General features: G+C 40.4%; 5 protein-coding genes across 7 annotated transcripts; 1 reads left to right on the top strand and 4 right to left on the bottom strand.

The window, feature by feature from the left end:
• Nucleotides 1-6,606: 6,606 nt before the first annotated feature.
• Nucleotides 6,607-12,933, bottom strand: LOC117449779 (acidic mammalian chitinase-like). The gene is made up of 11 exons (XM_034087653.1): nt 12,909-12,933; nt 12,785-12,814; nt 11,969-12,173; nt 11,053-11,109; nt 10,303-10,468; nt 9,536-9,660; nt 9,317-9,440; nt 9,029-9,211; nt 8,763-8,879; nt 6,994-7,126; nt 6,607-6,908 (listed from the first exon to the last, which is right to left on the bottom strand). The coding sequence occupies exons 1-11, from the start codon at nt 12,931-12,933 to the stop codon at nt 6,607-6,609; spliced, it is 1,467 nt and encodes a 488-aa protein (XP_033943544.1).
• An 11,664-nt stretch (nt 12,934-24,597) lies between these two features.
• nfascb (neurofascin homolog (chicken) b) lies at nt 24,598-36,559 on the bottom strand. The gene is made up of 27 exons (XM_034087960.1): nt 36,426-36,559; nt 35,397-35,472; nt 35,198-35,303; nt 34,913-35,103; nt 34,167-34,289; nt 33,798-34,016; nt 33,170-33,281; nt 32,808-32,995; nt 32,603-32,734; nt 32,379-32,522; nt 31,975-32,086; nt 31,708-31,871; nt 31,477-31,624; nt 31,252-31,376; nt 31,066-31,167; nt 30,777-30,974; nt 30,499-30,569; nt 30,182-30,404; nt 29,592-29,707; nt 27,809-28,019; nt 27,585-27,707; nt 27,095-27,268; nt 26,873-27,004; nt 26,715-26,784; nt 26,202-26,213; nt 25,956-25,991; nt 24,598-25,509 (listed from the first exon to the last, which is right to left on the bottom strand). Exons 1-27 carry the CDS (start codon nt 36,432-36,434, stop codon nt 25,278-25,280), a joined length of 3,549 nt encoding a protein of 1,182 aa, XP_033943851.1. The 5' UTR covers nt 36,435-36,559; the 3' UTR covers nt 24,598-25,277.
• Nucleotides 36,560-39,918: 3,359 nt separating this feature from the next.
• Nucleotides 39,919-48,198, bottom strand: LOC117448965 (calcium-independent phospholipase A2-gamma-like). 2 transcript variants are annotated; one of them, XM_071203734.1, is made up of 10 exons: nt 48,035-48,197; nt 46,848-47,006; nt 45,490-45,694; nt 45,138-45,290; nt 44,889-45,046; nt 44,404-44,498; nt 44,134-44,305; nt 43,962-44,019; nt 43,545-43,739; nt 39,919-42,189 (listed from the first exon to the last, which is right to left on the bottom strand). In XM_071203734.1, the coding sequence occupies exons 3-10, from the start codon at nt 45,691-45,693 to the stop codon at nt 41,731-41,733; spliced, it is 1,494 nt and encodes a 497-aa protein (XP_071059835.1). In that variant the 5' UTR covers nt 45,694; nt 46,848-47,006; nt 48,035-48,197; the 3' UTR covers nt 39,919-41,730. The 2 variants fall into 2 exon arrangements, with proteins under 2 accessions (XP_071059835.1, XP_033942149.1); XM_034086258.2 differs by having other exon boundaries at nt 45,490-47,006; nt 48,035-48,198.
• A 1,902-nt stretch (nt 48,199-50,100) lies between these two features.
• Nucleotides 50,101-56,489, bottom strand: LOC117449448 (uncharacterized). The gene is made up of 3 exons (XM_034087144.2): nt 56,053-56,489; nt 50,661-50,849; nt 50,101-50,569 (listed from the first exon to the last, which is right to left on the bottom strand). The coding sequence occupies exons 1-3, from the start codon at nt 56,209-56,211 to the stop codon at nt 50,378-50,380; spliced, it is 540 nt and encodes a 179-aa protein (XP_033943035.1). The 5' UTR covers nt 56,212-56,489; the 3' UTR covers nt 50,101-50,377.
• On the top strand, nt 52,767-62,105 carry LOC117449447 (monocarboxylate transporter 2-like). Of its 2 annotated transcripts, none has more exons than XM_034087142.2 (5): nt 52,767-52,854; nt 57,242-57,472; nt 57,612-57,755; nt 58,810-59,673; nt 59,782-62,105. In XM_034087142.2, the coding sequence occupies exons 2-5, from the start codon at nt 57,256-57,258 to the stop codon at nt 60,003-60,005; spliced, it is 1,449 nt and encodes a 482-aa protein (XP_033943033.1). In that variant the 5' UTR covers nt 52,767-52,854; nt 57,242-57,255; the 3' UTR covers nt 60,006-62,105. The 2 variants fall into 2 exon arrangements, with proteins under 2 accessions (XP_033943033.1, XP_033943030.1); XM_034087139.2 differs by lacking the exon at nt 52,767-52,854 and adding an exon at nt 56,846-57,118.
• The last annotated feature ends 8,949 nt before the right edge of the window (nt 62,106-71,054 follow it).

The raw sequence follows: 71,054 nt of genomic DNA, 5'->3' as shown, positions 1-71,054 counted from the left end.
AGCAACATGGTTGCTGCAGCCTCTCCAGGTGTAAATGTAAATGACAGTGAACCGTAACCTCCCCCTGTCTGTGGGAAATGCTCTCTCATTGCTTTGCCCAGCTGGCTGTGAACATCGTTAAAGGAAATAGGCACGTCATCTTTCATTGTTGATGTTCCTGATCTATCCTCAACTCTTTCTACCTCATAATAGGAAGTCTGTTGTGCTAGTATTCTCCTAAAATCTCCCAGACAGATAGTCTGTCCTACAGCCATGTCCGCAAACCTTCGCATCCAATGTCTCCCTCCCTCAGTAGGCAACGGCATTTTATCGATCAGCGCATGTATGTCCCCTAGTGTGAAAGGATGATAAGCCGTTTTCCCACTTTGCGCGGCCACTAAAGGCGCCTGTAATACTGGAGCAATAAAAGCATGCTTGGTGGGGTCTTCTGCGGTGTGGTGAGACCTTAATCTGTTACGGGGCATTGAAAGAACCTGACCTACTTCCACTCGTTCACTGATTGTTCCTGTCAGAGATATCTGCTTAACTTTGCACCTCGCCCTCCTGCTGTCTTCCTCTTCCTGTCCTGCTTGTTCCTGCTGAAAAGTGTCCTGATAGCTGTCTTTATGACCCTGGCCTCCTGCTTCATTGTAAAACCCCTCAGTTTTATGGCCTGCTGTTTCCCTATCCCTTTTATGGCCAGCTGACCTTCCCCCACTTCTGTGGTTCGCTGTCTCTTCCTCACTTTCATGGCCCGACGCCCCTCCCTCAACGCATGGGTAATAAGACGTAGATGTCTGGCGTGATCTGTTCTGAAAAGGATCACATTTCTTCCCCTCCTCAGCGCGCCTGTGTACACCAGTGTGCTGGCCCCTCCTCTCCCTAATTTCCTCTATATCTTCTACCGAGCCCTCATATCCGCTCTGTTCTTGTCCCCTGACTTCCTCCTTGCGTCTATGTTGAATCTGTTGTTCATAGCACCGTCTTTCTTGTATTTCCCTCTCGTCTAGGAGGTCAGTTATGTATGTTATTTCTGTCTGTGTAGCGCCTGAGTGGCTCTTTGTAAGATCTGTCAGAAGGGAAGTCAATTGTTCTGAGGTGGGCTCCCTATCAGGTCGACTGTCCCTTCTCGGGGAAACCACCTCCTGGTCTGTGTTAAAACTAGGCCTCCGCGTGGTGTGTGCGCTGTCTATTCTGTCTAACGGGGAGGAAACTTGTGTTTTTTTAACATTTAGTCTTTTCATTGGAGTAGGGACGCCCCTTAACGGACTCAACGCTACTGTCCCCACCATTCTATAGTTCCCAACGCTCATGGCAGTCTCCCCTCCTCCTGTGTCCGATGCATCTGCCACCAGTGATGTACCTGAACGCGTTCAATGAACGATCGTTCATGAACACGTTCATATTTTGGGGCGAACGTGAACTGAACGTACTGTATTTCCGCTAGATGAACGTAATTGAGAACGCGTTCATTATCAGCACTGTATAACGGCGTTCAAAAGTGCGTTCATTCTCAGCACTGTATTATAACGGCGTTCAAAAGTGTGCCAGATTTCATATGCCTTTCAGCCGAAAACCCAGTTAAAACACACCGTAAACAGGCTTCAAAATAATGCGGAAAACCACCCAATCTGGCAACAGCAAGCTGCCTGTGACGCGTACGCGCCTGTCACCCCTGGCTGTCGCACTAAAATATAAATATACTAAATATATCAGACTCCTCACAAGAAACAATGTGGAACCGTGGAACCGGCGAGCATTGAATGAAGTATGGACGAAGCCGAGAGCAGCTGCAGCAGCACTCGCTCAGAGTGAGACTCTACGGCAGGGGTGGGGAACCTCCGGCCTCCGGGCCGTATACGGCCCGCGAGACAATTTGGTACGGCTCTCGAGGTAATTTATAAACACACGCAAAAAATAAAAAATGAAAGAAATCTAGACCGCAAAAAAATTAAACAAGCGAGTGCCTGTTTTTCCTGGCCAAGGTTAGGGTCCTTGAACACAACACGAGCCTAACGTGTCATCACGTGGTATATGTCTCGACTGACAGGGGTGCAGTTCTGACGGAGAGCACCAGAACGCCACTCCAGCACTTCAGAAATTGCAGTACCGATAAGTCCATACACATTCCGCAGTTTCTGCGTGTCTGTGTCTTTAGTTGAAAGCCCAGTTGCGATCTGCTCATCTGTCATACTGATCAGACAGTCAATAACTGTGTTGTTATCATTAGCATCTGGTTAGCTAGCTATGCTAACGAATATAAGAAGCTTTGTCTACAACCAGTGAGGTAAAGGCACATCTTTATATGATCATTATAGTTATCAAAAAAATAAGAGAATAAAGTAAACAGGTATAAAATACTATATGACAGTTATTAATAAAGAAGAATACAGTTTGAAAGGGGAGTGATTTGTCAAATATCCATAAATTAAAAGAAAATCTGTTTACAGTTGTGTTTGGGTGTTGAGAGATGTGTCCATAGATCTCCTAATGTTGCTCTCAAAGTGCACCAGATTGATGCTTTTAACTTCAACATTTAAAAAAAAATCTTCCCAGGGGAGCATGCCCTCCGGACCCCCCTAGAGGAGGTTAGGTCCCCCCCCACTTAAACCATGTTCACATGGATAGGAAACTAAATACATTTGCACACATCTTGTGTCCATATCTTTCTGTTTTGGTGGTCACGCCACACCCTGCACATGCATGCATACGCGAGTCATGGTGAGATATCTGGATTAAGAGGTTGCTTTTTCTTTGCACAGAATGAAATGAATGAGTTGTGATTTTAGTTTTTTTAAGCAGAGGTCAATAACTTGTACGGCCCTCTGAGGATATTGTAAACATTGAAATGGCCCATTAACATCGTACAGGAGACAAATAATAGCTCGCAGCAACTTATTGAAAAAAGAACTATGAACTATAAATTAGTTCATTTTTGAAACCATGAACTTTAGTTCAACATTTTGAATTATGAACTATGAACTGAACTAGTTCATTTTAAAATGTGTGAACTGTGAACTGAACTAGTTCATGTAGAAAGTGAACTTTCCCAACACTGTCTGCCACTATCATTTGCCATTTATTAGCGCTTTCGTCGGGTAGAGAATAAGGGGGAGGGGGCTGTGTAATCAGAGTACCTAAATCCGGGTAAAGGAGAGAGGAGCGGGTGGGAATAGCTGGATTTTGTATGGGCCCCGTTTGAGATTTCTGCTCTGAGTTAGAGACACCCTTATTTTACATTGTTGTATAATATTCGACTCGTTCCGCTATATAGTCAAGAATGTCTCCATTCGTAGGCACCTTCGTGTCTTTATCTTCATCTGTTTCTATGGGGCTTTGGATTGCCATTGCACCCGGGAGATTTTCGTCTGTGACGGGAGGAACATAAATCCCAATCATTGCGAGGGCAGCATTGTGACAAATCCTCCTCAATCTATCTAGTGCTTGTATTTGTTTGTTCCATTTGCTACGGGCAAACCATCTGGGCTTCTGTTCGTTTAGGTGTGCAAGTTGCTTTACAATCTGTCTTTCATATAGATTCAATGCTGTGCCCAAATTACCTACGGTGTCATCATCCTCCACTCTATTCTATGTTATCATCTTATCGTGTAGGAATCGGAGATCAGTACAAGCCTTTTCTTTAGCCCCCTGTTTGATTCCACTTAAAATCAATGTCTTAATCTGTTCCCATTGCTCCCGGTAACTCCCTGGAATTTCAGAATTGTCTTTACCATTCTGATGTTCCATATTGACTTCGCTTTTATTTATCTGACTTAATTAAATATGTGTTCACTTGTATTAATATACTGGGCTATTGTCGTTGTTACTATTAACGTGCTTCCCTTCTTCAATACCGACCAGCAATGTAATGATTACACTCTAAGCTAAACCATAAACATGTCCAGGGTGTGTCACCCCCTTTCAGCCACTAGATGGCAGCAGCAGACCACAAATGAGCTTCACTCTTCTGAGTGCATTGTCTGAGTTCCACAGACAATTGCTCACACAGGTATTTTAGGTAAAAATCACACAGATTTATTCCCCGTACAGTTTGTCCAGCTTGATAATGTGATGTTTATTTCAACAGACAGACCAGACCTTGAACGATGCTTCGACACTCATAAAGAATGTGACCATTCCATGGTGGCCTAAAAACCCAGGTCTTTAGCGAGCCCTTTATCACACGTTAGCTTTTCAAATTAAGTTTACAGACAAAGGGAAACGAAGAGCCGGTCCCGTCACAATTTCGGTGAGGTTCGCGGTCTCTCCCAGGAATTGAACATATAACATCCGATAGCTTTTAGCTTTCAGCCCTTGGTCTGTTATTTAACCCCAGTTTTAAACGGCGACCCGAATAAAATATCGAGTTTCCAGGTTTTGTTGTGCAGGAATATAACCTCGCAACCCACAAACTGCAAACCGTTTCCCCGCCACTCAGGAATAGTATACCTGAGGTCCACGCCAAACTGCTCTATTTACGTTACGCAGGACTTTCTGTCTACCTGGCGATCAACGTTGTTACGGTTTGTATATAACTTTCCTAACATAGTAAAATATGCATTGTATTTCCATTTAAACTTTAAAAACACCGTGAAAACGCCTACAGACAATCCTAAAGTTTTAGATATATCCAATTACAGACAGTTGATTTTCTTAACAGGCGTCTGCGTACCTTTTGTCTTGTAGTTGCAGGCCCTGCTGATTGTCTGAGATGTTTAAAAGCGTTTGTTCCCGACCCATTCCGGTCGTCTGGATTCTTCCTCAGCTTTGTTATCAGATCACGTCGGGTCACCATTTATTAGAGATTTGAGGGACAACTGGTCCGCTTTCCAAATCCCTAACAAGCTGGTTATCAATACAGGAAGGAATCCAATGCTACTAAGTAACCGTTAAACAATAATCTACTTTAAAGTATGACCAATTGCAATACAATCAATACAGTACAAATTCAATACAGTTATCTTTGGGATTCAGAGCCTTTGTTATTACCCTTATGTTTCGTTTTGCTAAAAATGGTTAATATTGTCTGATAACTGAGTTTTCTTCCCGTTAAGTGGGTATGACACATTAATAGGTTTTTAAATTTAAGAAGCCCTCAGAGGCTCAGACCGCTGTTTCTTGCAGATGTTGTGATTTTTTTTCCCCCGCCGACGGGGGAATGGGGCTTAACATTCAGTTTCCTGCTGGAAAATGAATCCTCCTTTGTGCAAACAGAGAGGCGTTTAACCCTTTGATACACAACATGGGTCAAAAATTATCCGACAGGGTTTTAATTGTAAATATCTTTGCAATAAATTCATTTCACCATTCAGAATTCCAAGAATTCCTCAAGTAACTTGTTTTTGATCATCACAAATTCTTATTTTCATTTTTACTTTTTTTATAAAAATCATTTTTGTACGACTACCCCTCTAAAACACAACATGGGTCAAAAATGACCCGCATTCATTTCCTATGTTATTTCATGCATGGCTGTGTTTCTTTGCTATATCTTTTAAAATCTATGTATTTAACCATTTAATATTACAAAGTATTTCTTACATATCTTATTTTTGATTATCATAAATCATTATTTTCATTTTCTCTGTCTACATTTTGGAACTAACATAGTTTTTATATTACTACATCAAATGTACACACATGGGTCAAAAATGACCCGCATTAATTTCCTATGATATTTCATGCATGGCTGTGTTTCTTTGCTATATCTTTTAAAATCTATTCATTTCATCATTTAATATTGCAAAGTATTCATTAAATATCTTGTTTTTGATGACCATAAATCATTATTTTCATTTTCTCTGTCTACATTTTGGAACTAACATAGTTTTTGTATCACTACATCAAGTTTCCACACATGGGTCAGAAATGACCCGTGCAAGTGTGAATTTGATAGGAACAGTTCAAAAAGTTCAAAATTAATGTTATCAGTTGTATGTGTGAGTGTGACAAAGTGACAAATAAACATTTCAAATATTAATTGTGTTATTCTTTGGTCCAAATCACTGCTAAAATGTTTTTTGACAAAATCATTATTATAGTATGTCTTTTTTTTTTTTAAATACCACACTTGCATACATGGGTCATTTTCGACCCATGTCTGTAAACTTGATGTAATATTATAAAAACTATTTTAGTTTAGTAATTAACAAAGGAGAAACAAAAGTAATGATTTAGGGTTATCAAAAACAAGATATTTCATGAATATTTTGAATATTTAATGATGAAATAAGTTGATTTCCAAAAATATAGCAAAGAAACACTCAACCATGCATTAAATAACACTGTAAGTCAATAAGGGTCATTTTTGACCCATGTTGTGTCTTAGAGGGGGTTTCCATAGCTTGTGTATCAAAGGGTTAAAAGCTAATTCTGTGTCTCAATGTACAATACAGTAGAAAGTAGACTGAAATGGTAAAAGTGTGTAAAAGTGTGGGGGGAGTGTGTTGAGAGAAACTCCCTCTGGCATGAACTTTGGTGTTTCAGCCTATAACACTACATGAAAGGGTAAACCCCCCATTTGATGTATAACTTTTTTCCCATGTTCCTTCACAGTGAGAATAACAAGTAAAGTGTTGTGCAGTCAGTATACAAATTTAACCAAATAAAAGAAGCCTTTCTGTTTATTTAAGGCCAGTCGCAGCAGTTACATCTTTCATTGAAAATTAGAGTAGCTGGGCAATGCTGAAGGAATGTTCTTCCCTGGAAGCACTGATAGAAGGTGCCGGGCTTCTTGTCATTTCTGTAGAGGCCGTCGGACTTCCCGGCACAAAAACTTCCAGAAGCGGCAGTTGTGGTGGTGGGAGTGGTGGTGGGTTTGGAAGTGTGAGTTGTAGGAGCAGTGGCAGAAGTTGTTTGGTTTCCTACGACGGGACGGGTTGTAGTGATCTCTGGTGCAAGTGTGGTTTCAGGAACTGGAGGTGGGAAATCTAGTAAGAAGAAAAACAATACATTTAAATTCAAGACATTATGGAAGGTTGTACTTCCTAAGGAGATGGTGAAATGTTTGTTTACCTGAATCCATAAGAGAGCGCAGATAGCTGATGAGAGGATAGTTTCCCTCGCCACAGAACTGTCCAGCAAAATCATCCAGGTCCAGAGACCAGATGAAGGCACCTCCAAACTTGTTATCTTTTATATACTTTGCCTATGGAATATGAATTAAAGAGAGTTCTTCAGTCTAAAATGCAAATGTTGTTATTTTAAACTATATGATTTGTATTTTTATTAATAGAGTGAATACGTGTCTGATCACATGAAGCCTCAAACATAAATAGAAAACACAGAGGCTATTATTTGAGATAACCTTGCGTCCAAAGAGAAGAATATTTTAGTAATAAAGCAGTGAAAAGGTCAAATGAGCAATCGTTTTTTGCCTGCACAATTGTAGGCCCTGAAAGGTTTATCAACCTTATGCCAGAATAGGGTTTAATTAACGAAGCCATGTTTGAACTGCAATATATTTGTCTGGCATTGTCAAAAGAAAAATGGAAAAAAAAATGATCCGAGATATTTTGATAATTAACTGAATGTACAAGATTTTCTCTTGTTTCCCCATTAAAGCTTGTTTAATGTAACCCTGCTTGTATATTAGTATCTGAGCAGAGATTGACTTGCAGAGGACACACAGTTTACTGAGGGATAAATGTGATTACTGTTAATTATAGCTTGATCTGCTTTGTAGTGTCTTTCTCTAAAGCAGAAATGCAAGAAACCTGTAATAATCCAACAAAAAGTATCCAGTCTTGAGGGGATGTTTGCCAAAATAAACAGTTTCCAGTTAGAGTGCCACCTCCAGCTCAATATAAGGCATTAACATCTGTCTGTGATGTGCTCATTGTCATCAGCTGTTCCTAGTGCATATTAAAGCAAACAGATATTGTTCTAAACTGTATTAAAGTAAACAGGTATTATCTTGAACTGTATTGCAGTAAACATGTATTATTTGGGACTTTTTTAAAGTAATCCTATATATATATAAACCTTCTTACTTACACTCCATGACCCCACACACCACACACACACACACACACACACACACACACACACACACACACACACACACACACACACACACACACACACACACACACACACACACACACACACACACACACACACACACACACACACACACACACACACACACACACACACACACACACACACACACACACAACACACACACACACACACACACAACACACAACACACACACACACACACACACACACACACACACACACACACACAGAGAGGTTCTTTTCAAGGTTCTTTCTGGGGCCAATATAATCTCAAGCACCAATATATCTGTGTACAATGTTTGATTGTTTGGGAAAGAATAGTTTGTGTGAAACCTTCCTTGGGAAATTAAAGGAGTGGAGTCCGGTGGAAGATAAGAAGTGACTCTCCGCCCCAAATATGTCCATATGTACACTGTTGTTTATTCATGCCAAATGCCCCCTGTTTCTGACTGGCAGGTCCCGATACCTGTATCACACAGCAGTAGAACTGGGAGTCCAGAGTACTCTGTAAACTTGTATTGATGTTTTTTACCATTAAAATCAGATTATTGTTATAACTTTTATGCCGGTGTTTTGAACTCCTTTTCTTATTAATCTGACCAAGCTCATCTAAACGGACGACGCGGAGCAGAGCTGGGCTTTAAGCCACCACTACTGTTTGCTCCAACAATAGCTGGAGAGTAGTGGTAGAGTGGTATATGCTACTTTTATCTTGTTCATTATCTCAAAGAGACGTGGAGGAAGATGTATTTTTATTACCTTGAGTTCATAGCTCCTTCTGTTATCGAACCCAACCCACTCATTTCCTTTGACGGCATAGGGCACCATTTGATCATCAATCCACTTGAGAGTGGCTCCATTGAGGAAAGTGCAGATCTGTAGAAATGGAAGGAAGTGATAATTAAACATCCTCCACATGCTTTTAGACATATATTCATGAGGGCTTGTACTAATTAAATCTGCACTGAGTTCATTTAATCATGAAATTGTGTTTCAGTGTTGCTCTTCATTGAACTTTGACTGACCTCATAGTTGGACCAAAACCCAGCTTCCCGGGTGTAGGGCCCGGCAGCGGCTGCTCCGCTGGCTGGTGCTCCAACACCATTACCTGCTGGTGTTGTGCGAAATGTGCGTCCATATGTAGTAAAACCGATTAAGAGCTTTTCAAGAGGAGCTCCTTGGTCCCTCCAGTATTTCATGGAAAAGTCCTGTGAGACAAAAAACATTGTAATAGTAAAAAGACAAGGGCATATAAGTATTCAGCTTCTGATTAGTGAGGATGACACATTCATGTTGTCAAAGAGTTTACTCACCACATTGTAGTAGATGTTTTCGCCCTGATCGGCAGAGCCACGGTACAGAGGGCTGTTGTGACCAGTGAACGGGTCCCATGCTCCGTGGAAGTCATAAGCCATGACATTTATAAAGTCCAAAAACCTGTAACACAAGCATGATGTCACATAGTACAACAAATAAACCATGTATTTGGTTTCAACTTTGAAGCTAAATGACTCGCCATCACTGGAACTCACTTTGAAACTTGAGCAATCTGATATCCATTGTCGATGTTTCCCTTCCCAGCAGCCACTGCAGCTGTGAGCAGCAACCGTGGTTTTCTGGTTTCAGAGGATTCCTTTTTATAGGCGGCGAGTAATTCCTAAAAGCAAAGTTTAAATAGTTGAGGAAAATGTACAATATAATATTACATTGCTGTAGTGTAGTAGCTTAAATCAGGGTGCTATTGTGATGTTTCATTCTACGGGATCAGTGCTGGACGCAACTAATTTACTCAAATACCATACTTAATTACTACTTTTGACATAGTTCAACTTTACTTGAGTATTTCCATTTTCTGCTACTTTGTACTTCTATCCCATTACATTTAATAGGCAAATATTGTACGTTAACTCCACTTAAACACTCATAGTTACTAGTTACTTTTGACATGTACGTGATATGCACAATGTGATATAATACAGCGGTACTACTAATGTGCAGTGTTTTAAAAAATCTAAAACTGGCTCCATATTGACAAACTACAACCTTAAAATCCCCCAAAATGCATTTGTTAGTGATAAAAACAGAATAATGTAATATTGTATACAAATGAAATACTGTGAAAGCTGATTGAGCTGAAAACACTTCTGTAGTCCTACTTTAAGTAACATTTTGCATTCAGGACTTTTACTTGTAATGGATATTTTCAGACCATAGAATTTGTACTTCAACTCAAGTACTTCTTCCACCTCTGTGTGGGATTATTTCATTAGTGCTGCAATGGGAGGTCTTCCACACTGACCTGGCAGAGGACTGTGAACCTCCTCTTGTCCTCTGGAGGGCTGCCTCGTGCTCCGGGATACTCCCAGTCCAGATCCAGCCCATCGAAGCCATACAGTCTCAAAAATCTGATAGAAGACTGGATGAATTTCTGGCGGTTGGGCTTGGATGAAACCATGATGGTAAATCTGTAAATGTAAAATAATTTATAGCAACACTGTTCATGAAGTTCTTCTTATTATATGAGATAAAGCAGTTTCACAGCTTTGTGATTCCTCTTGGACTCTGTTATGGCAATTGTGGTATTAAAGCTTAATACAGTGTAATCCTAATTAAATGTAACTGCTGTATCCTGGGAATGGCATGATAACATGTTTGATGTATACCTGTATGTCTATATGTATGTCTGATAACAGATGTGTTCACGAAGGGTTTTATGACACTACAGGAAGGACGAAAGACAAGACATTTGCTCTAGGGGAGTAGCTGCGACACCCATGTTCTTTGTAGGGTGTGAGTTGTGTCTACTGCCATAGGGCGACCATCCTGGATCACATGTTATTGTGTTGTCATGTAAAGGATCTTTGATGTGTCCCTATAAGAGTGGCTGTCACACACAGAACAGGACGCACTCTGAACGAGTCGTCATGCTTGCAAGCTTTAAACGAAGATCTTAAAAGACTTTATATCGATATTTTGTTTCTTTGCATATTTGCCTAACTCATCATTTTCTCTAGACAGCAGCTGATGTTAAGTTGCTACGACAACTCACTGTGTTGATCCGAAGTTCCACCCGCCGACAGCCAGCAGAGTCTTCAGACGAGGGTTTCTGTGAGAGATGAAGATAACATTTATTAGTGAAAGAGGAGGTAAGATCGTTCCGTTTGCTGATAAGGTCAAAGAAGCACTCTTTATATGTACAAATACTTCATTACATGAAACAATGCCCATGATAATTTCACACAACCCAATGTGCATTACATGTAAAAGTGCATGTACAGGAATATGCCTTTTTTACTCATGATCTCATACTTCACTTGCTACAAGTTTCTCCTTAAAACCCTTTCCTTGCTTTTAGTATTTATATTTATTATTGCCAATTTATATTTTGTTTGTAGGTGTTCCTTGTTACTTACTGTCCACTCAGTTAAAGTTTCACCACTGCAATAAATCTAACCGTTTATTAGTCTTTGACAATTTCCTCATATGGAGACTAAAGGATACCACTTAACCAGTCACACTAAATCAGTGTTTCTCAAACTTTTTCATACCAAGGACCACTTAACCAATAAAAAAACACTCGTGGACCACCTAAATCCACAAATATCCAAAAACACATCGTTTTTCTAGAACAGATTACAAATCGCCTGAAAATGGTACAAACAGGTGGCAACATGTGTGACTAAGGTGTTGCGCTGGGCTATATCATGCAATCGAAAGTCAAACTTAAGCTCGCTCCATTGCGGAAAACTAAAATGTATTTATTATTTCAAATGTGAAATTCTACCAATATACTCACGGACCACTAGGGGGCGCTCACGGACCACCAGTGGTCCGCGGACCACACTTTGAGAAGCACTGCCCTAAATAAACCATGTAACTTCCACCCGCCCGCCGATGTGATTAGCTGTTGTTAAATAACAGCTGATAAGACTGCAGGTATTACTGGTCCTGCAGTAATAACTCACCTGTTCTTCAGTTCATTGAAGGATCTGTAGAGAACATCATCATTCCACTCATAGGGGGCCAGCTCGTTGGAAGGGCTGATCATTGAAAATGCGTAAATCAAGTGTGTGCAGAGGTTGGGGTCCACATTGGCGGGCAAATATTTGCCGACACCTGGTCTATACTGGGACCAGTTGGTGAAGTAGCACACCAGTTTGGTTGAAGACACTATGAGAGAGAGGAGATTATATTTAGAACAAGTTATTTAGAAGCAATGTACACAGAGGTGGGAAGTAACTAAGTACATTCACTCAAGTATTGAACTTAAATGCATTTTGGAAATACTACTTGTACTTTACTTGAGTATTTCCATTGTATGCAACTTTTACTCCACTACATGTACTTTGTACCTTTAGTTACTTTGCAGATTTGGGTTAATAGTGTGAAATATAATCAACCCTTAAATTAACTTTATTTAAACCTGAAAGGACATTCACAAACTACCCTGCAGCATACAAATAATTAAATCCAGCTGTACCTTTACCAGTTTTGATAACACTTTAATGCATCAATAATTATAATCAAAAAATGTAATATATATTAATCTGAAACAGGCCAATCTGCATAATGAGTACTTTTACTTTTGATACTTTAAGTATATTTAGATGCTAATATTTCTGTACTTTTACTTGAGTAACATTTTGAATGCAGGACTTTTACTTGTAGAGTATTACTACAGTCTGGTACTTCTTTAACTCAAGTATAAGATCTCAGTACTTCTCCCACCTCTGAATGTACATGTATTATAAAGTTATATGAGTTATATAATGAATGCATACCCAACTGGAGACACATCAAAAGGGACAGCCCTAAAAGGAAAACATAAAGGTTTTATTTTTCAAACACTTTCTGCACACTATCACTGTCTTTAAATTAATACAAAATTGAAATAAAATAACTTACCGGCTAAGATTGTTAGACGAGCCATGTTGTGTCCGCTGAGCCTATTCCACAGAGCTGAAACAATTAAAAAATGAATTGTGTTTTATGAATTTTGCATTATAGTTGCCAACTACAGTTAACCATATAAAGTCTGTATTTTCCGCACATAACAAAACATGTATTCAGAAGAATTATCTTTATTTTTTATTTATTCAATAAACAAAACATACATTTAAACAAACACTATTAAATGTAAACATTGACAATTGAACACGTTAAACTGTAAAATGTAATTTATCAAAATCTCTGTGTGCTCCTGACTTACCGGTTCACAGTCGATCGGCTGGTTGTTCCTCGGATCCTCCTGGAAGTCCTTTTTATAGACGTGATAAGAAAGGGACAAAGGCTGCGTGCCGTGACAGTGAGGTGACTTGATAAAATCAATCAATCAATCAATCAATCAATCAATCAATCAATGTTTATTTATATAGCCCAATATCACAAATGTTACATTTGTCTCAGTGGTCTTCACAGTGTGTACAGAATATCAGTATGACAATACGACACCCTCTGTCCTTAGACCCTCACATCGTACAAGGAAAAACTTCCAGAGAAAACCCAGTTTAAAGGGAAAAATGGGAGAAACCTCAGGGAGAGCAACAGAGGAGGGATCCCTCTCCCAGGACGGACAGACGTGCAATAGATGCCGTGTGTAAATTGAAAAGATAATACATTTGCAACATAGGTAGTCCAAATGTTTGGAAATGCATGTGTGTATATAATAGGAAGATGAATCCACGAGGATATCCATCCAGGACCTATGATCCAGGACCACAGCCACGACTCAAGATCCAGCGCTCGCGATCCAGGACACAGGACCGCAGGATCATCCATGACTCCGGATCCCGGCGTATATAGACACCAAAAAGAAAGACATTTGGGGAAGCTGGGTTAATCGGAACATGAGTGTACACGGGTATAGACAGAGAGAAGGAAGAAGTAAGATGTCCCCCGACAAACTAAGCCTATATCAGCAAAACTAGGGGCTGAATCTAATCAGCCCTAACTATAAGCTTTATCAAAAAGGAAGGTCTTAAGCGCACTCTTAAAAACGGATAGGGTGTCTGCCGCCCGAACACAAACTGGAAGCTGATTCCACAAATGTGGAGCTTAATAAGAAAAGGCTCTGGCTCCCATTGTACTTTTAGAGATTCTAGGAACAACCAACAACCCTGCATTCTTGGAACGCAATGCCCTAAAACTGATTTGTATCACTGCATTGTATTTTATATAACTTCAGGATTACAATGGTTTCAAAGGGTAATTATGGATGTAAATTGTTCTTTTTTGTCTTAGATTGATGACCTGATGATTTGCTTAATTAATCAATCAGTTGAAATGTCAAACTTTTTTTTAACATGGCCAATCTTTTTTTCTTCTTCCATAGCTCTAAGTTATGTCTTTAAATGTTTGTTTTGTCAAATCCACAGTGAGGAAAGCAGCAAATGCTCACATTTTACAAGTGGTTACCAGCAACAGTTTTACATTTCAATTACAAGATTGAAAAAATATATAGCACTTTTTGGTAACAGTGGGAGTAAGAGCATTACAAGACCTTTCAGTATCAGTTACAGGACAATGTATATATACCTAGGCTAATCATTGCACAATGAGCGTGTTAGACACTGTTTCCGTGCATATTGGTATTCTTAGTCTGATTAGATTCAGCCCCTAGTTTTGCTGATATAGGCTTAGTTTGTCGGGGGACATCTTACTTCTTCCTTCTCTCTGTCTATACCCGTGTACACTCATGTTCCGATTAACCCAGCTTCCCCAAATGTCTTTCTTTTTGGTGTCTATATACGCCGGGATCCGGAGTCATGGATGATCCTGCGGTCCTGTGTCCTGGATCGCGAGCGCTGGATCTTGAGTCGTGGCTGTGGTCCTGGATCATAGGTCCTGGATGGATATCCTCGTGGATTCATCTTCCTATTATACACACATGCATTTCCAAACATCTGGACTACCTATGTTGCAAATGTATTATCTTTTCAATTTACACACGGCATATATTGCACGTCTGTCCGTCCTGGGAGAGGGATCCCTCCTCTGCTGCTCTCCCTGAGGTTTCTCCCATTTTTCCCTTTAAACTGGGTTTTCTTTGGAAGTGTTTCCTTGTACGATGTGAGGGTCTAAGGACAGAGGGTGTCGTATTGTCATACTGATATTCTGTACACACTGTGAAGTCCACTGAGACAAATGTAACATTTGTGATATTGGGCTATATAAATAAACATTGATTGATTGATTGATTAGTCGTGAATAGAACCGTTTGCTGTCTAAACCTCCTTTACTTCGCATTAACTAGAAATGCAAAGGAAAAGCCTTGCATGTTAATCTGTACTTTACGATTCGGTCGTTCCCTCCTCTAATCAGAGGGTTTGCCATAATAAAAACTCAATATCATTGGCTACAGTATCATATCGGAGGCCTAATCAACCTCAATGGTTGATAAGATGTCCTTTACGATTAAACTCTATGATCTCTAATGACGTAACTGCAGGTTATCTCCTTTGGCAGCAACATGACTGGAGTTCAAGTTTGGCTTTACAGTGTATTGTATGCAAGACAAATGCATGCAGCAACAGTCTGAGAGACATTTGGAACAATAAGCTTATTTCCCTCTAAGAACTCTAAATGTGCCTACTATCTTAATGCAATACATGACAATTTGAATAACCCTGCAAAGTTTTGGAAACTTGTTAAATCCTCCTCAGGTTCTATCACTCCAAACAGCCTTCCTGATCTCTTAAGGGTAAATCAGAGTGAAATCAAGGTCAAAATGGATATTGCAGACAGCTTTAATAATCATTTTATTTCTGCTGGCTCAATCTTTGATTCTAGCAACTCAGGGATGATCGCTGCAGAAGGAGAGCCAGGTCCTCCGCCACTTGACCCTGATCAACTGTTCACCTTTGCCCCCATCTTGACCTCTCAGGTTCACAAAGCTTTAATGAGCCTAGATGTAAAGAAATCTTCAGGCCCAGACAAGATAGAGCCGTTCTTCTTCAAAGTTGCTGCAGGTCTGATTGCAGAACCCATAACCTCTATTCTGAATCTCAGTCTTTATGCTGGTGAATTACCTAGCTCATGGAAGTCGGCCATGGTTCTCCCCTTGTTAAAGGGCGGAGACCCCTCTGACCTAAATAATTATCGCCCTATTTCCAGACTGTCTGTAATGGCCAAAGTCTTTGAATCTCTTGTAAACGAACAACTGAAAAAGTTTCTAACTGACCATAATATTCTTAGCGAGTCTCAGTCCGGCTTCAGATCAGGCCATAGTACTACTTCAGCGGCTATGCTAGTCTCAAATGACATCATTGAAGCACTAGACAAGAAAAAACACTGTGCAGCATTGTTTGTTGATCTGTCTAAAGCTTTTGATTCTGTGGATCATGCATTGCTACTGCAGAGGCTTGGCCGCATAGGTCTTGGCAAAATGGCTTTGAGCTGGTTTAAAAACTATCTATCTGAAAGAACTCAGTGTGTCTCAGTAGAAGATTATACCTCAGCTGCTCTTACTATAAACAAAGGTGTTCCACAAGGCTCTATTTTGGCCCCTGTCTTATTCTCCATCTTTATAAATGAACTAGGAAATGGGATAAACCCAGCACGGTTTCATTTATACGCCGATGATACAGTTGTTTATACAGTGGCTTCCTCTTTAACTCAGGCTATAGAGCTTCTACAAGATGCTTTTAATACACTGCAACACTCCTTGCTAAGGCTAAGACTGGTCCTTAATGCAAAAAAGACCAAGTACATGACCTTCTCTCGCTCTCGAGCTAATACAGCTGTCCCTCCGATTCTTACACTGGAAGGGACATGCCTTGACAAAGTAGCATCCTACAAATATCTGGGCATATGGATTGATGAAAAGATGGCCTTTGATGTTCATATTGGGAACCTACTGAGAAAACTTAGACCTAAACTGGGCTTTTTCTTTCGTTTAAGGAAATGTTTCCCGTCTGAAGCCAGGAAGAGAATTGTGCAGAGTTCCTTTCTGTCTGTATTAGACTATGGCGATGTGATCTATATGCATGCTTCTTCCTCCCTGCTTAAAAAGCTGGACTCTGCGTACCATACTGCTATACGTTTTGTAACGGGTGCAGGCTCTCGCACCCACCACTGCACTTTGTATCAGTCCTTAGGATGGTCCTCTCTGTACCAAAGAAGACAATCACACATGTTGATTTTTATCCTTAAGTCATTGCTAGGTAAGCTGCCCTTATATATCTCCAGACTTCTGTCATTTTATACTTGCTTTTTTAATACTAGACGAGCAGCAAATGGGATGCTTTTAAATGTTCCTTTGATGCAGTCAGAGCTTGGTAAAGCTGCATTCTCCCACTATGCTCCCTTTTTATGGAATACGCTGCAAGTAAAACTTTGTCTAGAGGCACTTCCTACTGTAAATGCTTTTAAAGGTATGCTACGATTAGCCCTTCATGAAACATGTAACTGTTTTACCTGATGCTATTGCTGATGTGATTATGTTTCTTGCCACTGCACAAATGGCCTTCTGTATTTATATTTGAATTGTATGTTTTTTTTGTTTAATGCCTTTGTTTTATGTTGAAACTTGTTGTGTGCCGTGTTGGTCAGGACTCCCTGGAAGAAGAGATCTTGTATCTCAATGGGACATTCCTGGATAAATAAAGGATAAATAAATAAAAATAAAAAAAATAAAACGAGATATAGATGAGAAACATCAACTCACATCTGTATGTTAAGTATGCAACTACAGCCGCAGCTACTGAGCTTAGCTTAGCCCAAACACTGCAAACAGAGCGACACAAAAGCAGTTGGTCAATAAATAGTCCGGACCCTGTATCCCCTTGTAAAACAGTAATAATTGTCATACAATACATGCTGGGAAGTGTTACCTTTGGACAAGCCAGGCTAGCTGACTCTCTGTTTTCTTGATGCTAAGATAAATTGGCAGTGACATAAGTCTGGTGTATTTCCTGTAACTATTCATTTGAACTTTTAAAGGTCACCTATTGTGCAAAATCCACTTTTTCATGAATCAACATGTGTCCCCCCCTCTGTGTAAAGAGACTCTGAAAGTTTCAGGAACAAAGATTCTCTCTCTTTTTGTCCTGATCCATTTATATAAAAACCTGTCTGAAAATGAGCTGATCAGATTTTGGCCACTTTATGATGTCATAACGATTTGTTGGCTTGTGTAACCATCAGCCAATCACCAACCAAGGTAACACCCCCCCCCCCCCCCCCCCCTTATCACCTGAATCTCCTCCTAGAGCACATTGTGTTCTTTGTAACCAGATACCTCTCAGAGGGGCGTGGGGAGGGGCTCCTTATTTTCATCTAAAGTAACAGACAGAGAATCAGCACTTTTGAAACATGGCTGAAACAGAGGGGATTATGGGTAATGCTACAATGATCTGTTTGGTATTTGGAGCCAAACACTTCAGAGACATGTTTTGTATATATCTGCGACCTGTAATATATTGATGAAAAACAGTATAATAGGGGACCTTTTAATCAAATTAGGGATTCTGATATTTCACCAAATGTTATGAACTGATGGTTTACACATGGACACCTGCAAACAGTTCAAAACCAGTTATTATATTTAAAGAAGATTGAATAACCTCCTTATTATTGTCCGGCAGTGGCTCAGTCAGTAGGGGCTTGGACTGTGAGAGGACGTGCGTGACTTTGGTCTCAGGAGGAAAGAAGTGAATTGTTTGTTTTGTGGATTTCTTTGTTTCGTCAAACTTATAGTTGTGTTTTTTTTTGTTCCGAGTCCCCCCCAACAGCCTTGCTGGCTGGGGGTTTCCCCCGAACTGTGTGTTTTTTCGATCGGATGGATAAACTGGCAAAGAAAACGGGAATGGATTTATCAACTGCGTCACGGATCACGGACATTGGCTCATTACAGCAGAGTGCGGAGAAGGACGGGACATATGTGAATGGAAAAGGAAAGGAAAATGACAACGAAAATGCGAATGGACAAAAAGGAAAAACAGGAGTAGGAAAACAAAAGGAGGTGAGAGAGGAGTTTGAGTTGATTGTGGAGGAGGAGAAATATAAAAAGGAACTTACGGTGGCGGTTGAGGGTGGAAAAGCAGTGGTAACTGTGATGGATCTGCTAAAAGGAGTTAAGAAAGAATGTGGGGTTGTGATGGGATGTCAAAAAGGAGATGGGCTATATGAAGTGACAATGGCTGAAGAAAAAGGGAAACATAAACTGTTGGATGGAATAAGAATCAATGGGGCTATGGTGCGGGGCAGAGACTGCATGACAAAGGAACTAACGGTGTCATTCCTACATATACCTTCGTATATATTGGACACCACCATTAAAGGCAGATTGGCAATGTGGGGGGTTCTACCTGTCTCGGCAATCAAGAGAAGAATGTGGCCCGGCACTGATGTGGTTGATGGGACGAGGTTTCTGAGAGTGGAATTTAATAAGGAAGTGCAGTCACTTCCGTACTCCACACGGTTCGAGACTCTAGAGGGGCCGGAATACTTCAGGGTAATCCACGACAAGCAGGTACCGGTCTGCGGGATGTGCATAAGGCCAGGGCATTTATACAAAGAATGCCCTGAGTTTAGATGCCATAAATGTGCAAAGCAGGGACACTATGCTCGGGACTGTGTGACTCGGGAGGAGGGGGCGAGCAGAGCCAGGGGGAGAGAAAGTGCCAAGGCGGAAAACACAGCGGAGAATGGAATGGAGGAAGAGGAAGGTGGAAGTCAGGAAGAGAGTGAAGAAGAGGATATAAGTGATAAGGCTGGGAGCAGGATCAACGAGGAAACTGTGGCTGCTGTCGCGGCGGTGTTTGTGGCGGCTGCTGCAAAGAGAGCAGCTGACGCGGCTGCCATGGATGGTGGAGGAGACGAAAGGAGGAAGAAGGGGAAAGCAGAAGAAGGAAATATGTGTAGTAGCAAAGCCAATACTAATGCTGTTCCGGCTGCTGCGGATGATGGACAGAATGAGAGGAGTGGTGAAGGTTTGGCTGAGACTGAAGTAGAGGCTGTGGTGGATGTTATTCTGGGGGCAGAAACTGATACCGAGGCTGAAGCGGACGTTGAAGGTGATCCTGAGGCTGGAGGAGGAGCTGTCGGTGGAAGGAGAGGAGGAGAAGGAGGCGGAGGACAGACGGCTGAGGGAATGGAGGTCAGCTCGGTTGTGTCAGACATGGAGGAGGGAGGAGATGACGATGAGAACGAGTCTGAGGAAGAGGAGGGGAAGATGATAGGACCCATAGAGAAGAAGATCTTTGGTGAGGTGAAAGCTGGGTTAAAGAGAAGAGGAATGAGGAGAGAATCCAGCAGGCTGAATGCAAAGAGGAAAGCCGATGAGGAGAAAGCGGTGGAGAAAAGACGGGTGAAAGTGACAGGAGAAGTTGCAAAGTGTTCGGACAAAAAATAAATAGAATGAAAACAATAATAACTTTCATAACACTTGTAATGGTGACAATTTCCTCTTTCAATGGAAATGGGCTGAGGTCCAAGGACAGGAGAGAGAAGGCCTTAATGACATGTGACTCAGACATTATCTGCTTGCAAGAGACACATTGGGATGAAAGGTGTGTGGAGGATGTAAGGAAAGAATGGATGGGAGAAATGTATGTAAATAATGGGAGTGTGGGTGCTAGAGGGGTGGCAATATTAATTAAAACAGGGGTGGTAACGAATATAAGGAAATGTGAGGATGATGGTGTTGGGAGAATGGTTGGGATAATGTTTGAATGTATGGGGGAAACATTTCATTTAGTAAACGTTTATGCACCGAATGAGACAAGGAGGAGGAGGGAGTTTTTTTGAAGGGTTGAAGGATAAATGTGGGGAAAATGTATGATTGTAGGTGATTTCAATGTGTGGTGTTCGAAGCTGGATGTGTCTGTGAATATGGGTTTTAATAGTGATTCATCACGTGGTGCACTCAAAACAATAATGGGGACAAATGGGCTGTTGGATGTGTGGAGGGAAAGGAATAGTAGGGAGCGGGTGTTTTCTAGGAATCAATAGATTTAGTGTGGAGTAATTTAGGGGAGAAAATTGCCGGAATTGAATATAGGGATACTGCCATGAGTGATCACAACATATTGAGTTTCTGCATTGGAACAGTGAGAAAAGGAAGGGGGGGGGGGGAGTGTGGTGCTTAAATGCCTGTCTGCTGAAGGATGATGGATATAAGGTTAAAGTGAGAGAATGTATGGTAAAAAGGGGAGGTTTGAATGGTGAGGATGTGGGAGTGTGTTGGGAGGGGTTTAAAAATGAAATAAAAGGGATAAGTATAGGTTGTTGTAAAAATAGGAATAAAACAGAAAGGGAGAAAGAGAAAAGGGTTAGGGAAGAGTTAAAGGTGGAAGCTAAAAAGGTAGATATAGAAATAGGGAGAGATCTAGATGAGTATAGTCGGTTGAAGGATGAGTTGGGGGAGATAGAGAAGAGAAAGTGTAAAGGTGCTATCATAAGAAGTAGGGCTAGGTATGCAGTTGAGGGAGAGAAGAGTACAGGGTTTTTTTTGGCGCTAGAGAAAGTAAAGCAGAGGAAGAATAATATAGAGAGGGTTGAAGGAAAGGGAGGAGAAATAATATCAGATTTTGTAGGGATTGCTGAGAGAGTTGAGGAATTTTATAGGGAGTTATTTGAGGCTGAGGAGATTGATAGGGAGAGCTTAGAACAGGTGATAGATAGTATGGAAGCTAGATTGAGTGATGAAGGTAGGGACATGTGCGAGGGGGAGATAGGATTAGGGGAGATAGAGTTAGCTATAGCAGGGTTGGGTATGAATAAGAGTCCAGGGATAGATGGTCTGACGTCTGAATTCTATGTAGAGTTTAGGGAGGGGTTGGCACCAATACTCCTGAAACTGTACAAGAGCTTGGAGGAGAGGGACGAATTTCCGGCAGGCATATCAACAGGGATAATTAGTATATTGTTTAAGAAAGGGAATAGGGAGAAGTTAGAAAACTATAGGCCACTTAGTATGTTAAACACGGATTATAAGGTGCTAGCACGGGTGTTAGCAAATATAATTAAGAGGGTTATAAAATCAGTAGTGGGGAGCACACAAGCGTATAGTATTCCAGGGAGAGATATTTGTGACACTATTAGTAGTATTAGGGACACAATTAGTCACATGAAGGAGGGTAAGGGTGGGATAGTAGTTAGTTTAGATTTAAATAAAGCTTTTGATAGGGTTAGTCGTGGTTTCTTGTATAGAGTGAAGGCAGGGTTTGGGAAAAGATTAATAGGGTGGGTAAGGAGAATTTATAGTAGTGCAGTCAGTTGTGTTAAGATTAATGGGGTGGTAACCAATGTGTTTAAGCTAGGGAGGTCTGTCCGGCAAGGATGCCCTCTCTCAGCAATGCTATATGCGCTGTCAGCCGAGCCCCTTGCGACGCTGCTGAGGCAAAACAGGTATATAAAAGGAGTGGAGGTGCCAGGAGGGGGGGTTAGTTTAGTGTATCAGTATGCGGATGACACCACCATTACAGATAGGGAAAGTGTTAGGGAAGTGTTGAAGACAGTTAGTTTGTATGGTAGGGCATCAGGAGCTAGGGTGAATATAGAAAAGTCAGAGATTATGTATATAGGACAGGTGAGGGATAGGAGTTGTGATATAGGGTTGAAAGAAAATAAGGATTATTTTAGGGTGTTGGGGATCAATTTGGGAATTAAAGATGTGGAGGGTAGGGACAGACAGTATGTAGAGTTAGTGAATGGTTTAGTGAAGACGTTGAGGTTTTGGAAGATGAGGGGGCTTAAGTTGAGGGGGAAGATAGTAGTAGTGAATGAGTTAATTATGAGTAGGGCACTATATATAATGACAGTTTTAGATGTGCCGGATAGTGTAGTGAATGAAATAGAGAAGATAGTTAGTGAGTTTATATGGGGTGGGAGGGGGGTAAAGATAGCTAGAGAAGTGTTAGAAAATGAGTGGAGGGATGGAGGGTTAAAGCTGATAAATGTAAGAAGGAAAATAAAAGCAATTAGAATTAAAATGATGGTTCGCTACATTGGAAATAAGGAGGACCAGATATGGAAAATGTTCTTAAAAGAACAAATAAATAAATGTGGAGGATGTGGTGATAGTGCTATTTTTATGGTGCTGAAAAAGGGGATGTTGAATGGTATGAGTGCTTATCAAAGGGAGGTGATGAGTGCTTGAAGTATGTCAGGTATGAGTGTGTGAATGTGCAGCAGGTGTGGGAGCAGCCGATCTTCCTAAACCCTAGGATCACTCATGAGCAGTGTTCCTTGTTCAATCTGCCAATGTGGAGAGCAGGGATTAGGAGGGTCAAGGATGTAGTGTTAGAGTATGTACCAGGATTTATGAGGGCACAGGTGATAGTGGATGAGGTTAGGGAAATAGATGGAGTAATGTATTTAGGGACAGCTGAACGAATGATGGGAGAAATCAAAGAAGGAATGCCGAGTGAATGGTTAACAATGATTGAGAATGAGAGTGTTAAAGGAAAGGAGAGTGTGGTTGATTTATATGTGGGGAAAGAGGATGTCAATGTAAAAATAGAAAATGTGAAAACAAAAAATATGTATAAATGGTTAAAAGGGGATGTGATTAGAAGACCTGCATCAGAAAAGGTGTGGACGAGTGTTGTGAACGGTATGACTGGCAGGAGAATGTGGGAGAATGTGAAAATTAAGTGGAACAGTATTGAATGTGATCATTTTGATTTTTTGTTGAGGCATAATAGGGTGTTTAACAACCTGATCATTAGTCATTTTGATGCAACTGTTGGGAGAGAGTGTGATGTGTGTAAGGAGCAGGTTGAAACGTGTTTGCATGAGTTTGTTGAATGGATGAAAGAGTTAATTGGTAGATGTTGGAATGAATGGTATGTGAGAGAAATGGAATGGAAGGAGCTGTGGCTGTTTGGTGTGATAGAGAAGAAGGATGAATGCAATGTGAATCTCTTAAATTATGTTCTGAGCCATGCAAGGCGTGCGGTCCAAATAAGGAGGAACATTGCCCATTTCGCAGGTAAAATGTCAGATGTGTGGCATATAATGAAGAGGACAGTAAAAAGGGACATTAACCTTGTGCGAATACATGTGGAAAAGGACACATTTTGCGAGGATTTTGTGGATGGCAGCAGGCTAGTTGAGATGGAGGAGGAGGGAGCATTGTGCTTCAACTTTGAGCGGAAAAGTTAAGGCACACTACACTTAAGATAGTGCTATGAAATATTGAATGTGTGTATTATGAGCAATGCTTTATGTAGTTGTGATGAGATGTTAAATGTCTATTTTTGATAATAAAAGATAAAAAAAAAAAAAAAGTAGGGGCTTGGACTGGGAGCTGTAGGGTCGCCGGTTCAAGTCCCCGACCAGACCTAAAATGTGGAGTGTGGACTGTTACTTGGAGAGGTCCCAGTTCACCTCCTGCCCTGCCGTGGTGCCCTTGAGCAAGGCACCGGACATCCCCCTTCCCTCCCATTGCTCCCCAGGCGCTGTGCAATAGCTGCCCACTGCTCCTAGTACTAGACTCCTGGTACTAGGATGGGTGAAAAGCAGAGAACAAATGTCACTGTGTGTGCTCTGCATGCGTGACCATTAAAAGAGGTTTTCATCCCTCCCTATTCTATTATCAGGTTTATTATAGAGTAGCTGGATTTAGCATCAGGAGTCATATCAAACATGGTAGAAATAAATATGTTCCACTTTATTTACATATAGGACATAACTGTAGTTATAGATGATGTTAGGGGTTTAAAGCAGGTTCAAAGAGAAACAAGAGCAACTGCTGATTTTAGCGCTGGTTTATGGCTGCTTGCTGATTCCTGATAAGTATGCAATCCAAATCCAGAGTATATTGTGGCTCCTGTGATTGTTAAAATATGGTTTGCTGCCCCTATTTCAAACACACAAATGTCATTATTGAAATTAGCTCAAAGAAAAAATATGCAATAAAAATAGTTAAGTTGGTCTCCGCAACGTCTTTTATCAACATGATAAATTGATCCACTTCTGTCTCGTCTGATGTGCAGCCAGTGTTTCTTCACTGTGAGGATAACTGAACATGAACTCATGCGCATGCACACAACACACAGCTGTTGTATTTACAAGAAATGAATCACAAAACATATAGCTTGCGTTCCATCAGATCAATAAGGATCTCATCTCTAGTTTTGTCCCAAATATTCCACCATTTTCGTTTTTTAAATGCATGAAAGTTGCTCTGTCTGAGGGTTACAGCACCTCAGGCTCCAGCTGTTCCCTCCTGCTGACAAACAACAAGCACCCCAAAGTTTAAATTAAAGGTGGCTGGTACAAACTCGGCAAAGTCTTCTGAAAAAGAGAAGGGTAGTTGGACTTTGAGTTTTACGCCAGGGAGTAGATGGTATTCATCGGAGAGTGGAGCTCTAGACTTCCTCCAAAGTCCAACTCCCTGACATCTCTCCTGGTTCCTGTGTACTGGCCGATGAAAGAACCGTCCTCGTCGAACTGTATCTCGCCTCCGTCGCCGTACTCCACCAGACTGTCATCACTGTCTGATCGCTTCATTATCGCTTCTATGGACGGCTGGCCTCTTTGAAGCCCTCTTTCCTCCTCTCTGTAAAACAATGCAAACTAGAATTACCTCCTCGCATTTGTACACCTCCGCCAAACAAGCGGAGTTGCACATATTTTAAGATTTTTGATATCTCAACATGGCACAAGTGTTTTCCTCTGATTTTAAATTGCATTTCAGTCAATAGATGTTGCATTTTGAACTTATCGAACTCTCCAGCTGCCCTCTCGTTTGCATGTTGCACTTAATAGTATTTACAACTACTAGAAAATCTCATTTTGTAAACATTTTGAAAAAGCAACAAAAGTCAACCCATATAAGATTCTCACAATACCAATATTTAGGTGTTAGGTCAACAATATCATCTTTCCATATTGCAGTGACCCTAATCTTAGTGCATTATGTCAGCACAGGAAGACGGAAAGGATGTAGGGTAAAACTTAACCTGATGTATAAAAGCATTTAAAATGTTCAAGTACTGTACGTACCGTCGGGGGTAAGGAAGAGTGGAGATACGTGCTATCCTAAAATATGAAGAGAGATTGTATTAGATCATTATTTGTTAATAATTACTTTATCACATATCATTGATCATCTACTCATAACATGATTGAAACAGTTTAAATATTCTGTTATGAATAAACTACTTGTAAGGCTGTAGAATACACACTGCATTTACAAATGAATAAATAACAACCCATGCAGTCAACGTGTCAATATTTAGTATTTCCTACCTTTCAAGAGACCTTGAGTGGTTCATGGGAAAAGAGCAGGGTTGAGGTTTGGGGGGAATAAAGGTTTAGATAGAAAAGGGAGAGTAAATAGAAAGGCAAAAAAACAGAAAATAATATGATTATGAGTTATCACAAATAAGGCCATAAATATTGTCATCCGATTTGATTTGTACCTGTGCAGCAGACATAAGGGTTGCACGATTTAAATCCCCAAACACACATGCACAGCTACAGAGCAAATGGATGTAAATGCACAAATATAAGTCATTATTTTATAATTATTCTGTACATTGTTATAGGAAACATGATAAATTATATATTCAGTGTTGAGTATTAGCATACTATAATATTTATAAATAGTACAAGATATAACACAATTTGGAAAATAAAAAAGTTTTGGGGAAAACAGTCTGGTAAATAAGACAATATGTTTTTGTCTCTTGTTCCATCAGTAACGTTTGCATTGAGTTTTTATGTGTGTTTATTCCAGCAACAGTCTGCTGTAATGCTTACCTGTAGTCAAACGATCCCTCCTGATCTTTGTCATCCACTGGTTCCAATGAAATGTCTTTCTTTTCCCGTACTGAAATGAAAGCAAAGTACACTGTAAAATCAGAAACAGTGTGTTGCTCATGGACATTATAAAGTAATATAAAGAATCACCGCTGTACCTGGGTATTTCCCCCCTCGGCTCCTCTTGATGAAGCAGACGATGAGTAGGATGAGCACGATGAGAGCCACAGCACACATTATCCCGATGAACCAGCCCTGAGTGGTGATGTCCACCTGATCCTGTGCATATACTGAGACACACACATGAGCAAACAAATGTAAATACATAGGCCATCATTACATGTGTTTATGTGGCAGGCCATCATATGTGTTGATCTTACTTTCTGTGGTGTAATGCAGTGACTCCTCCGTATGCCAGTCCCCTATCCCGAGCCGAGTTTGTGCGGCCACGGAGAATCTGTATCGGGTGTAGCGGTCGTATCGCCGGAGTGAGAAACTTGTTATATTTGGAGTGAACTCTTCAACCCGCTCCTCCTCTCCCCTGGAGGCATTCACTGTGGAGAGAGTGGGAATTCAAGTGTGCTTAGAGGTCTCTTGATGCAGGTAGAGTGCACACAACAACACCATTATGTAGCTTACCTGCTCGGAAAGGGCCCACACAAGTGTTCATTAACCTTTCTATAACATACTTCAGTGGTATTTTGGTCTTTGAGTGCATATTCAATTGTGCTATTATGTGCTACCGGGACCGAAGTGTCATTTGTCAGATGCAGTGAAATGAACAGCTTTGTTTTACGTTATTAAAGGTTGCTGTTTCTTCTAGGCAATATGCTAAATGATTTGAATGTTCCTGAGGCTTGGATGACGTACCTGTCTGATACTTGAGTAAATATCCAGTTATGATACCGTTGGGTTCGGCTGGCAGGTCCCAGTCGACATAAATACTGTCAAGATGTCGCTGTTGGATCCTAAAGGATGTGGGAGTGGATGGTACTACAGACAAGAACACAGCAGGAGACAACACAAAGTAAACCTTCATTCATTTCAATGTGCTTTTGCTCTTGTTTTTTGGATGGTTAATTAACTTTTCTTACCTCCTTCCGGCGTTGAGAAGTGTATGTTATTACTGGGCGGCCCTTCGTATCGATTGTTGGCCACCACTATATACAGCTTGTAGGTGCTATAAGGGATGAGTCCAGTTAGGACCCCCGACGGCTCCGGATCATTAACTAAAAAAGATCTCGACTCCATCCCTCTGTTGACTCTCTGCCACCTCAGCTGGCTGCTGTCCCTCCAGAAGTAAGCCTGATAGGTGAGAAGCAACACACTGAGCATTTTCTTTATGAACTCCTGCACACTGTCTTTTAAAAAGGTATTTGTATACATATGTATGCTCATGATTTGTTTTATAACATTGCATATTATTTAGTTGGTCAAATAACTTCTGCATGCCAATAAACTACACTTTATCTTCAAAAGGTTTTCTCTTTGTCAAGTAACACTATCGGCTCCGCTTTTAACATTTAAAGAGTCCCTATAATGCTTATACTCAGATTCATATTAGTATTCTGTGCCTCTACTGTCACACTTTACATGCTTTAATGTTCAAAAAGGTATTTATTTATACTGCGTGTCTGAAACCAGAGCCAAGTCTACTCTGATTGGTTAGCAGGCCGGCTCTGTTGTGATTGGTCAACCGCTTAGAGATGTCCCGCCCCTTAGCCCATCACGTACAATGTGTTGGAGAACTAGCCAATAGAAGTGCAAGTGTTACATAGTGATGTCACCATGTTACTGAAGTTAATAAAGGATTCCAATGGAGGCGTTTCAGGCAGTGTGGGGGAGAAACTCCCTCTGGAGCAGTGTTTCTCAAACTTTTTCACACTCGCGGACCACCTAACTCCACAAATATCCAAAAACACATGAAAATGGTACAAGCAAGTGGTAACATGTGTGATGAAGGTGTTTATCTGGGCTATATCATGCAATTGAAAGTGAAACTTGAGCTTGCTCCATTGCGGAGATATTCCCGCGAGAGTGCGGAAAACTTAAATGTATTAATTTATTTCAAATGTGAAATGTTACCAATATACTCACGGACCACTAGGGGGCGCTCACGGACCACCAGTGGTCCGTGAGCGCCTTTGCTCTCGAGGGAACTTTGGATTTGAGCCTTTGCAGACCATTTACATGCACACAAACCTCAATAACACACAACAGGACTGGGAAAATCACCCAAATGCAAAATAGGACCTCTTTAAAATGAACCATTATTTTTTTAGAAGTGTTATATGAGATAACAAACAATACAATGAATTTGCATGGAGTGAATATTAAATACCTGTTTGTATTGAATTTTGTCATTTTGTCTCATTTAGGGAATGTCTTTTTCAATCAATGATTCATTAAGTGTTTGCTATTTGGATATGGTTTTGTGTCTTAAGCATATCAAGCTCAAGTTCTTTGTGAATTTATATATTGTATTATATGAGATAATATTGTGAATTTCATGCTTAATGAAGCATTATTAAACTCAGTGCTTACAGTGATTTGTAATCCAACCTCTTCGGTCACATGTTTATACATTGTCTGGGTCTCTTCATCTTTTTCAGTTTCAACTAAACTCTAATCTTGACCCCGATCTTAGTCTAGTCCTTATTTTACAGCCTCAACAAGGCAATAAATAAACGGGTATTACTACTTTCCACACTTTAAAATAAACAAGCTGTTATCTAGCTCATTGAAATAATTTGATTTGCCATCTAAACAGTGGAATCCACCGATGACGTACATTTGCCCTAAAACATAAGGGTATATTGTCGGCTATCAATCTAATCATATGATATAAGTAAAATATTAAATTCCCAATAGACGCACCTTGTATTCTTTCAGTTCTCCCTGCATATCGCCGCGTGTCACAGAGTCCCAATGCAAAGTCACCTGAGTGCTCTCGATGTCAGACACTCTCAGGTTCAGGGGTGCCGTTAAGGGACCTGAGGAGGACAGAGATAATTGCTTATCAGTGAACACAAAGAGGTGATGGGAAGGAAAACTCAGCCAAAATGTGAACAGAAAATACACGAAAAGATCAGTGTTAAAATCACACTGAGTTGTGTAGATATCTCAAACCATGACTGACCATGTTGATTCAGATTACAGTTGTAGTAACTGTAAACATATAAGTGTCTACTTTAACAAATAACCTATTGGAAAAAGTTATTGAACAGCTTCGTATTCTTATTCAAAGTGTCCATCAAAATTAAACACAACATAAAAAAAAAACAGCAAATATAAATAGGCACTACTTTGAGGCAAATGTAAGACGTATTTTTTAAGATAAACAGTTGCAAATATTATAAGTATTGCAGAAGAAGAGAGCGCAATGAGACGATGTAATTAAAGAAGGGCAAGTCAAACGTCCTTTCTTTGCATCTATATATCGCAAAGTGCAGGATGTTAGTACTTACGGTCTTCCCCAGAGTAACCAGTGACAACAGGAGACTCTGGACCCAGGCCGAAGTCGTTGACAGCCTGCACTTTGATCTCGTAAGGAGTGAAGGTATCTGCATCGTAGATGTAGTACCTCACCCATTTAGTGGTGGCATTCTTCCACTCCTCTCGGGAATCTCTCCTTCTCCACCACACGAGATACTTCAGGTGGGGCCCGTTCCAATCTCTGTAGCTCAGAGACTGAAAGCACAGTTCGATTTCATTGTAAAGGAAAATATTCAACAGTCATGATGAAGGGGAGACTGTAACTTTACTTTTTTGATGGGTTAATTACCTCCCAGCTGATCTCCATGTTATTCCTCCATGTACCCACACCCTTCACGTTCTTTGGGACTATATCTGGAGCTGTACAGGGAAACAAATGCAAAGTTGAGATCAGTAGCATTAGTACATTACAAGCTACAGTCTAGTTGTTGGAAAATAACCAGGTCTGCAATAGTGTAACATACAGTACAATATACTTATATAAAATAAATGTGCAATATGTTGGACATGTTGCTAGCCTTAAATGTGTCTGATAAGAATGATGTATTTCAGAAAATGTAAACCCACGTGCACCGCTGCTCTGGAAGCGCGTAGATGGACGACTCGGGCGACTCATTCCGATTTCATTGATAGCGACGAGCCGAAACTCGTAGTAAGTGAACGGGGTGAGATGAAGAATGACAGAGTTGAGGTTCCCTGGGTACGTCGAGAGGTTTCTCCACTTGCCAGGCAACCAGTCATCATCATCAAACTGCACTAAGTACTCTGTAGCAAACAATAAATGGAGAAAATGTCTGGTAAATAAAATGAGAATTCCCTCAAAACAATAATGCTTAAAGGGTTTTTCAGCTCTTACCTGTTATAGGGTTGTGGTTGCTGTCTCCAGGGGCCCAACTGAGTCTTACAGTGCGCTCGTATGGATCTGACAGCTCCAAATTAGTGGGAGGATCTGGGCGGTCTACAAAGAAAAATATGTGAACAAACAAAGAGCCGAACATGTCTTATGGTTGCTGAAATGTCTTTTAATATAAGCATGGCATACCCATCACCATTAGGCGTGCTGAGGCAGACTTCTGCTCCAGTTCACTCTTGATGACACAGGTGTAATTGCCCTCGTCGCCTCTGATTACATTAGTAATGATCAGATTCGATTCATCCAGAGAGAGTCTGAGGTAACAAGAGACTAATAGTTGTCAAGGGTTTACACAAAAACAAAAATTGTCTTTTGGCGTGTACCTTAATAGAATTGATAAATTAAAAGACGTACCTCCAGCCAAGAGTGGCCTGTCTTTTGTCTTTCATCCAGGTGGTTTTGACAGGAGTAGTGAGATCCGATGTTACCTCACACTCAAAGCGCACATCTGTTCCTCGCATGACTTTCATATTTTGTGGTCTTTTAACAATTAGAGTGGGCTCTGAGAAGCGGGGTTTCAAACAATATAGATCACATAAATAAAAAATGTAAAGGATTATTCATATGAAACGGTGTGACACTCACCTTTGACCTCTATTCGGACTTGGCTCTCATCTCTTCCTGCGACGTTGCTGGCTATACACACGTAGGTTCCTTGATCCTCTACCTGTGTGCTTTTTATCTCCAGAGTCCCGTTACCAAGCGTCCTAAAACGATTTCCTTCAATAGTCCCCTGTCCATATTTGGACCTGTGTGAGCAGACCCATAAACACACGCACATACAAGCTGTGAGTAGTTGTGTAAACACACTATTTGCATTTAAATGTCATACAGTACAGTGTGTGTTCTCACCATCGCAATTCAGGCACTGGAGAGCCAAAGTAGCGGCAGTCTAAGAGGGTACGTCTTCCCTCTATCACCTTGACGAGGTCACTCCTGGCCCCGAGAATACGCGGCGTTGCATCTAAAATTCAACAATAGTACAACAAAATTCAAACCTGTATGTTTTTTTTAACATAAACGTTTTGTCATCAAATGTATAAACATTGCAGGGCTAAAATAAAAACATTCTTAGTGTCCTAATTTATGAGCACATTTTCAAGGTGCCATGACACTGAAAATGTATTTGTGTGAACGACTAACACATTTATTAAATTGATGAACCCTTGGTATGCATTTCAAAATCTTCCACAACTCATGGCTGACTGAAAACAACGTTTGACACTGTAAACGTTATTCAAAGAGTGGTCACTTACGTAACACGTTAACAAAAGCGTTGGCCATTAAGTAGCCAAACTGATTGGAAGCGTTGCACTGGTAGACCGCAGTGTTTTCAGCGGTCACACTGCGTAAATCCAGTGTGTCTCCTGAGACCTGCCTGTTAGCCTGCGGTGTAGCAGCTAGAGAAGAAAAAAAACACTAACGGTTAATCATGTATACATAAAAAAAGATAGTGATAGATGATCTCCAACACACATACTTTCAATGGGTTCCCCGTTGATGAACCAGCTGACAGTGGGACGAGGAGCGCCATCAGTACGACACACCAGGCGTCCATTTTCCTCCGGAGCCAAGACCAAATCAGTGGGCTTTTCCAGCCAGAAAGGAGCGGCTGTCAGACACAAGCATTTTAGTTTTCTCCACATTATTGTGTAGTCAGTAACATATCTGAAAGTATGTCTTACCTTTGACCCTGACGGTTATTGTGTGCTCTATGTATCCAAGCTTATTGGTGGCAGTGCAGCCGTATTCACCCACATCATCGAAAGAGGCCTTTGGGATTTGAATCATCTTGTTGAAGTTTTTTACTCTCGTTCGTGGCGTCACTGCCAGGTTGTCACCATTCTTGGTCCACGTAATATGAGGAGTTGGCCTTGATGAAGATAAAGAAGGCTTTACACAGGAGGACTTCAGAATTCAAAGTCAAGACATACTAAAGAGAAACTGAACAAACACTCTGGCCCTTTTTAACAGTTGCATTGAATATTATATTTTAATGAAGGGCCTGCAGCGACAGTATGTCTTGTGATATTTGGGTGACACTTACACTCCTGCAGCGATACACTCCAGGAGCAGTTCTTCCCCTTGCAGGACCAGTATGGAGCTGGAAGAGCCGGTGGGAGACAGCCAGGTGGGGGCAGCCTCGGCCACTGTACGAACTGCAGAGGAACAAACCAGAACTACTAGTAACACATGCATTCATTAACCCTGTGTGTGTGACTGTGAACCAAGTTAATTCATAAAAAAAGAGATGACCGCTATAGCAGAGCCCACACTCACCACAGTTAGTATGTTTAGTTGGAGCCAACGAGTAGTCTTTTATAGGATATAGTCTGGAATAAAACAAAAGGTCCCATTTATAGGTAAACTAACCACAACTCCATAGGGATTGAATAGTAAAAAGGCATTACAAATGAATGTTATTAGTGTCGGTTTGTTTAGTAGTCAAGGTAGTATACAGTAGATGAACAGAGCAGATATGAGTGTAAACCGTTACAACTCAACTCAAGCCTGGACCTGGTGTGTTTCTATATTGATTTAATAGCGTTTGATTACCAATTTAGACAACAAAATCATTTATCACAATGTTGTCATATGTTTTTCATCACAATCCATTTAAAGACTTCTCATATTGAATTAATGCCAAGTCCTAGTGGACAGACAGTCATACTCACTGGTAATAACTTTAACAACAACGGGCATCTTCTGCTGGATGACATTTCTGTATGGGAAGCGTGCATTACAGCAGTAATCAACAGCTGAGTCGTTGAACAGGATGTTAGAGAAGTACAGATCTCCGTTAACTCCCATGGATATCCTGCGGTCCGGCCGCACGGGCTGCATGGTGGGGGTAGCCGTCTGGATGGGCCAGTTGAATGGTCTCGCATACGAGCCTGAAATAAAACAAGGTGTAAAAAACAAGTACTGGAGAAGCATTTCAACAGCTTTTGAATAGCTTGGGTGTTTGGCATTTCATAAAAATGTCCCCCTGTTTAGGCATAATAAGGCTTCATCGAATAATTTGTTTCTATGGGAACACTTACAGCTGGACATCCAGTAGGTTTCAGGTTTGGGCGGGCCTGGTGGCGGGTCACAGGACAGGACCAGAGGCAAACCAGCGCTGATCGTCAATGGCTCCAGAATGTCCCTCGGCCACACAGGAGCTCCTACAAAATGTGTGAGCAGTTAATAAACTACCGTATAAGAATGTTTTTATGAGTTGAACCTACTGACAAGTATTGCCTCTGGAGCTGGAACCTGACTTAGCTTATGGACCATAGACTCCATTGTTGTCCAAAAACGATTAAAGAGGCCCTATTATGCGTTTTAGGGGTTTCCCTTTCCTGTAGTATGTTATAAAGGTTTTTAGTGCATGTAAATGGTCTGCAAAGGCTTGAATCCCAAAGTTCCCTTGACAGGGAGTTTACCTTCCCCACACTGCCCCCCTGCCTGAAACGTCTCCATTGGACTCCTTTGTTGACTTTTCGTAACACAGTGACATCACTATGTTACACTTGTGCTTCTATTGGCTAGCGCTCCACCACATTGCACGTGGTATTGTACAGTTGACCAATCACAACAGAGCCGGCAAGCTACCAATCAGAGCAGACTGAGCTGTGTTTTAGACAGAGGTTGAAAAGAGGTGCTGCAGCACAGGCAGTATGAGATAAATAAAGACCTTATTGTACCTATGTAGTGCCACTTAATAACAGTAGGTCACTGTGCAGTGATGCATATAAAGAAAGAGCAACAAACAAATATTCCCTTACAGCCCCAATACTGATCTTACTGTATAGTCGTAGTCTGATTTTGCTGGAGTATGCAGATCCATACTCATTAGAGGCGATGCACTGATACTCAGCCTCGTACTGTTCTGGATTGTTCCAGGCATAGATGTCCAGCGTCCCTGAGCGCCTGCGCATCGATGTTTGAGAGTCACGTGCCACGTTCAAGTATTTCCCATTACGCCTCCATGAGAAACTTCAGGAAAGTGTAAAGAAAGACAGGAAAAAACAATGAGGAGTGCTGCAGATATAAATACCACAGTTCTTCACTGGGCTATATAAGCTCTTACATAGGGTGAGGGTTTCCTTTGGCTTCACATTCTACGACCATGGTGTCCTTAGGGTCTACAATATGATCCTTCACTGACTGCCTTATGATGGTTGGGGGCTGCCTCACTGCGGACAGAGAAATAAATCAGCTCAGGGTATTAGAAATGTCAATGGTAATACAAGATAAATCACAAAATGCAATTTTAGTTACACACTCACCTTCCAGAGGGACGTCAAAAGCCCAAACACTGTGCCATAGAAGCAGCAGCAGCGCTGGTTCAACCAGTGTCCCCATCTTTACAGAGCATGGAAACACAGGAACATTTACTTCACCAACTCTGCTGTTCACCACATGAATGAAAAAAGAAGATATCTACTGTGCAATACTTTCAAATGAATGTCAACACTGCGAAAATACACAATTTCTTACAACAAATATAAGCTCTTAATACTATCAGCATGTAAATAAAGTTATCAAAAGTAAAATCACTCATTCTGAAGAAGAATTGATCCTCTGATAGTTCTTCCATTATATATGAATTCAAATTAAATTATTATAAAACATGCACAAAAGTGTGATGTTTACTGTTTTTTGTTGTGGTGTGAATATTTTAACTAATTAATGCAGTTTGTTAGTCGAGACCCGAGGTCAATATGACCTTGAGATGATTCATTGGAGAAAAAGAAGAGTAAAAAGGTTCTGCTTCATAAATATGTATACTTTTTGTAATTTATTTCTAAGCTTTCTCTTTGTGTTACATATTGGATGATTGAATAAACATTGAGAGACAAACATATAGAGGGGACATCACTATTAGGTGAACCTTCCAACACTTTGTGAAACATTTGAGCCAGAGTATGAGCCCATACAACAAAACAGTTGGAAATCAGTTGTTCAATATTTAATAATGTATTGTATTTTATAAGCATTTTCACTGTTTTTGACTAAACTAAATACTATGGAGAAAAAAGCATTTTTTTAAATGTAGTGGAAAATAAAAATAAAGTCCCATCAAATTAAAACACCACAGTACAAGTACCTTACAAATGTAGAAGTTAATGTACTTAATTATTTCCACCACTGACATCTCAACAACTTAAATCACACTGCTGTATCATAGTATCTTAACACAGCTTATCATCAACAGGAGTACAAAGTGTCTTATAATTCCTTTCACCATATTAATACTGGTGGTAATGTGCAATGAACCACAAGTCGTGTTGGAACAAAAAGTTGTCAGTACCTACCTCTCTCATTTAAAATCAGGACTCTCTCCTCCCCATCTCTGTGGCTTCCCCAATGCAGCGATAAATCCAAATTATTCTTGTTCATGCAGTATACCAATTAAAGCCTCACAAATCAGGTCAAGAACCCGAGAGGAGTTGATACACTTCAGTAATAGAGTTTCTGTCACTGCCACTTACACTCATGCCTACCCAGCTTATGAATAATGAATGAGCGCCATACACCACCTACTCCTCACCCACATCCCTTCACTGTTCTGACCCTGCTCCCATGAGCCTGGCTGAACAATCCCTCTCAATCAAACACTGTCACAAAGTGTGTTCACACAGTTAACAAACTGAAGTCCTCCAGATGTAAAAGTTAGGATTTATTCATTCCACAGTTAGGGACTTTTATATGATTTGTACTGAAAAGAGCGTGGCTTTTCATTTCAGCCTGATGCATATCTATCGAAGCAACAAGAGCATTCTTGTTGGTTTTGATGACATCAAAATGTGGGCTTCATTGTTGACTGGAGCGAACCGGGGAACAGAGTATGAAAGCAATGTTTGTTTCTCTCTATATTAATTTCACATATGAGATGTGTGGTGACAGTCACATGACTCCAGCGCAATAGTCCTGACAAAACAAGAGTTTGACATATTCTCTGATGGGAAATTACACATCTTAAACTCCCTTATCATACCATTTCAATACCAATTAGGACCTAATCTATGTTTTGTAAGACATTTTACATCTTCACACACATACACATGCCCCAGAGGAGGAACAGGTCATAGCTATTCGGCTGAGAAAGTCCTATAGAAGGAAAGCAGTTTTCTTTTCTAGAAACAGTGCCAAAGTCACAGGAGAAGCTTTTATAGTTAAACAAAAGCCATCTCACTGCTTTCGACAGAGTCCCGACCTGTGTGGGCTCTCAGGCATCCACACGGGGCTGCTTATACAAACCAGCTGACGTGCTAAACAATAGCTCGGTGCTGGGGAAGGAGGGGGTATAAAATGAGATAGCTCTGCCTACAGATTAAATTAAACTTGTCAACAAGATTTTTATCCTCAAGAATTTAGGATAAATGTGATGTTCATTGGAAAGAATGTCTGACCACTTGAGACGTGAATCAGTAAGACTCTCATAGCTCTGCATCCTCTGGCCCTGATCCCCTCCTCTGTGTTCACAACTGACAAGCTGACTTGACTCACAGGGAAAACAAAAGCAGAAGTGGCATGTTTAGCTTCTTGGCTCTCAGAATGGGCTTTTCCCCCATACATTGGCCTGGCAGCGAGCAGTGCCATGCACCAGATTGCACAGTGAAGAGGCCGAGAGGCGGACAGAGCCAGCTCAGTGATGACAAGAAGGTCTCTATGCTCACGGGGCTCCTTTGGCACGTGTGCCCAGGGTTCGGCTAAAAGCAGATGGCATGTGGGAGGGAGAACTCGACCGCACAAGCTGCCTGTTCAGACTCGGAGCACCTATCATTTGCACTTTGACGTCACTGCATCAGGAAGAGAACAAGAAGAGGCTGGAGAGACACTCCAGGACACTGTGCTACATTGAGTCATCACCACTGACACAGTCAAAACATTATTCTTTATCAAACTCGTGATTCAGACTTTATGGTTAGGTAGGAGTAAACCCAACCTTTATCTAAAAAAGCATCCTATAAAAAGAAGAAGTTGTGCTAGTGGAGATGTGCTTAGTCACACAAGGCGTGAAGCTAAATGCTCATTTCAACATGCTAACATGCTAATGTCTAGCAGGTAGGCTACAGTATCATTTGTATTATGTTTACCATTTTTATGTAATGTGTTCGCATCCACATTGCCAATAAAAACTAAAATAATCTGAGACTGAGGGTAACTTCAGTGGTTTTGAAGTTATCTGGTCATAAATCAAAGTATTGGACAAATTAAAATGTTGATATGATGGTGGAACTAACAAGGAAAGGGTTTATGAAAGCTATTCCCATTCATCTTGAGACAAATAAGGTTTTCTGATTCCTATGAGGAAATTAATGTCTAAAAAAGGTATAATCTTTTTAGTTAAGAGATTTCAGTCAAAACCACAAACTACCAACTTGTGGTGACGCTATACATTCAGTCCAATTCATCATTTGAGGATTATGATATAATCATTTTGATCACAATCCATTACATTAATGTAGATATTTTAGTCTGGACAAAAGTGGTGAACTAATCAATGACATAAATCGTCAGCCCAGATTATAATAAAACTGATTTTGTTTCTTAACATTATTAAGCAAGATACGTAGTTCACAAAGTCAAATGCACTCACACCCCCTGAATTGTTAATGTTCAATACCAGTACAAGACCAACACATTTAATTTGAACTTTCACTTCCATATCCTCAGAGGAGGAAACAGTCATAGCCATTCAGCTGAGAAAAGCCGACAGGAGGAATGCAGTTTTTTTTATTTCTAGAAACAGTGCTAAAGTGATGCAAATGTATGCCAGTCGTCTCAATGTCAGGTGTTACAGCTTAACAATCGTGTGCTCACTCTCATACAAATCTGCTGATGGAGTTGTGGACACATCCCACTTCTCAACCCAGACTATGACATCATTAAAACCTGGACTTCCACTGATAGCCGTCTTGAGCGACAGCTGCAAGAAATAACTCACTCCTTCGCATGGCGTCACATTCAATGCTACTCTAAAATGTCTTGATCCACTTCAATACTTATTGCTTTATATCCTAAAACAATTGTAATTAACATGCAGAATGTAGTAATTGTTTGGGGTCCTACCTTTGAGTGAAGTTTAAGTGTGTTCTCTGCTCCTTGGTCCCTTTTTCCACTTGTTGCAGTGAACGCAGACTCCTACTCTCTTCTCATCTTGTCACAGTAGATTCACATCATCATCATCATCATCATCACCACCACCACCACCTGTTCCAGCCGCTCTGTTGTTTGTGTCCCACCATCAGTTTAAAGCAGGTGACAGGCGCGATAACAGAGACTCACGTGGCCCAAGCTTGGATCCCAGGGCCTGAGCCTATAATAATAAAACCATTGTGAAATCCACACAGAAATATAACGTCATCTCCACAATGATGGGGAAACTGGTGAAATGTCATGCACTAGTTGGTGGATCAGGTTTAGATCGACTGCAGCTTGCTAAGAGAGAATTTCTTCTCTTTTTTTTTGTTGTGCTTTTTTTCATTTGTGCTGTTGATTTGCAGAGCGTGTTAGGGGGTAGATTACTGACCTTGTATCTCCACTCTGGCTGGCACGAACGCACACGCTCTCACACAAAGCGTTTCTGTCTGGAACAAAGTCCGTCCATTGTTGACTGGCGGGGCACAGCTTCCACACACATGGAGTAGCTTTAACCCGTCACATTCAAATGATTGGATGGCTTCTCCCTCATTGATAAAATCGTACATTATTAGCCAAGACCACGGTGACGGTGGGTTGAGTATTCAAAACGTGGTGATGGTTTCAAGCATTTAGTAAAGGAAAACATTTTTAATAACAATGAAAAGGGTCATCATAAATATTAATTTATTTTAAATAAATACTCATATGCCAAAAGCACAATCACATCAAACATAAGCTGTAATGTTACATGAACATGTATAGTTTATAGCTAATATTACATTCCACAACACTAATAAGGGCACCATTAATAATGGGATATTGAATTATTTCACATGTGCATGTTAAACAGACCTGTTAAAAAGTGCATACAGATATATATATATATATATATTTTTAATTGTGCATATTTGGGGGCGGTGGTTGCGAAGTCGATAGGGACTTGGCTTGGCAACTGGAAGGTCACCAGTTCAAGTCCCGGCAAGACCAAGTTCTACCGAGGTGTCCCTGAGCAAGGCACCGTTCCCCACACTGCTCCCCGGGCGCCGTTCAAAATGGCAGCACACTGCTCCTAACACTGGGATGGGTCAAAGGCAGAGAAACAATTTCCCCACGAGGGATTAATAAAAGTCCATCTATTTGTTCTGTGTGTCTATCTCAACAAGTCGTCAAAAACATTATACATTATTTAAGTGAGATATGTTCTCAATTGTTCACATTGATTTGTCTTCAGTAAATGAATATTAGGAAATAGACAAGACAGTGAAGACATATTGTGATACAAAAACGTTGGCAAATGTGACGAGGCTTCCCTGTTCCTTTGGAGGTTGTCTTATAAACTTGAAACATTCCTTATACAAAATATGTTTGTTCAGTCAACTTCAAAGCTAAGTTGTACTACTGATCAGTAGATATTAACTTAATAGAATTTGTCTAAATAGCTGGCTTTGTAACAGTGAGTTCAGCACATGTTACTGGATGGATATCCTCGTGGATTCATCTTCCTATTATACACACATGCATTTCCAAACATTTGGACTACCTATGTTGCAAATGTATTATCTCTTCAATTTACACACGGCATCTATTGCACGTCTGTCCGTCCTGGGAGAGGGATCCCTCCTCTGTTGCTCTCCCTGAGGTTTCTCCCATGTTTCCCTTTAAACTGGGTTTTCTTCGGAAGTTTTTCCTTGTACGATGTGAGGGTCTAAGGACAGAGGGTGTCGTATTGTCATACTGATATTCTGTACACACTGTGAAGTCCACTGAGACAAATGTAACATTTGTGATATTGGGCTATATAAATAAACATTGATTGATTGATTGATGTTATACATTTTACAGAAAAATGCCTAAGACAAAAATGTAGGAAACCCCTTTTTTGCAGTGCTGATAGATAGAAAATAGAGTTGAGGCATAAAGATATGACAACAGTTTCATTTACACTTATGAAATGTATAGATTTGGAAACTCATTACTGAGGTAATAAATCAAGTGTGAAGTCATTTCTCATAGACTTCTATATAACCAGACTGCTTTTTTAACTAGTCGCCCCCTGCTGGTCATTATAAAGAATGCAGATGTAAGGCAATGCAATGTCTTCACCTTCCGGACCCGGTCTGCACACATTTTCTGTGCATTTCACTCAAAATCACCTAATAGTTGTGTTAAAAGGAGAAAAAAAGGCTCACTAAATTCAATAGGCTCCATTTTCTACAAACCATGAATATTTGCACCATATTGAGCAGCCATTTAACTAAAAGTAGTTGAAATATCAGTCTGGCCAAAAGTGGTGAACAAAGTTGCAGACTGACATTTTCCTGGTGCTAACGTGGCTAAAACGACCTTTGAGTTGAAGCAACACATTTGAGGTCTTGAACAAATGTAATCAGTACATCAGGGTGGTTGTTTGTTTGTATGTCCATCTGTGCACAGGTTACGCATCTTTGTAGACATACCCTATACTGTACCTACTCACACCCATCTCTGCTTCATCTCCCAGGCCCTCTCATTCATCCAGTCCTTAGTTTTTCTAGCAGCTGAACGCTCCGCCCCGAGCACCAAACAGAGCTGCGCCAGTTTGGGCCGGTTTCTCTCCAGGTAGTTGTGGGTGTCTCTCCGCAGCTGGTCCAAGGCTTGAGGCCGGCTCTCATCCAGGGACACCATAGCACTCAACATGGGGTTGAAGCGGAAGTACACGTCTGGAGCTAGCAGATCGTCCAATAGGGTGTGGACCCCCTCGGTGTCAGTAGCACTGCTGATCAGGTTGCTGATTTTGGCCCTCAGGCTGGTGGAGGTGGCCGGTCCCCTCTTGACATTATCAAAGCGGCCAGTGCCAAGGGACAGCACACATTGGAAGGGCTGGTTGGGCCACAATAGACGGCTCTCGTGGATAGCCAAGGCACAGGGGTTGTTCAGGATTATTCCTCCATCCTATGAATACATACAGAATCAAAAAGTGTACAGGACAAGTTTCCAAAATGGGCATAGCTCCCAATTAAAGGTCCCATGTCATGGCCATTTCTACTGATCATAATTCCATTGTTGAGGTATACTAAAATAAATGTATATTGTGCAATTTGTGTGTGCCCAGGCTGAGTTCCACGGTGTTTTGCTGTCTCGCCGACCCCACACCAGTGAGCCAGCTCACAGTGTCCCGCTCCTCGCAGCAGCGAGCCTCGCAACGTCCCGCCGAGTGTGTGTGTGTGTGAGGAAGTCCGCGGATTGGTCCAAATGTAACGGCTCCACGGACGTAACAATACCCGAAATACGTCACTATACCCAAGAAGTAAACAATGGAAAAAGAGAAATCCCCAACGAGGCGTTCTGGGGCAGCATAGACAGGTCTTTTCTGTGTTACGGCCCGTCCACACTACAGCGTCGACAGCTTCAATCTGCCCATTCACTTTGAATGGGGTGACGTCACGTTGCCTCGCTTTTTCGCCGAACTGAATTGTGGGTAGCATAGCGGTCCGTCTCCGCCGTCTCCGCCGTCAGAAGTTGAACGCCGGAGTAGCCAGCGCCAGCCAATCAAATCCCGTTTCAGAAAATCTGACAGCTCAAGCCGTAGCCAATCAAACCGCGTCTAAGCTGGGAGAGATATCCTGCCGTTTATTTCTATATTTCAAAAAAAGATGGAGGAGAAACTAATTATCGCCGTAGCAAATCACCCGGTTTTGTATGACCAGACCCTCTTCACCTACCGGGATACAAACCGGAGGAACCAGGCATGGAGGGAGGTGGCAGAGACAGTGGGGGAAACTGGTAGGTTTTTGCTTTGTATGTCGGGGGCGGGAGATTCATGTGATTGGTTGTTGGTCGCGTTGCTTGAATAAAATCCCCAAGCTTCAGACACGCCCAGCTCCAAGCTTTTTTTGAAGCTGTAGTGTGGACGCTCCGTTAGAGTTGTACTCGCTACAGGGTGTACTTTGAAGGTTTGTAACTCTGCAGACCGTTTAAATGCATAAAAACCTTCATAACACACAAGGGGACGGGTAATAACCAGAAAAGCATGACATGGGACCTTTAACATCAAATGAGGTTAAGGATCTTAAATGATGCATGTACTTGAAGCTTGCATTGAAACAGATACCAAAGAACAATGTAATGATGCTAGGAAAAATATTGTTGTTTAAAAGTGAAAGAGGGTTCTGCCCCCCACCCTACCTAAAGTATTTGTTTCCCTTATCACACATTTACCACAAATATTCTCTATCGTTAGTTGTATCATTTTGAGACTTTCACGGAAATCCTGAACAAAATAATGCAGAACTACAACAGTTTCCTACCTGGTGAATGTCACTTTGTAAAGGGAACTCCTGGAAGTATCCTGGGGCAGCTGATGAAGCTCTCACTGCCTCCCACATCTGGCAGGCTGAGCCTCCTGCATAGCGGCTGAGAGAGCCTGGTTTGTGATTGTAGTTGCGGAAGATGAAGGCCTTCGGACTTGTACCCCAGTTTACCACTGCACTGACTGCTGAAACCTGAAAATGCCAATAATATAATCTGTAAAAATGAAATCTAAATTTGTGCGAACTGCAACTTTAAGCAAAACAAATCCTGTTAAATGTTTTCTGTAACTCACAGTAGTGGGCTTTGCTTTAGCATTTTAGGCAACATTAATCCAGCATTAAATCATCAGTGCTTTCATGGTACATTTGTAAAACTGAATCAAATCCACCACCATGGTGATTGCATTGTCTTACCTTGGGACTCAACTCATCTCTGGCCGTTTCGATAAGTATTCTCGTTCCCATCTTTTCTCTAATCAGGATACAAACAGAGCATTCAGACATGGTTGTGTTCTCTTTTTAATATGTTGATAATTTACTTAAATCACTGCAGTGTTTATGTTATTAACATATATTCATTGAATACCGTAGTATTTTCTCCCAGGTCTCAGTGTTGTAATAAGAGTGACTCCATCCCATCTTCACGGTGCCAACAAGCGGGTTCTGCCGAAACACTTCAGAGCCAAAACGTTGGTACATTTCAGAACACTCCTCCAGAGAGAAATGAGCCAGACCCAGCATGAAGGCCAGAACAGCACCTTAGGTAAAGACATGCGGAGAACACCAGTGAGATACACGCTGAAGAACTGAGATGTTGTAAGAATAGCATAATGTTGGTATTTCTGATGTTTGTTACCTGTGCTCACTCCACAGATGTAGTCAAACAGTTCGTGGATCTTCCTGCCTGTCTCAGCCTCCAGTATCTTTAATACCTGCAAAGGCACCACACCTCTAGAAAAAGACAAAATATGACATGTATCATATAAAGATTATAATGAGTTGAAAAGGTAGAGTATGTATAAAAGTACAAGATCGAGACCATCTTAAAGAGTGCTCTGGGTTATAATAAAACAATTAATTGATTAATCGATACGAGACAAAAATATATTTCATACATATATCACTGTTTGTTAGATGAAACACAATTTGAAGACTTGATGGACATTTTGTTATTATTTTATGGTGTTTTTTGGACATAAAAATAATTACTCCAGCCTATTATTGAGAAGTACACTAAGGGATTTCTAGATACTGAAAATAATCACACATTGCTGTTCTGGTGCTGATCACTCTGTCATGTGACAGGGCCCTCATTCATTAGAAATCTTTCATTTGTTTTACCTTGTGCCACCACCATCAATTGAGAGCACTCTGATGCCACGACCTTTGACTGGATCCATGAAGCCGATTAGCGCCATGCTTTCTCTCAAGGCGCTCTGAAGCTCTTCATTATCTCTGAAGGTCCGTCTTTTCCTCAACAATGTGACTGCAATGTTCTCCTGTAAAACGGACACACACCTTGTGAATTTACTGAGGTCAAACTATGATTGTTAAACATTTGTAAATGTGATTTATTTACTTCCAACACACCTGCCACATTACAGCTTTGCATGATGGGTAACAGATGAGGTGTTCATTGAGTGCGGTCAAGCAGGCAGTCAGATCTTCTGGGGATGAAGTCTGGGTCAGAGTGCCAATAAACCTTCGTGCCATTTCCTCTGCCTTCCTCCGACTCAGGACAAACTGAGAACATGCAACCAGAGATTAAACTCAAGTACATGCAAACATGTTTGGTTTATTTGTAGCTTCTGTAACAGCACCAGCAAGGCATGTCAGAGCATGATATTTGAAACACAGTGTGCAGATTTTTAGACAACAATTCCTTTTTTCTATATGTTCAGTTTCTAACTGAAACATAACTAAACATGTCACCTCAACTTACCTTTTGATTCATCATTGGCTGCGGTGAAGTCATAGCAGGTCTGGGTTTACGAGTCTGAGTCAAAGAACCCAGAAAGTCAGGGATGGCACTTGTGGGATGTCGAAGGTAGTCTAAAAAGGATGCAGTCTTTGGTCTTTCAGATGTAGCAGAGCCAGGATCCAATGGCGTTATGAGATTACTTTCCATGTCCTCATCCTCACCCATTCTACTTTGACCAAAGAAAAACTGATTGATATAACTGCCTGTTTGGGAGTAGTTCTCTCCAAAGTTGGTGGTATTAGGGCTGCTGTGGAAAAGGCCTCCAGTTTCATCGATGGCAGGTTCGTCTGGCACCAGTTGTGACAAAGCACTTTGAGTTTGTGAGGTAGACCGTGCTGAAAAGGGTTCTTTATAAGTGCTTTTCTGCTGCACAGAAATCTGTTCTCTCCTATACAGATCATGGTCTTCTTTTCCAGCAACCTTGGCACCAAAATAAGTATTGATGTGTCTTGCATAGTGTTGGTAGCTCTCCTCCCAGCTGCTGGAGACACTGGTTGGTTCCACTGTTGCTTGATTAGTACCTGATTGGACTTGAGGAATTTCAGCTTCCTTAGACTCTTTCATGGAAGGGTTTTGCATTTGTCTCTTGTTCAGCCTCCTGTTTTTCCTAGTGGAAGACAAGGTTTCCAAATTGTCCTGCGTTTGAGCTTTTGCAGGAAATACTGAGTTAATGTGACAAGCAACGTAACTGTAGCTCTCACCAAATTTGGTTGCCAAAGAGCTGATGTGAAATAGTTGCAGTCCAGAGTAGTCCTGTGTGGAAGGATTTGTTCCTGAGCTTTCCTGTGTGTCTGTGCTTTCTATGGGCTGCGTTGTGTCTTTGCCCTCCGATATATTTCGCTCTCTGGCCGCCCGTTGACTTATACTACGCCTCTGTGATCTGCCAAGATGATCTGGAGTAATGGCAACAAGGCTGTCATTTTCAGCCAAAGGTTCAACATCCTTTCGCTTGAAATAAATGTTAATGTGTCTGGACAATCTTTTAAATGATTGATCAAAACGTCCTCCCAGTGAACTCAAAAGAAAACTCTTCTGATTCTCTTCCAGGATCCCAATTGGAGCTTCAGGTTTAAATGTATTCCTATTGGAAGATGAGTAAAAACGCACAACCTGGAGATGATTAAGTTCTTTGTTAAAATCTCTGAGGAAGTTGTTAGAGGCAGAGCTTGTATCACTGTGGATCACATTTTTTAAAGTAGTTCTTTTTGTGAATCTTGATGGATGCGGATGTGTCAGCAGTGAATATCTGTGTAGGTCAAGGCCGGGCGGTGTCCTAGCGAGACAATGGTACTTTCTAAGAAGGCTCATTCGGTACCTACTTTTGCAGTATGATCTCAAAGTCTTGTTCACAGAACTCAAACACAAGTTGGTGCCGAGGTAGCGACCCATGTTTGACCTGATGTGGTGCCCAGCAATCAATCAAATGTCACTCTTGAGCTTGCATTCATTTATGTTTTAGCATCGTCTTTAACGGGAATCTAGGGAAAAACACAAAACAGAAGCATTAGAAAAAGTCTACAGCCATAATAGCAGCTCCATAACACTATATTCCCAAAGTAATCCTTTGAACATCTGCTAATGTCAGTATTCTAACAAGCTCTATTACAATAACAATGACAATGTAGCATGTTGATTTTCAGAAGGATTAATGTTTTCCATGTTCACAATCTCAGTTAAGCCTGTAAGCATGCTAACATTTGCTAATTAGCATTAAACAAAGTCCCGCTGAGGCTGATAATTGAAATTTAATGTGTTGGTCGTTAATAACAAATCTAGGAATAAATTCCATTCATCCTTAGGGGAACATACATTCCTGAATATTTTATGATCCAAACATTGCAGAGACAGTTCAATAACAATAACAAATGTCTTCTTGCTGGTGGCACTAAATTAAAGTTTGGGGATCACTTAAGTCAAGTTATGCATTCTCCATGTAAAACTACATGCACGATAACTTACATCCAATAATGTATAAAGAACATGATATTTCAACAAATGAATGAGCTTGTAAAAGCACACACTTCAGATAATAACATTGGTAATTGTTTTATCGATATCTCCTCTTTTAGGAGCAAAAGTCACTTGTAACGGTGTGTGTTTTCAGGGTGAGCTGATTGTCTACAAACATTATGTTACACTATAACCTTGCACCTGCAGCTTTTTCTTAGAACTGTGTCCCATTATAAATGTAACATGAAACCTAAGAGCAAATATATCAGTGAACATGACATGTAAACAACTCTCTCCCTTCTGCCCATTGATGTCTGATATGGAAATGTAAGAACATAGATAAACGATCAGTATATGAGTGAACACCATGACTATAAAATAAAGTGCATTAAATACAAGTTTGATGGTGCCTTCACAAATAGAAACAGCTTGGCAATGCACATACAACTATATTGTTTCCACTTACAGTAGGTAGGTTAAGGTCATGAACCAAAGTAGCTTAGCGACTCTAACCTTGACAAGAAATGAAAGATAAAGGCTCACACTGAAGATTTACCTGAAATGGAACACCAAGTTCTTCTTTCTTCACATTCCTCTTGAAGCAAATCTATGTTTTTTCTAAATCCAGCGCACCACTTTTGACAAACAGTGAGAACCACGATGTCTTCTTTGTTTTGATTCTCATTGAAACCTTCTGCCGTGCCATGCTTTAATCCTATTGGTTGAACTGGGCTGGGGGGCGGACTAGCATGACCAATGAGCTGTTAGTCCGCACAGGCTTTATGTCACGTGCTGTCACTGTTGACTGCAAGCATGGAAGCACAGGGCTGACAGTTCAAGGGCTTTGATGTTATTGGCGTCTTACGTCACACCACACACCCCTTAGAGCTGGGTATAGGCCACAACATGTGATACAAAAGAATAACAAGTCTGTAGTGGTTTTTAATAAAATGCATAATGTTTTAGATTACAACCTAAAAAGTAGAGTTGAAACTATGGGTACTTCAATTTAGCTTACTGTGCTTTCCTAAAGCCGAATACTAAATCAGAAGTTATAAGTAGTTATAGCCATTCATTTGTAAATTAAGAATTACAACAACAAAATTACATTTCCATAACACTGTGTTAGCCCATGGATATTCTGCTTCCCCAACTGTAATAAGAACATAACTGTACCCTGCAGTTATTGTTGGACTAATATATATATGTATTTTATTATTATGTATGTTTCAATATCCTGTGCACAGTATACACATAATTATCCAGTGATGTGCAGCCTGTAAAACAAATTTGAGTCATTTAGATTGCCGTTGTGGAAAAGATAACGCAATGGAAAATGTATTTAAAGGTCACATGTCATTGCCATTTCCACTGATCATAATTCCATTGTTGAGGTCTACTAGAATAGATTTATACCGTGCAATTTTCCAAACTCACATTGGTTTCGCATACAGCATCTCTGTAAAGTATGTGTATTCACTCTCTCCACTAAACGGCTCGTTGCAGCTCTTGCCCCCCCTCCCTGTGAGCCCAGTGTGCTCCGATTGGTCGGGACGTTGTGAATCGCGCTGAGCTCCGTGGAGGTGTGATTTCCTTGTTTAGCGATACACAGCGAAACACAGCCAAACTCACCCTGAGCACACACAAAGTCACAGCCGAAGTAAAAACAATAAGTGTGGCTTGATATTGAGGAAGAAAAAGGTTGATCAACGCTGTGAGAATGGATCTGCAGAGAGAATTTCGCCGCGATCCCAACTGTGTTATCAGCCTGCAGCCAGGAGGAGAAATCAGCAGAGCTGCATGCACTGAGTGTGTGAGGAAGTCCGTGGATTGGTCAATTTGGACCAATCAGCGGGGGCTTAACGTAACGGCTCCGCGGACGTAACGTAACGGCTCCATGGATTGGTCCATTTCGTTCCGGGGACGACATGACATCATGATGTACCCGGAAGAATCAAATGGACAGCGACGTATCTCCAACGAGGCGTTTTGGGAGGTATTTTCTGTTTTAGAGTTGTACTCCCTACTCCCTACTCCCTAGGGTGACCAAAAACAATTTGTACCTGCTGTACCTCTTGCTGTAAGGATGTAAATGCCCCCGCTGTGGGACTAATAGAGGATTTCTGATCTGAACAACTTTTGAACTGGTCAAATGTTATCTGGACAATAAGCATGCCTGCCGCTTACCAAAATTCCTGAGAAACAATTTCACTCTTAGGGCTTTCATATATTATGACTGACAATGACATCTAGTGGCAGCTTCCTGACATTTCGGTTCTCTATCTGCTTGAAACCAACTGACCTAAGAGGCTGGGTGAAACAGAAAATCTCAATTTGCTTCAGCGATTTTTCTCTATTCTGTAGAAGAAAAATTCTCTCCACCGTCATGTTTTCTATGCTGTCAATATACCAATGTTCATTTTAGAAGATTGAGTTACAAAACGCAGAGTTTTGGAGGCTGAGAACACAAGTTTGAATAACTGATAGTTAGATTGTGTCAACCTTTCTTTAATATGCTATATTCTTTGTCATATTTCTCTGGATACAGATGCAATGCTTAACATAATAGCCTGTAGAACTATGTTTTTCCTTGTTGTTTTCAAATATAAACATCTATTACGGTTGTAAATTTGTAAATGTTTTCATCGTGGATGAATGTATGTTTAATTAAATGTACAGTGTTACAGGTCATATAATGTTGCATTGGCTTCACAACACACACTTTTGATAAAAAGGCACCCAATATTTCCCTTCATCAAAGAACAGTCTTAAACATTTACAGATAGGTTTGTGATACAATGATGGTTGAAGAGGACAAACCATATTGTATTTATCCAGTTCTTCTTTAGGATAAATTAAATATATAAATACACTTTATTTTTTCTGTGCTCAAGAGTCATTATCTTTTCTTCTCACAGCGTCCTGTTTGGCACTCCTCCCCACGTCCAGTCCACTTTAAGCGATTTCTGGCAAAGGCTTCATAGCAGATTTCCGCTAAGGGCCTCACAGGTGACCACATCAAGAAGCGACCCACCCAGCCTAAGCCCGATGCACTGTACATGACTGAAAACGCTGGGACTCCACGGTGAACCTGCCAAAACAAAAAAGGTTAGCCAGACGGCATAACACTAGATTTATACTAATCTGCAACAAAAAAGAAAGCTATTTGAACATAAGCTTACCTTGTCGTTCTCATCAATCACATGCATTTCCTCCATGGCCATCTCGTAGCTGACACCTTTGTATTTCCCTCCATCATAGTCTGGCAGGGAGATATCGATGAAATCTACTTTCTCAGGCCTGTTTGTCTGCATAAACGTAAGGAGCCAGATCTCTTTGACGCATAAGGGACATTGCCCATCATACAGCACCTGAAACAGAGTAGGCAATATATGACAACAGCGTTTATTGTTTTTAGTTTCAACCCAGAATACTTCTTTCATTCAAGTGTACATGAGAACTAATAATGAAGAACATAGATTTCCAGCTGGTAGAGGTTGAATTCCTTCTTTTGTAACTTACTGCTTTCAGGGAAAACCAATACTTTTGAAAAACGATATCACTATGTACCCAGTCCAGGTTCATAGTATGTACTACAAAGTGTTTTAGCCATCTTTGTTTTAGAAGGGATCCTATTACTGCTTGACAACCAATGCTATAAGGGGAACAATGAATCACTTGGAAAACTGTACACTCCCTGAACCCGACAGAACATTTAAACACAATAAGAGATAACAATAGATATATCACAAATACAAAAAAGTTATATTTTGCATTTCGCTAATCAGATGATAACTTTTACTAAGGACATAATCAAGAACACTAAAGGTAGGACACGTGTCTTTCCATCAGTAAAAAATTATGACGCATGACATGATAACAGGATTCTAGCCAAAATGATGAAAGCAGAGTATGACTCAGTAGGTCATCATTCAGGTTGGTAATTGTTTGAGTGAGTTATTAGAAAGCTGCGCTATATTTAGCATTATGTAACACTGCAACTTTATATTTCCACTTGTATTAACGAGTCACGGGTGTCACTTCTGACGTGTGTAGCTGGGTCTTGTATTTCTGATGACCCCTAAGGAACATGACATATCACTAAACTATTGCTGCTCAGCTAAAGTTAATACGGTTTCACGGGACAGGACGCGCTGCTGCTGGGCTCTGCACGCGCCGGTGCTCCAGATTACAACTTTTATAAAGGTGCTCAGATACTGAGGTGACGTTTGACTTTTGCTCAATTTATTTTGAACATGTCGTTTCCTCTGCTGGTGTTAAAGCTATATCAGGGTTCATACACTTTTTCACCAATGATTTTCAATGACTTTTTCCATGACTTCTCAATGACCTTTACCTCATTTTCCATGACCAAAAAAATTACCACTAAAAATGGTTTATTTTAACATGGAACAGGAAAATAAGGTCTGCATAGGAACAATGTTGTGCCTATCTAAAACAAATCAAATAGTAGGCTTACTAGCTTCTACACGGTGAAGCAACTGTAGTCAGGGATGCAAACTCATCAGGTATGAAAAAGGTGACAAGGATCCGAGCCTCCCGACCCCCCGGAATATCGGCTTTAAAATGAGGAATAACAGGATGTTAGCCGTCAGAACAACCTAAAGCAGCAGGTAATAATAACAGAAACGCCAAAGAGTCACATCTAATAGCAAATATATAAAAGCATTTATTTGAATTGTGTAGCAGTCAGTTTACAATTCTGGCAGCACTGTTGAGCATTTTGAAAATGTATTTTCATGCCCTGTGCAAGGCTTAGTCTTTTTTATCGTATCGCCACTGGTGTAAAGTAACTAAGTTCTAAACTCAACAAGTACTATACGTGGGGTACAATTTTGAGATACTTCTACTTTATTTAAGTATTTCAATGTTTTTGCTACTTTGTACTTCTACTCCTCTACAGTTCAGAGGTACATGGTCAGTGTGCGAAAAAAGTACACGTCCCACCGTCCGGGACGTGTTATTTACCATATCGGACAAGTAGATCTTTCAATTGACTTGTCCGGCGGACAAGTGGCGTTTTTCGCCCTCATGTATTGACAAATTATTGCTACATTCAGTTTACAAAGGCAGAAACTCATTCGCAATTATACGTATCCGCCATTGTTCGTTTAGAAGTGTTAGTTTCGGTTCTGCTGTCGATTCCTAAATGCAATCTCGCCGCTTTCTGGTACAGTTAGACGGGGGCGGGGCGGGAAGGGAAGGGAAGTGTAGCACAGTGGCCGGGAAGGAAGCAAAACCTCTGTTCGAGTAGGAACAAATAACAATTGTCCGGTACGGGGATTAATAAGAGTTGTGAGGACAGGAGGCGGACTGCAGCTCTCTCTATGCTCCGTATCAGCTGATCGCTGCACGGTGAATTATATATAAATTATCTATCCTCTCTCTCTCGCTCTCTCGCTCTCTCTACACACACACACACACACACACAACACACACACACACAACCACACACACACACACACACACACACACACACACACAACACACACACACACACACACACACACAACCACAACACACACACACCACACACACACACACCCACACACAAACACACACACACACACACACACAACACACACACACACACACACACACACACACACACACACACACACACACACACACAGCGGATCCGCTGCCCGTTTAACAGCCTCATCTTTGTTCAAACGTTCTTATGTTCTTTCTCTAACACGTAATGAAGGTTATTAAGCGTTTTAGCCCCTGTGTTGTTAATATTGACCGCCATTTCCTTATGAAGTGAAGCAGCCTCCCTGTCTGTGTCGTCCCTCGCGCTGTCCTCACATCCCCCGACCCCCAGACTCGGAGCAGGCGCAGGGATTGTCAGTATTGTTTATGAAGCAGGGTATAGAAAGTACATTATTGAAATGGAAAATACTATTTATTTACTTTTACAAACAGTGAGCAGCTGGGCAGCTGCAGCTGTGTATTGCAGGACCATGTGTAAGCGTTGCAAGCGTCTTGAGTTGTAGTAAGAGCGCTATAGCCTATAGGCTGTACATCAACTAAACAATGCAGAGATTATTTTTATATAATTGTATTCAATAACCGTAAGATATTCAACAGTATGAAGTGATTTGTAAATAGGAATACAGATTTGACTTAATGTTTTCATAAATATATTTTTCTCCCAGTTTGTCATGGGACTTATTTTGACCCTCTCAAAGAACCGGAATCGAGAACCAAAAATAACCGACACCGCTCACTTACGTTGAGCGGTGTCGTATAAACCGTGGGAAAATGTAAAATACGATGACGAAGAAGAAGATTCCAGTGGCCCCAATCTTTGGCCATTCTGGACAAGTGAAAAATGTATTCGGACAAGTAAATTGCCAAACTCACTTGTCCATGGACAAGTACTCTCTAAAAACGTTTTCTCACACTGATGGTGTACTTTTGCTCCACTACATGTATTTAATACCTTTAGTTACTTTACAGATGTGGATGAATGATGTGAAATATAATCAAGTGTTAGATCAGACTTTAGTTCCACCTGGAGTAAATCCACAAGCTACCCTGCAGTATACAAAGTCATTCAAACTAGCTGCACCTTTACGTACAGCTTATCTGCACGACTACTTTTACTGTTGCTACTTTCACTATATTTTGATGAGAATACTTTTCTACTTTTACTTGAGGAACATTTTGAATGCAGGACTTTTACTGTGATAGAGTATTCCTACACTCTCGTACTTCTACTTTTATTAAGTACAAGATCTGAGTATTTCTACTAAAGTACACGATCTGAGTACTTCTACTTTTACTCTAGCACAATATCTATACTATACCACCTCTGTTTATAGCCTATGAAAAAAACTATTAGAAAACGAAGGCTAAAGCTAACGTTAGCAGATAGTGACAATGTATGCTAGCTAGCTAGCTCAACGATTCCTTAAATAATATTGCGACAGAAAGACTTTTCAGTTCACATCACGCTCTGCCGCTCTGCTCTGAACACCTGAACGGCCCGTTCTAACAGCTGTTCACCAGCGGCTCAGTCTGTGCCACAGTGACTCCGCACAGTTAACGAACGCACCGTAGATAATGTAGCTGACCCTCATCCTGGAGCAGCAGAGTTCAGCCGACAGGCAGGAAGACTCGCGCACACGGCTCGCGCTTCATATATTAAAAACAACACCATGCGCGTTATGATGGCACTTAACAACTCACGACCGCAGATTATTTCGGCGATTAGATAAACAGTCAATTATATTTGATGCAACTTTAGTTACATTTCCATGACTTTTCCAAACTTTGGGAAAAATATTGTTTTCCATAACTTTCCAGGACCTGCGAATTTGCATTTTGAATTTTCATGACTTTTCCAGGTTTTCAATTGACCGTACAACCTGTATATGTATGGGCTAGATATGTCTCATAATTATTTGTGTGAACATAAAAATAATTTGTGTTGTAAATATGTGATTTGTAAATGTTAAAACACCATCCACAAATGCATTTAAAGATTTGCAAACTCACAAATCATTTGCAAATTGTGAAACGGATCTGCAAATACGCCAAATATTTTTACAAATTAAAAAACAGATCTTTAAATATCTCTTTAACATTTACAACTTTCGATAAGGCATTTGTGAATCCATTTTGTATTTGTCGACCCAAAAATGCGCTTGTGGGAGCTCACATTTCTGCTCGTAGATCTAAAATCTCCGCCTGCAGCTCACAGACAAAGTGAGAGAGAGAGATAGAGAGAGGGGGGGGGGGGCGGGCGGAGATTGTTGTTAGCTTCTGGTGCGCTAACGGATTATAAGAAGCTGTTTCTACAATAATGTGGAGGGATAGTTATGTCTGACCTTTATAATTATTAGGATAAATAAAAACAGGTTTGAATTATTCCAATGTATACTATAGGACAGTAACCAAAAATATTGTTTTAACAATTGGAGATTTAAAAATATGCAATAAATAAATAAATGTTAACTGGTAATATAAGATATAAATGACCACACAAATAAAATAAGTAGGCCTACCTTTATTTGTTATTGGCTATGTAGGTTATTGGAAATGTCCACATACTTATTTGATTAATAAAATGCAAACCAATCTTTTTCATATGGGTGTTTAGAGTATACCCCCGAGATCTAGTCTCTAGTAATTGGGGGCTCAAAGTGTACCAGATTTGAAGCATTTACTTTAAAATGTTAAAATAAATCTTCCCCCAGGACCACCACCTAGAGTATGTGAAGTCCACTCCCCAATTAAAACATGTTCATGCAATACTAAATACATTTGAAGCCATTTTATATAAGCTGTCCACCATGTCAATACGTTTCTCTTTTTGTAGTGCATTGGTCTTTTGTAGAGGTTTTTCATTGCCAGCTAAAATATTGCCGAGGGCAGCAAATTGGTCAGAACCGGCCCTGGTGTCATTCCCACAGCACCCCCCCATTTGACACATGTTGCCACGGCTATGAGCACTGATGGCTTAAGCTCTTATAACAGAAGACCCTTCATTCATTAATGCTTGTGTTTTTTCTGTACAGTAATATAATAACAAAGAGAGAAGCTTACCTTGACACCTGCAGGCTTAGAGCTGAAGGTGCGATGCTGAATTCTGCAGAGTGCAGGAGCCACTCTTACTGTTGAGTTTAAATAACTTGGTAATCTGGTTAAACATGCTCTCATCGGGGAACCATGTGCAAACACACGGAACCTACCAAACCACATCATCGAACTTGCTTTGACAACTACTGGCTGCTATCTCTAGCTAACAATAGCTAATATAGCCAACTATGCATGTGTTACACAACAAGCAATTGTGCAACAGAGGTCAAACGCTGATGTTGTTCAGAACAAACGCTCATACTGTAAGTATATTTCACTTCCTCACATTTACCTATTTGGTGAGAGAAAGTTAAATGTAATCCAAAATGTTAATCAATGTTGGGAGAGCAGCAGCAGACCATGCAGCAGACCAGGGTGTTTATGTCTGAAGAGGCGTGGTCAGTTCTACGTCACTTCTGGGTATTAATCTGCTGCGAGAGGTCCCACTCTGCTGCTTTTTCCTAAGCCATGTCAGTGGAACAAAGGTGAACTCCTACCCAAAAACAATTACTCACAGGAGATATTGTTTATTGGCTAATTGAAGATATATAAAATAAAGGGGCATCTGTTTATTAGCTTGTGATGTATGAGAATGTCCTTATTTGCCAAATAGACACTTATTTTCGTCATTCTACTTCTGAATACACTGAAACAGGACAGTGGGGCTTTCTTTATATATACTTGGCTAAATGGGTGTCTAATGTAACATCTAATTCAATATGAGCACATTATCATTTTAATTAATACACAAGACAGCTTATTTTGTTAGTATTCAACGACCACAAGTCCCACAAGGCTCTGACGACACATCTGTTGCTGAGGCTCAAGGGAGTTATGTTGTTTTTGAATGCTAAGAAAATAACTTTTTACTCCAGGAGGGTTATTGCTTTTTCCATGTATGGTCAGTCTTATTTGTCATGCATGTGCACGTGATGAGATCAGAGGCCTTAAAGCAGGGTCTTTCAGAGGCAGCCACAGCCTTGTACAAGAACAATAGCCTGGCCAACACAGTGTTACGGAACGAGCAGCAGAGGTGAGCTCTTGTGAAACGTAGAACATTTTAGAAACTGCATCATGTGAGCAACAGCTTTTCAAATGTGCATTTCTTTTTTACTTGTTTCTGTATTAACTTCTTTTACCCATTTCCACTATTCAGCAGTCGGACCAAACATGCCTCCTGCAGCAAAAAGCAAACTGGGCTACACACCACCAGATGGAGGCTGGGGATGGGTCGTTGTCTTTGGCGCTTTCATCTCCATTGGATTCTCCTATGCCTTTCCAAAGTCCCTCACCATCTACTTTAAGGAGATCCAGGAATATTTCTCAGTTTCCTACAGTGAGATTGCCTGGCTGTCCTCAGTCATGCTCGCTTCTATGTATGCAGGAGGTCAGTTGCAATCATATACCTCTTTAAAAATGTAAATTGACATTGCTGGTAATTTATTAAACCATACAGATAATGCGTTAGTGCTGTACAACTTAAGTAAATAAGTTTCCAAGGAATAACAAATGTCTCCCCTCTACAGGACCTGTGAGCAGTGTACTTGTGAACCGCTATGGCAGCAGACCGGTGGTTATGGTCGGTGGGATCCTGGTCAGCACTGGCATGATCCTTGCGTCTTTTGGCAAAACTATCATGCATCTGTACCTTTGCGTTGGATTAATTGGAGGTACGTTTTGTTTTCGTTTGACTAATTCATGATGATAAATAAGCTGTTGATTTAGATTTTTAGGAATTTTACTAGAGGTTTCTGCTGTCCTCTGATGTTTGCTTTGTGTTGGCCTATTATCACCGGCTGACACAGGAGGATGCAAGAGTTGTATGAGTGTCAGGGTCAGTCCAGTTTTGGGCATTACAATATGACCTTGTCTTTAAAAAAAAAAAATCTAAATCATGTAGAAAATCCTCACGTGCCTGCATGTACGCCTTAACACATGATCCTGCTAATACTAGCAAGTAAACAAACTTTGCAGACTTAAAACCCTAATCTCATTGAGATGATCCTCCAACTGTGACGCAAATCTTGGGTGGATTGCATGCATAAAAAGGTAAACCACTACAAAGGACATACAGGCAAATAATGATTGTTGCATAACTGATTAATCTGCAAATAACTTTCTATTTAATAATTAATTATGTAAAAAATATATTGAAAAAGTCCCTAAATCCAACGTTAAATCTTCAAATAGTTGTTTCAGAAAATATTTGGCATTTTACTTTTCTTTAATAGTTACTTAAACTTCTAATAGATTATCAAAACCTATACCAATACATCATTTGACAATTCAATTAATCAACTTATCAGGTCAGCTCTAAACAATTTTGTTTGCATTTACCAAAGTAATTGTGTAGTTTTGTCTCAGAAAAGCCTTTACTGTAACTATTTAATAATATAATTGATTTATATGATTTATCTTGATTGGACATTCTTTATGTTTATTCTTTATGTTTTTTAAACGGCACATTATTTCAAATAATATTCAATAACTACGATGTATTTAGATTAGCTAAATGTGAACCCCTCAAGGTAGACATGATGGTTTTATGATGCAGTTTTTAAGATGTTGTTTATACTTTACATTCAATCTGAATTCCTCTAGAAAAGAAGTAACACAGTAACAAATAGCTTTGATAGAGTTGCTGCTGATACAAAAAACGTAAGTTATTTATGTAGGTGTTCAATGTTTGTCTTTACATTTGATTCTATTGTATTATTTCAATAGGTGTTGGCCTCGCCTTCAACCTACAGCCATCGCTGACAATCATAGGAACCTACTTCCAGATCAAAAGACCTCTGGCCAACGGGCTCGCCATGACAGGAAGTCCCGTTGTTCTGTTCACTCTGGCACCTCTAAATCAGTGGCTGTTTGATAATTTTGGGTGGAGAGGAAGCTTTCTCATCCTAGGAGGCATTGTTTTGCACTGTTGTATAGCTGGGGCTTTGATGAGACCAGTCAATAAACATGCCCAACCCAAACCCAAGGCTGAACCAGCGGGGTGCAATGGGGAAGCCGCTGAGAAAGTTGCTTCTTCAGAAGCAAATGCACAGTCAGACAAACTTCTGAGTAAAGAAAACGAAGATGATAGCCAGAGTCAAGGCTGTCTGGAAACGTTCATAGATCTCTCGCTTTTCAAACACCGGGGCTTCCTCATTTATCTCGTTGGTAATGTTGTCTTGTTTTTTGGGTTTTTCGCGCCTGTGGTCTTTCTAGCTCCATATGCCAAACATCAAGGGATCGATGAATATTCAGCAGCTTTCTTACTCTCTATTTTCGCTCTAACGGACATGTTCATCAGACCGATTACTGGCATCCTTGGCAACACCAAGTGGGTTCGGCCACGGATTCAATACTTTTTCAGTTTTGCCGTTTTTTACAACGGTGTGTGCCACCTTGTCTGCCCACTGTTACCTGGATATTCAGGTAAGGTTGTTTATGCAGTCTTCTTTGGCTTGGCGTTTGGGATGCTTTCTGCTCTGCTTTTTGAAGTTCTGATGGACCTGGTAGGAGCTCATCGCTTCTCCAGTGCAGTTGGACTTGTCACTATTATTGAGTGTGGACCGGTGCTTCTTGGACCACCATTATCAGGTTTGTAAACTATGGAGACAAATACGTTTAAAATTCAGATTATAAATCAATAAAAAAATAGGGATAACAAAAAATAAGTAACTTCAAAGTGTGCATCTTCTCTTTCAGGGGCTCTGGTTGATATTTATGGGGATTACAAATACATGTACTACGCGTGTGGAGTGTTTATGCTGGTGCCTGGCATATATTTCTTCATCATGCATTACTACAACTACAAGAAACTGGACGAGGAGCTCAAGCAGGATGTGGCTGCGGAGCTGAGGACTTGTGAAGAGGCAGTACAACTCAAAATGATTCGGGATGGGAAAACAAAGCATGAAACAGATGGATGAAAATGCTGAGTGTGATTTTATTTTAGTGGATGTAGAAAGATAACACCTTGCAGGCTTTACAGCAGGAAATGCAGTATATGGGGTATTATTGATAACAATTATTTTTCTCTATTTTTGATGAGGTTGTTGGAGTCTTCGGACCTTTTCAACACAGCTCAGCATATAGCATTTTAGTGGTTATATCAAGTGCCAACTGTACATTTAATGGCTTTTGTTCATAAATCACAGAAATGCTGCAGTCCCTTCCAATGCAATTATAATAATGGCTCCATAAACAAAGTACTTTTCCAAAGGGACAGATAAAATAAAAAGGAGTAAAACCTAACAACACAGAGCCATATCAACACTGTCTATCGTCATCTTACTACCACTAGATGGCACTGGACACTACCATATGAGAACTCAAGGTGCAGCACCTCTCTGCTATTAAACTGCATTAAATTACAATTAAACATCAGGGATGATCATGTAAGCGTTAGATCTTTACAGCTTTGCTTTCCAAGTCTGGGTTGCGACACTCCCATGGGCTGGCTGCTGTTATGAATGGGTCGCCAAGGGCAAAGCAATTAAAGTATGAGACAATTCAATTTATGTGGTTAAGTCTACTCACTATCTCTCTTACAAAACCTTCCCTATAATACCCCTTTGCTGTCCTTAAGTTTAACTCCCACTTTTGATAATTCCTCAAGTTTTAATGGACAGTAAAATATGTTTTCAGTGCCCTGGGGATCTGGAAAGTTGTTTTACTTCTGCATCACTTTAGTACAGACATACACATTCAGTGTGAGGTTATGAAAATGTTTAAGCATCTAACTTTCCAACAAGTCTTGGGAACAGTGTGCGCAGTTATTAAAATAGGTTGTTTTTTTAAAAAACAAAACATTTGCACGTGCCGGTGAAGAACTGAATGTTTTTATCTACCCTTACTGATGAAGAGCAGAGAAAGACAAGTGGAACACAGGCACATTCATCTAGCCAAAGGCCGAGTTTACAAATATTTCAGTATTTTTAAAGTGATGCTTTTAGCTGTTTCTGTGCAGATACATATTTAGCTTATGTGTGTTGTGAAGGACTATTAAAACAAAATCAAATATTCTGCCTCATCCATGACGTCGTTGAGAAAATATCTGACGGCTGAGAAACATCCGATGTGCGATCCTACATCAGGTCGCATCATCCCACCACAGGTCAGACTTTATATTCTAACACACTGCATGATTTCAGAACCTTAGAGCCAGGCCTTGAGCACCTGCAATAAAAGATACAAAGTGGAGCTATTCAGGGTAAGAACAATGCCATTATTAGAGATGTATGCTTAAATGATCCATTCTTATCATGTCCCTGCAAGGTGCATATTGACTTCCTTCTCAAATGGACGAAAATTGCTTAAGTGAGGTAATCAATACGTTATTTATAACCTTAATAACATTATCTGAAAATCAGATAAACTGTGCAAGTTCATGGCTTATGCTTGGGTGGTCTGTTCTTTTGATATTGGTTTCATTTCAATCAACTGAAATATATTACTGTTGGGTAATTCACCCAAAGTGGTTATTTTGATTCAGTTTTAGACACAACAAGGTCAAGTTTGACCTTAAAACCGCCACAAATGCATCTTATGTTTAGTTGTAAATACATCAAGTGCCATAATGAAGGAAGTGTGCACATCTTCAATTAAAGTACCACGACACGCTGTACAAAAGTGCCATTACAAGTATAAGTACTGCATTCAAAATGTAACTTGTGTAAAAGTATATACTTAATATCAGCAAATGTACCTAATGTATCCAAAGCACTTATTGCTGAGAAATAGCCCTTATCTAATGAGATATTATATGCTGTATATGTTATTAAGTATATTGCTGTATTAATATTACTCATGCATTATTGTGTAAGTTTCATTGTATGGCAGCAAATCCTGATTATTTTCGTTATGGATTTATTGTGTTTTTTTTTCTTTCCATCAGTCCATCTTCTAGTGTGTGGTTTGTGGGACAATAGCGGAAAATGGCAATCACAATTACCCAGAGTTCAAAGTGACATTAAAAAAAGTACTGTTTTGGCTGAACTTTTTACAATAAACACTATTTGTAAACTTCAGGATGTGACATGTTTCTTTCCTATGAAGAAGGTATAGCTGTCAGATAAATGAAGTGCAGTAAAAAGTACAATAATACCCTATAACATGTGGTGGTTTAAAGGTATACATAATTATAAAATGGGAATAAACTTACAGACACTTCAAATGTGTACTCAATAACAGAAATTAAGTAGATGTACACAGTAAATTAGTAACTTTGTGCATACAATACTAAAAACTGCAAAGTATATATAATATTAACAACAAATACAAATGTAGTTTAAAAAGAGAGTAATGCATTTTGCGACTAAACCATCATTTAGTGTAAGGAAATGCCCATTATTTATCGTCTTTTATTGGAATCAACGTGATTATTCAGATAAGTGACAAAATGTAATCTTTGTCATCCAATAGAAAATATCAATCAGTGAACTCAAAGTGAGATAGTGAAGACCTCCAATTAGTGGCACTTCCCTTAAACTCTGTATCATTCTCACTGCACAGCTTGAGCATAATCACTGTGATGAACTGTGACTGATGTGAGTAAATCTGACTTTAATTGGGACCAGGAAGATTAAATCCAGGCAGCTCTGCGTCCACTCCCCGACTACCGATGACTACCACTACCGTTAGAGACCTGATGTTTTTATCCACGCTGCAGCTGAACCCCAACCCCCGGTCTGTATAAATAAAACAGTGATACCGTCTACTTAATCCCACATGTTTGTTAATAATCTCTGCTAATCTTCTTTAGCCACAGCAGCAGAACTAATCTGTCTCCACAATGTTTGCACTCGGAGGGAAGTCAACGTCATGTGAATACCAGAGACTTAACAGTTTATTCATCGGCCCTGTGGACCGAGCTATTAATGACACATCGCTAGTCTAAAATAAACATCAATAGCCAGGGCGGCTAACATGGATACACGGGGCACGTCGACAAAGGAGCAATTGCCATGTCATTCTATCCAAGGAGATTCTCAAGGACTCAATCACAGCGTCCAGAGAAAGACACTGTGCCCTGCAGTGTGCCTTAACTGACTGTCGCCCCTGATGGAACACAAGATTTACTGAGATCATTTGGAGAATACAAGGCACAGAGTACCCTGCTTTCAAAATCAATAATCTTTGCAAACAGCAACTATAACATCGATCATGGTCACCTTGATATTTATGTGGTGTAAAATTATTCGTATTTTCTAGATGTTTTAGACAAATAGATTCTCTGTAGCGCAAAGGGAAATACAAAGGAAATGTTGATTCTGTTTCAGCGTCTCCAACCCCTGGAGGGAAGCCCGAGTCAGAAGAGGGATCCATGTTGAACGAAACTCTCAGATACTGTAGATGATTGTGCTCATTGTGTTTGTATTGTAAGAACATTAGGGGTGGAAACAAAATATATAAAGTCACTCAAGTACAATTTTGAAGTAGGCCTACTCGTATGTTATTTCAGCATCTAATTTGCTGAAATATCATGATTTCACTACAGGTAACTAAACACTAAGGCAATGTGCTTATTGTGTCAGTGCATTCATCGAGAAGAAACGTTTGCAAAAATGTATACAACATATGACTTGCTCATGGAACACAATCCATTATTGAAATTAAATATGTCCAAAAAGCCCCCCTGATCCCACCAGAAGCGTCTGCGCTGCGCTGCGCTGCGCTGCGCTGCGCTGCGCTGCGCTGCAACCTCCTCCTGCGCTGCGCTGCGCTGCGCTGCAACCTCCTCCTGCGTCATAACCCACCAGGCGCGTTTCAAAACGTTGCGGAAGCGGAGCGTCGTGTGTGCAGCCTCGCAGTTGTTGTTGATTTTGGAATATTTCCTGGACATTTGTACTTCTACAAGTAGTAGGCTACGTAGTTAAATGGTTTATGTTTGTGTCTGTTTAAATCGTGTTTATTGTTGTTATTTCCTATTTTGTTGTGTTGTAGACTACAGACACAGTTAATAATAATTGTAATATTCCAGTTATAAACGACATGAATCAAAGATGTGTTGCTGTATTTTAGTGGTAAAAAAATATGCATTCATCATCATAATTATTGTATATATATATAATGTACAGTGCCTGTAAACCGGAGGAGAACGCTGGCATGTATTCTACTACTTGAAAGACGGTGGTGGGGGGGAGGAGAAGGAGCCGGTTTTGGGTGCACCCCCTCAACCAGCAAAACAGACAAGAAGGTAATTTTCATCACTTCCTGCCTGCGCCGCGCCGCGCTGCGTCAAAAATAGGATTCATCCTATATTTTAGAAATTCCTTGCGGCGAGGAGCTTCTGGGACGCTTCGAGCCGCGGCGCAGCGGGTCTGATGGAATAGCACCCATTGACTAGAGTGGCCGCGATCGCTAAAAACGCCGCAGACGCTCCTGGTGGGATTACGGTACGTCCACACAGCAGCTTTTCAAAAATCTTGAAAATCTTGGAGCTGGGCGTGTCTGACAGCTTGGGGATTTTTTGCGAGAAATGCGACCAACAACCAATCACATGAATCTCCCGCCCCCGACATACAAAGCAAAAAACCCCGGGGATTTTATGCGAGCAATATATATATAAACTCCCCAAACAGGCGAAAACCTACCAGTTTCACCCACTGTCTCTGCCACCTCCCTCCATGCCTGGTTCCTCCGGTTTGTATCCCGTTAATAGTTCTGGTCGTAAAGAACCGGGTGATTTGCTACCGTAATTTCTCCCTGCTTACACGCGGTTTGATTGGCTTGCGCTTCTACTGTCAGATTTGCATAAACGTGTTTGATTGGCTGACGCTTCCAGCTCAACATTGCTCAACTTTGGAATCCTGGAAATCCTGGACATCCTGGAAATCTTCGCTTCGCTCCCCCACAATGCAGTTCGGCGAAAAGCGAGGCAAAGTGTCGTCATCCCCATTCAAAGTCAATGGGCAGAGAAGCGTTGGAAGCGGTGGAAGATTCTTCTGAAGCTGCTGTGTGGACGTACCGTGATATATATAGTTTAAAAAGATGATAAAACATACAGTAAAATTATTAACCATATTTTGGAAACAGTCATTCTTTTTGTTATTTCCTCAACTAATTGTTTAATGCCCAAACTGCCTCATAGTGTATTTCATTATAACATGTTATATAGTTCCACCTGAACCCACTGTTCACATGTTAATGTATCTATAATAATAATAATAATAAGCATAATCTAATATACACATATAATTCAAACTAATCTTAAAGTAGCCAATCTGTATAAGGAGTACTTTTGCTCTTTGGTGATGAGCTGGTAGTGTTCATTGGGTTTTTAAGAGCTTTTTTGACTGAAAACAACCTTACTGTATGAAAGCAGTGAGAGTGAACCAGAACAATAAAGCTCTAAGCCAAGCAGCTAAAAAAAATTAAATTAATCAAATATGAGCTAAATTTCAAAGAGCCAGGGACAGCTGCAAGGTCTATAGGTTTATCTCTATGAGCGACTCCTTTCATTTGATACTTTTCTATTAATTGCATAGCTTTACGTAAAGGATATGAATACTTCTACTACCACTATTGTGTTGAACTGAAAACGTATAGGATGTTTTAGAGGGAAAATATTCTAGCTGAACCCATACTAGAAAAGTGAATCTCAACAATCCTTGAACGAAAACCATTTCTGAATGTTTATTTCTTTACCGCGCCATCACCGCTTGGTATTACAGACACTCGACCCCGCTCAGCGCTCTGTTGCTGCTGCTGGACATCAAGCATCCCTTTGGAATACAAATTGGACATAACAGGCTCTATGAAGACGCCGGTCATTTTTTTTAACTAGAACAAAAGGGGAAGTTAAAACCCTAAAGTACTCAATCATGACTAATTCTTGTAAAGGAAATTGAGTCGCAAAGCAAAAGGGACTTAATGAGATTATGTTGCCCATAATTAACAATCTGTGGAACACATTTCCCAAAACCGAGAACATTACGGCTTTTCAGTCCGCCGTCGAGCATAAGAATGTGTGAATTATCATCCAAACACACATTTACCCCACTTTTCAGAGTTGACAATGCACAGCCCCTGACCAATATCCTTAATCTGCCACTCAAAATACATTTAGCGTTTGTGAGAACAAATGTGCGCCGCTGAAAGTGGTTGTGGAGACTCTCAGCTGCCTATTAGAACCATTGTTCCTCTTTATCTGGTGAACACAGACAACCACGAAAGCTTGCATGTCTGGGGACGGTGGAGCTGTTGTGTTACAGGAAGAATACAAGGGATTGTCCTGTGGATTATAATCTATCCTTTGAATACCACACTGAATTACACTGCTACATAAACACTTTTAATTGAAGAGCTGAAAGGACTGGATGACACAAACTATCCACAGGCACTGTAGCATTTACACATTGTGCACACACAGTCTCTAATGTAATCTGTGGCATGTGGATGATACAAAGTAAGTGACTTGTGTTATCAGTGTATCAGGGCAGCACAGTTGAGTGACCAAATTCGACTGAGATAACATTATACGATTTCATTTAATTCCTCAGTCTTGATTTGGAAAATAGTATTGAAAGTAAGATCGTTTCGAATCCCCATCTGCAGACGCCTAAGATAGGCATCCCAGCGTCATGTCCCCGGGGATTGACACCCAGGCCTGTGCAGAGACTGAGAGCATGACAGAGAGACTGCATGGAAAAGGGAGAGGAGCAGAAATAATTATAAGAGCTACTGAGGCGTATTGGCTTGTCCTTGCCTCAAAATGAAAAGCAGGATGAAACATGATGGCACAAATCAACTGCAAGCCTTTATACAGTACCTGATTCACCCATAACAGCTGTGTAATTACACATTGGGAACCTTGTAATACTGGGATTCTGTTACCAAATTGTGTCATCTGCCGATTTTCTGGCAGGGTCCCAGAATAATTAAATGTATCATTACACTGAACCGAAATTGCTGATGAGCAGGGAGCAGTGTTGACGGCCGTTTCTTGGTATGTGGTTTGCATAATGACTTATTGTGATGCCCAGAGAGAACTATGTCGTTGTATTGTCGCTTGTCTGAGCTAAAACGGTTTTGAGCACAGTGTCCTTTGTAACTAAGAACAAGCACTACAGTAGCTGAAGGGAATCAATGTCATCAGGAGTTCTTTGTGTTTCAAGGGCAGTCTCTCCTGAGTCTGCCATGACGAGGTTGTTGACTGTCGCAGCTGCCTCGCTAAGCACGCCAAAGGTGTGTGATTAAATTCCCATTCTTTTTCCAAAAGAGAAGTGGAGCCATTTAGAAACCTATAAACCATATGGACAACTCAATAAAATGTACTTTAAGTGGAGCCGATGGGTTCTCTCAGAAGGAAATGACAATAGAAAAGGGATACATTTGTGTGCAGCACACGATATGGATTTATTTTCGGGTTTCATGAAGTGTGGTAACAGTTTTGTTGCAAAAGAAGCTGTCAATAGCAGCTGGAAAGAAAGTCATTCAAAATCTTGTGTTCTTGTTTGTGGGTTTCAAAAATAGAAAGGACTAAAAATAAACTACAAATATTGAACCCAGGATAAAGCTGATGATATTTCATATTTGTGTTATTGTCAACAGGCCCAATTGACAGACTTAAGGGACAGTTCAGATTGGATTGGGGTCGTATGAGGTACTTCTGTCAGTGTATTACAGTGGATGGCAGGCGACAAGCCTTCATTTGGAGAAGCAGACAGGAGTGCCAGCAGGAGAGCCGCTACTGCTGTGAATGGGGGCAGCAGCAAAATGTATTTTAGCCACCTCAAAACAAGGTCCACTTACAAAATCAATATCAGTTTGAAAGGGGCAATGCGTAATGCCTGGCCACATCCTTCAAAGAAACGTGTGGCAACATTTCACCTCTACCGCCCAGTCCTGAATGAAGACATAGTAAAGAGTTAAATTAAAGAAATAAACTACCAACAAACTTACTGTGAAATCTACGAGAGCTGGTAAAATAAGGAAACATATAGCAGCTACTGTAGTTAAAGTAGGGGTAGATAGGGAGATTATAGCGTGACAAAGTCAGCATATGGAGGAATTTGAGCTCAACAAAATACCAATTTAACATTGCTTTAAACGCATGACCAGGATTATTCCATTGCTTATTCAAGTGTGTATTATACCACCATGACAACAAAGCTCCACTTAACCTTTAAGTAAAGCATTATTTGAGCAAAACACACTTTTCCTGAAACCATAACCAAGTGTTGTCTTTGACTACACCTAACCAGATCTTTACCATAATGCTGTCCACGCATAAAATCAAAAAAAAAATGTAAACAGGGTTTTGGGGACAGTATATTTGATGGACAATATAAAATAAACACCAATACCAACCTTATGCTTAAACTAAGTCTTAATAAGAGCAGATTTACAGTAGTGATGGGAGTTACGGCTCTTTGAAGGGAGCCGAATCTTATGGCTCCGTTCCTTTCCGAGAGCCGTTCAAAAGAGCCGGGGTTAATAGGTTTATCTGCGAAATAATCACCAGGGTAATGATTGACTGTATTGCCAGAAATCTACTTTTACTCACAGAAAAATGTATAACTTGCTACATCTCTCAGCCAAACTACTACTCAAGCAGCATGCGTTATGCCATCATCTATATCAAATGTGCATTCAGGAAAGCAAGTTCCTTTCAAGGCGAGTGGATTTATGGCAGGCAGTGAACCAACGATAAAAAGAACAGCTCTCACCAAGTAGGACTCGATTCCCTTCGTTCAAACCAAAGAGCCGTTCAAAAGAATCGGATCGTTCAAAAGAATTGGATCGTTCAAAAGAATCGGATCGTTCAAAAGAATCGGATCGTTCAAAAGAATCGGATCGTTCAAAAGAATCGGATCGTTCGCGAACTAATTCACTAATTTACAGAGACAGTGAGTTGTTTAGTTATTTCAGTCACCTCTAAGCTGTATTAATCCAGTCACTTCTGCTTAAAAAACGAAACATAAGCCTAATTGAGACAACAGGAATACGTTTAATCAAAGCAGCACAGCAATGAGGATTTTTCTAAATAACTCATTGACAAAGCAAGATAATGAAATCCAATGAAGCTGTTCTAAGACAAAGGATTTTGTAGAAATTAACTAAACAGGTGTTCTGAATCTTAAGCTATTAGAAGAACAAGCAGCAAAACATCCTCAAAGAAACACTGACTTTTAAAGTGAACCTAATGTATTCAGTGTTAAACTGTTTCAATGTCTGTTTTAGAAACGATGACATAATACAAATTATTCAGCTCCTAATAAAAACTTCTTGAACGATGAAGGAATGCAATTAAATCACCAAACTCCATCTTTTATTTGTTTGATTGAGAAACCCCGAGGGGCTGAAATGATATTATGCGTTAAACCCATGGTTAAACCTTGAGATCCAGAACTCTATGTGCAGAATGGCATAAAATCATAATTAGACACTTTATTTTTAAAACTCTGCATTGAAAAAACACTGTCATCACTTAAATGAACACACTGTCATGAGCCAAATGTACATCTATATTAAATACGTCTTGGGTATTAAGGAAGCGTTCATCAAGTCAGTTTGTACACCTTTTGTTGCCTCTGCCTTATTAAAATAATTACAATGTTAACTTCATATTTCACACAAGAAGCAACAGGATTTTTTTTAAGCAACACATTTTTAATAAAGCGAAAGTTCCAGTAATGCATCAATTACATGGTTATGAAAAAACAGTAACAAATTGCTACCTTAATCTTCAAACTCATATACATTGATGTACGTTTTGCAAACTTTTCACAGATTTGTTTTTAATTAATTCCTATTTAAAATCAGTTTAAATCCAGTTTATCATTGGAGTTCAGTTGTTTTATTTGTTGTTGGACTCTGTAACTGATGTCCAATTTCACAATTCTGTTCGGGTGTCCACTAAAGTGTTAAATGACACTGAGTATTTCCTTGCCACTGGATCTACTGTACCAGCAAAGCATACAGAAATCTGTAACAACTGCTTTCAGAGGCAACCCCACTGCAGCAGGTTGGGTAAGAAGCTATTTAAAGTATTGATTAGATATTATTGCCGCATTGGTTGCTGCTTCAGATGCATTAGTGATTAGTCCATGTAATGTAATTATTAAGGACATCTCTGAGTTTGTGTATGATTTATTCCACATCATTTCAACACTCCTAATTTCTTTGTTGTGTTTCCATCATTCCTGTTCCTGCCAACACAACTCAATGATCATCCTCTTATTATGTGTTGGTTCTGCAATCAGTCTGTAAGCTCTACTGAAGCCTAAAGTAAGAATCCAAAATGATTTCCATTATTTCTCTCAAGTGGAAAATTACACCTCAATTAACTATTCGACACAGATTTTCTTCAGCAAGCAGTTGCATTATCTATCTTTTTAATGGAGAAGAGTTAAGAGCTAATGCAACAGAATGACAAACCACATAACTCACACACTGACTCCTGTGCAGCCAATCAGCTTTAATGCTTTGAAATGTATTCATAAGGTCGTTCAGTGGTGATGGATTGGCCAAGCTTCAGAAAGTGGGAAGCTAATAAACACATTTGTAAAGTCTTCTGTTACTGTTGCTCAGGATGCACCGCCACATGAACAGCTTAACATTTTACTATCAAATAAGGGAAATCAAATATTCAATATGTACAGTTTATGTGAAAATGATTTAAAATCTTACAGCGTGCTTTAGCAGTAAAACAAAAAAAAGGTGATTAAGTCATCATTTGACTTCAATCAATCAATGTTTATTTATATAGCCCAATATCACAAATGTTACATTTGTCTCAGTGGACTTCACAGTTTGTACAGAATATCTGTATGACAATACGACACCCTCTGTCCTTAGACCCTCACATCGTACAAGGAAAAACTTCCAAAGAAAACCCACAGTTTAAAGGGAACATGGGAGAAACCTCAGGGAGAGCAACAGAGGAGGGATCCCTCTCCCAGGACGGACAGACGTGCAATAGATGCCGTGTGTAAATTGAAAAGATAATACATTTGCAACATAGACTTATGGGA

Source organism: Pseudochaenichthys georgianus, chromosome 7, assembly GCF_902827115.2.
Source record: "Pseudochaenichthys georgianus chromosome 7, fPseGeo1.2, whole genome shotgun sequence".
NCBI classification, from domain to species: Eukaryota; Metazoa; Chordata; class Actinopteri; order Perciformes; family Channichthyidae; genus Pseudochaenichthys; species Pseudochaenichthys georgianus.
Note: the sequence above shows the minus strand (reverse complement) of the source record. Positions and strands in the feature narration are given on the sequence as shown.

Excerpts from the sequence above, each read along its gene's own strand:
- LOC117449448 (XM_034087144.2), bottom strand. The coding sequence starts at position 56,211 with ATGATGTGGTTTGGTAGGTTCCGTGTGTTTGCACATGGTTCCCCGATG. Across the intron at positions 50,850-56,052 it reads CTAAGCCTGCAGGTGTCAAG|GTGCTGTATGATGGGCAATG; the intron begins GTAAGCTTCTCT and ends ACTCTGTTTCAG. Across the intron at positions 50,570-50,660 it reads TGATTGATGAGAACGACAAG|GTTCACCGTGGAGTCCCAGC; the intron begins GTAAGCTTATGT and ends TTGTTTTGGCAG.
- LOC117449779 (XM_034087653.1), bottom strand. The coding sequence starts at position 12,933 with ATGGCTCGTCTAACAATCTTAGCCG. Across the intron at positions 10,469-11,052 it reads TGGAACTTCGGATCAACACA|ATTTACCATCATGGTTTCAT; the intron begins GTGAGTTGTCGT and ends TTACATTTACAG. Across the intron at positions 9,661-10,302 it reads GGTTCACAGTCCTCTGCCAG|GAATTACTCGCCGCCTATAA; the intron begins GTCAGTGTGGAA and ends CTTTGCTTTTAG.
- LOC117449447 (XM_034087142.2), top strand. The coding sequence starts at position 57,256 with ATGCCTCCTGCAGCAAAAAGCAAACTGGGCTACACACCACCAGATGGA. Across the intron at positions 57,473-57,611 it reads CGCTTCTATGTATGCAGGAG|GACCTGTGAGCAGTGTACTT; the intron begins GTCAGTTGCAAT and ends TCCCCTCTACAG. Across the intron at positions 57,756-58,809 it reads TTGCGTTGGATTAATTGGAG|GTGTTGGCCTCGCCTTCAAC; the intron begins GTACGTTTTGTT and ends TTATTTCAATAG.
- nfascb (XM_034087960.1), bottom strand. Across the intron at positions 31,377-31,476 it reads CAGGCCACTCTTGGCTGGAG|ACTCTCTCTGGATGAATCGA; the intron begins GTACGTCTTTTA and ends TTGTTACCTCAG. Across the intron at positions 27,708-27,808 it reads CTTCTCAACGCCGGAAGGAG|TACCATCCACTCCCACATCC; the intron begins GTAAGAAAAGTT and ends TCTTGTCTGTAG.
- LOC117448965 (XM_034086258.2), bottom strand. The coding sequence starts at position 46,917 with ATGGGTCGCTACCTCGGCACCAACTTGTGTTTGAGTTCTGTGAACAAG. Across the intron at positions 45,047-45,137 it reads GCAAAGCTGTAATGTGGCAG|GAGAACATTGCAGTCACATT; the intron begins GTGTGTTGGAAG and ends TCCGTTTTACAG. Across the intron at positions 44,020-44,133 it reads ACCTGGGAGAAAATACTACG|AGAAAAGATGGGAACGAGAA; the intron begins GTATTCAATGAA and ends TATCCTGATTAG.